The following is a 72,089-nucleotide window of genomic DNA, read 5'->3' as shown; positions in this document are numbered from 1 at the left end:
GACTGCTCTGTGCATTCCAGTCAATGGTTGAAATTCATGAATGCCCGTAGAATCTGAAAATAACTACAAAATGAGATTCCGACTGCAGGTTGACATTTCTTAAGGATGTTAGCTCTACAACGACAAAGTGTCTTACCTATTCTCTTGATCTAGACACCGCGTTGTTCGTATCCAGGTCCTAAGATGACCGTTTAGGCGGTCGAAACGAGTAATCACTGCTTTCTACATTGCGATCTTGGCCAAATAGAGGTTTTAATGGAATCTACAGGATTTGAAGTGCACAGGTCACAATCTCCATTACTTACAAAATTAATTACTTCCCCTTTCGCTTTCTAGGCCGGTATTTCTGCTAAAGTATGCTGAAGTTCTTCTTATACTGCTACCTGCGAAAGAATTATTTTAAAAAGTTTCAGGTTGTTCTACGTAAATGAAGACAACCAGTTCAAAAAGCAGAACTGACTCTTTTTATTTGGAGCATCTCTGTAAACAAGTCCTTCACACATTTTTCTTATAATGCACAAAAAAGTGTCAGGCAGTTTTATAGGTTTGTATATAAATAACTATCTGCTAACAGTCATCATTTTCTTTTATTTACAGTTTGCACGACGCACTTCGGGACATTATTATATTTTAAAGTGCGTTTCTGTCTACGTACTTTGCCATTTTTTCGTGATGTTTTCGATGTGTGAGGTTATATTTACAAACAAACCCGTTATTTTACAATCTCAAGCTTTCATAAACTATCTATAATGGATCAAATCAAGATAATTTTGTATCAATGATTTTCCTCAGACCAATCTTGACGTACATATCAAGTTAAAACCACGATGGGATAATCAAAGATCATCAGTAAAGTTCATTTTTACTCGCCAAAAGCGAATCTGATGCCTTGCTTCCATGATTGTTCGAGGGTTTGCATCTGCCCACCCGGGGTTATAGTGGTAATTTAATGTTCTACCGTTTGTGAATCCCGTCATGTCCGTAAATGAAATGAAAGTAGCGAACTCCGGACCATGAGCGTTTCGTCTTAGAATCCATTAGTACATCCATACAAATATGTAGGTCTATCAGTTGCTCAATAGCAAAAAATGGTTCAAATGGCTCTGAGCACTATGGGACTTAACTTCTGAGGTCATCAGTCCCCTAGAACTTAGAATTACTTAAACCTAACTAACCTAAGGACATCACCCACATCCAAGCCCGAGGCAGGATTCGAACCTGCGACCGTAGCGGTCGCGCTGTTCCAGACTGTAGCGCCTAGAACCGATCGGCCACCCCGGCCGGCGCTCAGCAGCCACTAAAGCTGTTTATAGTCCGCCGTTCATTGATGGGATACTGAGAAAAGGCAGTCAGCCTACGAGGGAGAGTGGTTGCAAAACAGTCGTGGGCACCATCATAAAGTATCCGTGCCACATATAGTGACAAAAGATATAAAGATATTCAACGTATACTCACAGGATAGCGCCATGAAAAAAAAAATGATGTGGAAGATTGCTGTAGATAGAAACGAACTATCCCGCCAAAAGACTGCTTACGAATTTTCAAGATCTAGTATTACTGTAAGAGAAGAATCTAGGAATATACTACAACGTCACATCTGTCGCTCCTACAATGTCCACGAAGAAAAGATTACACTAATTACAGTCCACGCAGAAGCATTTAAACAGTAATTCTTCACGCAGATGGAACGAGAAGAAGCAGTTATATATGGTGCAATAGTAACACGCTCTGCCATTCACTTCTCAACGGGTTACAGAGTTTGGATTTAGAACCATATCCAGTTGAAATAACTGTTCTGATTTGATGTTTCTACGCACAGCGTTGTCCAGTCTCAGAGCGAGATGACGCAGTGGAGAAACATGGCATTCGTATTCCATAGGATGCAGGATGCAGATTCGGATCCCAGTCCGACCATCCAGACTGCTTTCGCGAGATTACTGAAAAATTGCGTGAGACAGATGTCGGGACGGTTCCTGTTTAAGCTTCTGACCGACTTTCTTTCGCATCCTATTGCATCAATCCTAATGAGCTTGTCATCCGAAAGGACAAAGAGCCCAAATAGTCCCTCATTAAAATTCTTTCAGTTTATTTATTCATTGAACGAAGTTCTACGTTCCATGATTACTTTGCAGTGTTTCCCTGCCCTGTACATTAAAATTAAAAGCGTAGCAAATATGAATATACCTTTACGTAGTTCGAATTTCACACAAATCAGAACCGACCAATTCTTTCAAAATTGTGACACTGACAAGAATATCTCGAGAGTTATCGGGCACAAAACGTGTAACTATCAAACCGGTAGCACTGATTACTGCTGTTGTAACTAAATGATTAACTGTACGTGTGATGTGAAAGTATTTTGGATTACCTGACACGTGTACCACACCGTCGCCTCTTCATGTGATATGCAGCTTCAAAGCAAACAAGTCCAAAGACCACTGATTACATCTGCTGTTTCCCGATAATATCAGTTTCTCGCCGGACGCCCTGATACAGCTTCTCTGGCAGACGTTACTGTCTGTTGAGCAACCGTCTCTTTATGCTCGAGGTACCTGTTTCGCCAAGAGCAGATAATTTCAACAGATACTGGAAGAACAAAAGGTACGGAGTTAACATTTTTGCGACGACAATGTCACTGGACATGGAGAACGAGTTCAGACTGGCCATGGGTGGGGAAGGAACTCAGCCGTGCCCTTTCGAAGGAACCATACAATGGACAAGGTAAACCTGGATGGCTAGATGGAGATTTCCACCTCCCCCTTCCCCCCTCCACCAGGATGCGAGTTCTGTATCTTGCCATTGTGGCACCTCGCTCGGTAATTGATGGTTGTTTGAAAGACGGTCTTTAGTTAACTGTAATACTGCTGGCGCTGTGGTCTTCAGTTCGAATATCGTTTTTACGCAGTTCTGGTCGCAAGTCTATTCGGTGCAATTCTCATCATCTCTGCGTATCTACTGCGTTCTACACTGCGCTACAAAATAAAAGGATTACTTTTGCGAAACCCATTGGCTTTCTCCAGTTACGACTCAAAAGTTTAAAATTTGGTTCAAAGCTGGCTACAGCCTTCCTCTGCAATGGTGAAAAGCGTGTCGCCCTGTGACGTCAGCCTCGGGCACGACGACTCTTCAAACAGCAAGATGTCGCCACATGTGGACAGAAGGCCAGAGTTCAGAAGTTCATATGACGCCTAAGATGGGTTAGCTCAAAATGGTTCAAATGGCTCTGAGCACTATGAGACTCAACTGCTGTGGTCATAAGTCCCCTAGAACTTAGAACTACTTAAACCTAACTAACCTAAGGACATCACACACATCCATGCCCGAGGCAGGATTCGAACCTGCGACCTTAGCGGTCGTGTGGTTCCAGACTGTAGCGCCTTTAACCGCTCGGCCACTCCGGCCGGCATGGGTTAGCTGGCGCCAAATTTCACAACTATTCTGCCACCGTGAACGTATCGTTTCATAGAAAGGTCGTCACACTCGCACTAACCAGCATTTCACAGCTTCTTTTTACGCCTCTGGTACGAAGTTCAGAGCCGCGACGCCCAGCAGTGGAATCACGCGGTTGTCTTTTGTGTGGTCGAGGAAAATAATTCAGACACATCGCCGCTTAGAATAGACATGGGAAGACCTCCGGTGGTGGCATAAAGGGCGGCAAAAAGGCCACCCCTTTCCTTGCGACGCTGATTAACTCACATTTCCGGTAGAAACTGACAGCTCGCAGCGCGATCAGGAACATGATGATGTTCTTGACAACCTTTGACGCTGCTGACACCCTGAAATATTTTAATTATTCTCTAAGGGCGTTGTAGGGCTCCATCACAATTGCAGGTTATCGCACCACTTTTTAGGGCTGCAAGTTCACAATTCTTCTCTCACGTACGGCATGGAACCACTATGGATCGTTCAAACCCACCTGATTAGATTAGACTAGATTAGCTTTACTTTCATTCCAATTGATCCATAGTGAGGAGGTCCTCCAGGATGTAGAACATCCCAGAAAAACAATAAGACATGATAAATATTTCCAACTAAGACAAATAAGTTAATATACTTTCCACAGGCCCCAAGTGGAATGATCCTCATTTTTTTAATGAACACTATATGAAAGGATCATTTTAAAACACTCATTTACTAAGATTGCATTCATGCACTGAATTTAAAATTAAAAAAAAAATTATTTATAAGGTAATAAACATATAATAGAACTACTACAATACTTATTTACAAAGAACACTTTACTGTACTAAATGGTGCAGAAGTTAGATTGTATTTTATGTAATCAGTTGGTTCTACTGACAAATTCACCAGTGGAGCATAAGAAGTTGGCCACCAATAAATCCTTTAGGCTTCTCTTAAACTGAATTTCATTTGTTGTTAAGCTTTTTATGGCTGCTGGCAAGTTATTGAAAATGTGAATAATGCGCACCTTTTTGTACAAGAGTAAGTGAATTTAAATCCTTGTGAAGATTATTCTTATTTCTAGTATTGATTCCGTGAACCGACCTGTTGGTTTGAAAAAGCGATATATTTTTAATGACAAATTTCATTAAGAAATGAATATATTGGGAAGCAGCAGCTATTATCCCTACTTCCCTACAGAGGCCTCCGCAGGATGTTCTTGAGTACACACCACATATAGCTTTTATTGCACGTTTTTGTGCTTGGAAAACTTTTGCTTGGCTTGATGAATTACCACAAAAAGTAATCCCATACACATTATGCAGTGAAAGTAAGTGTAGTAGGCCAGCTTTTTCATTTTCATATCTCCTCTGTCTGGCAGAATTCGCATTGCAAATAGAGATTTGTTACACGCTTCAGCAGCGCTGTGGTATGCGCCTCCCACTTCAATTTATCGTCAAGCTGTAATCCCAAGAATTTAATACTGTCCACTTCTTCTATCCGCTTGTCATCATATGTTACGCATATACTCGTGGAACACCACTTACAAGTTCTGAACTGCATGTAGTGTGTTTTTGCAAAGTTTAGTGACAAAGAATTGGCTAGGGACCAATGATTAATGTCCACAAATATTTTATTAGACGATCTTTCTAAGACTACACTTGATTTGCTATTTAATCTGACGAAATCTGAACGTGTTCCAAAACTGTAATGGGTGCTCACGACCTTTCAGCCATCCTGATTCGCAACCGCCTGTAGCGTGATCACGGTGTGATGCTATACTGACATGTGTGTGAATAAAACAGCAAAGTATTTATCAAAGAACTCCACCCCTCCCCCCCGCCCTTGCAAACGAATTCGGTAACAAACTGTGTGGTACTCGCCAACCTTCACTGACAATTTTACAAATATGCCATTACAGAGGTAATCAGCGAGCTTGTCCCAGGACTTCAAATAGGTGTATCGGTACAGGCATATTTTTAAAATTCTCTATAATGGTCATAAGTAGTTTACCTTGTAGTAAAACTGAATTAGATATTTCTTGTGAGTTATTATGGGTAGAGGTTATACTTGAATAGGAATAAATTAATAACTGGTTCCTTCTACGGACCTCCCGACACAGATGATACAGTTGCTGAACAGTTCCAAGAAAACTTGAATCTCATTTCAAATAGCTATCCAACTCATACAATTCTTTGGTAGGCGTAAAACGTCGTACGAAATCGTGCTGAATGCCTCTTCAGAAAATTACTTTGAACAGCTAGTTTAGGACCCCACTCGAAATGTAACTGATTGCGAAAACATACTTGACCTCTTAGTAACAAACAATTCTGACCAAATAGGGAGTATCATGACAGATACAGGGATTAGCGACCACAAGGTTGCTGCAGCTAGACTGAATAACGTAACATTGAAACCTACCAAAACTAAGCGCAAAAGACATCTTCTTAAAAAAGCAAACAGAAGTCCATTTCACACCTTTCTAAGAAACAGTCTCTCGTCCTTCCAATCTATGTAAGCGAAGACCAGACGTGGTTTAAATTCAAAGAAATAGTATCGACGAGAATTGAGGGATGGGTATAAAAAAAGCACTCCGTCTTCATGCCACAAGTGGCCTACCGGGACCATCCGACCGCCGCGTCATCCTCAGGGAGGATGTGGATAGGAGGGGCGTGGGGTCAGCACACCGCTCTCCCGGTTGTTATAATGGTTTTCTTTGACCGGAGCCGCTACTAATGGGTCGAGTAGCTCCTCAATTGGCATCACGAGGCTGAGTGCACCCCGAAAAATGGGAACAGCGCATGGCGGCCTGGATGGTCACCCATCCAAGTGCCGACCACGCCCGATGAATATACCAAATAAATTTATAAGAGGTGATACAGATCCCTCATGGTACACAAAAAAGGTCAGAAGTCTATTGCAGAAACAAGGAAAAAAGCGTGCCAAATCTGGAAGAACAAAAACTCTCCAAGATTGGCGCTGTTTTACGGAAGCTCGAAATTTAGCGCAAACTTCAATCCGAGATGATTTTAATAGTTTGCACAACGAAACTCTGTCTCGAAGTCTGGCAGAAAACCCAAACAGATCCTGGTCGTATTTAAAGTAAACCAGTGGCAAGATGTAATTAATTCCTTCACTGTGCTAGGTACAATGGCGATGATACTGATGACAGTGCTCCGAAAACAGAGTTACTAAACAGGGTTTTCACGAATTTCTTCGCAAAAGAAGACGAAGTAAATATTCAATAACTCTAATCAAGAATAACTGCCAAAAAGAGTAAATTAGAAGCAGATATCCTTGGTATAGTGAAGCAGCTCAAAACACTTACGAAAGGCAAACCTTCCGGTGCAGATTGTATACCGATCAGATCCTTTCAGAGTATGCTACTAAAACAACTCCATACTTAGCAATCACACACAACCGCTCGCTTGTAAAAAGACCCGTACCCAAAGACTGGAAAGTTGCACAAGTCGCACCAATACCAAAGAAAGGAAATACGATTAATCCGCTGAAATACAGACCCATATCACTAACGTCGATTTGCAGTAGGACTTTGGAACATATACTGTGCTCGAACATTATGACTCACATCGAAGAAAACGATTTATTGACAAACAGCCAACATAGATTCATAAAATATAGTTCTCGTAAAACGCAATTAGCTCTTTATTCCATGAAGTAACGAGTGCTATTGATAGGGGGCGTCAAATTGATTCCAAATTTTTAGATTTCCAGAACGCTTTTTACACTGTACCCCACAAACGACTTCTAATTAAATGCGTGCCTATGAAGCATCGTATCTGCTATGTGACTGGACTCGTTATTTCCTGTCAGAAAAGTCACCGTTCGTAGTAACTAACGGAAGGTCATCAGGTAAAACAGAAGTAATATTTGGCGTTCCAAATGGTTCAAATGGCTCTGAGCACTATGGGACTTAACTTCATCAGTCCCCTAGAACATACAAATACGTAAACCTAACTAACCTAAGAACATCACATATATCCATGCCAAAGGCAGGATTCGAACCTGCAACCGCAGCGGTCGCGCGGTTCCAGACCGTAGCGCCTAGAACCATTCGGCCACTCCGGCCGGCATTTGGCGTACCTCTCTGTTGTTCCTGACCTACGTAAACGAATTAGAAGACAATTTGAGCAGCCCTCTTAGATTCTTGACAGATGGTGCTGTCATCTAGACCTCAAATAAACTCATTAGATGAACAAAACTAACTGCAAAATGATTTAGACAAGATATTTGTATGGTGCAAAAACTGGCAATAGACTCTAAATAATGAAAACTGTAAAGTCATCCACATGAGCATCAAAAGGCATCCGCTAAATTTACATTAAATCCCACAAATCGAAAGGCTGTAAACTCAGCTAAATAACAGGGATTATAATTACGAATAATTAGAACTGGAACTATCACACAGATAATGTTATGGGGACATCAAAACAAAGACTGCGATTTATTGGCAGAAAACTTAGAAAGAAGTCTGCTAAAGAAACTACTTACACTGTACTTGTCCGCCCTGTCCTGGAATATTACTGAGCGGTTGGGTATCCGCATCAGATAGAACTGTCGTAGGACATCGATGAAGTTCAAAGAAGGACACCTCGTTTTGTACTACCGCGAAATAAGGGAGCGCGTGGCACGGATATGATATAGGAATTGGGGTAGCAGGCATTAAAACAAGGCGTTTATCATCGCGGCAGGACCTACTCATGAAATTGCAGGCACCAACTTCCTGCTCCGTTCCGAAAATATTTTGCTGGCGCGTTGGCAACACTATGCGGAACAAAGTTCAAGTTTAACCCTCCATTAATGTCAGCCCTAGAATTTATTTTCTTATTCACTATTGGGGATTAATAGGTTTAGTGTTAGCAAACTTACCGAGATTTATTTAGGGAGAAATAATCATCATACAGAAATAAGATAAATCATAGCTCGCACAGAAAGTTTTAAGTGCTCGTTTCCACTAAGCGCTGTTCGAGAATGGAACGGTAGAGAAGTAGTTTAAATGTTGTTCGATGAACCCTCTGCCAGGCACTTAACTGTGAATTGCAGAGTAATCATGTAGATGTAGATGCAGATGAGATGTATAAATGGAAGAAACAGGAGGAAGCTAAAATAACCTCAAATTAAATACATCGAACGCGACGATGAGTTGTTTTGGTAATTCCTACAATAGAGTGGGCGTTTAATTACATGGTTCTATGTTATTCAGTGAGGCACTTTCATGTTCCATTGAAAGTGTTTGTGAGATTTCACTTTCAGTATTTCGTTGATTAAAGTAGCCTAAAATACGTTTTGTCAGCCAATATATTACTACATTCTGGTGAGATATACGCGTGAATTGTACTTACATTTAGATCACTCTTCTTCTGAATGTAAATTTAATAACTCTCACACAGGAACATACGCTAAAGGCAAAATCTTTCTTTTTATCAATCGAACCATCCATGCGTCTGGGTAAGACTACTCATTAACATGGTCCATCAGGAGATAGAAGTGGTCGAAAGCGATCGAAGGGTAGCGGTTGTAAGAGCAGAGGAAAAAAAGTGCCAAGGCCAGCGCCAAGGGAAAAAAAACCTCTGCGACAGTAGGACGGGTAGTAAGAGCAGTAGCGGTTTGCTAGCTGCGACAGAGCATGCAAGGTGAGGGGGGGTTAGCGTGAGGTATCGTGCAACGTTACCCATGTACTGCGTGGTCGTTCGCTGGGTCAGTCCGGTGCCGCAGCTGGGCTCCCTCGTTGTCTCCTGGGCCGGCCGCAGTGGCTTACTCCCTGTAACATAAAAGTTCGGCGCGGCAGCGCGGCGACGCTTGCGCGATGAAGACTGCCCTGGCGGTTTTCTTCTTTGCACCTTTCACCTGCGGTGCTGCTGGGGCAACCGCTGGGACAGGCGCGCGAACATCCTTCTGCGAGATCGCAGGAGTGTTCGCAGGTACGACTGCACTGAGGCCTTGGGCGAAGACTGCTCTCAGTTGCCTCAAGGCCTCTTCCTTTTCTGCAGCCACGGCGGCTGCGAAGGCAGCCCTCTCCGCCGCCATGACGGCTTTGAGGGCTGCTGTGGCCTCCTTCACGGCGATGCCGAGCTCGAGGTCACATCTCTTCGCGGGAGGGCGAGCTGCGTCCTGGCTGCCCGTTTCCGAGCGGCCGTCCCCGCCCCTGGCAGGTGGATCTGCTGCTGCGCCGTCCCTCAGCTGCACCGGACTGATCTCCGCCCTACGCCGTTTCCGACGTCGTCTTCTCTTCTGCTGCTGCGTCGGTGCGGCCGCGGCCGCTTCGCCGCCCCCGGCACGGTTGCGGCTAGAGAAAGCCGCGCAACCGCGCCAACTGGCGACGTGCGGGCCGCCACACCGGACACAAGTCGGCAGAGCGTTGCTGCCGCGGTCGCAGGCGCGGCTGTCGTGCTCACCTGAGCACTTGACGCACCGCGCCGCGTTGCGGCAGTACTTCGCAACATGGCCCTCGCCCTGGCACCTGAAGCACTGGGGCTGAGGATCCATGGCGGTCGGGAGAGCCTCCGTCGTAACCGGGAAGCCCAGCAACTTCCGCAAGTCGAAGATGTCGCTCCCGCCGTCGACCGTTTGCACGGTCACGGCATAGAGCGGCGCCCTCTTCCTGTTGGTCCGGTTGTGCAACCTTGCGGCTGCATTACCAAACCCGGCTCGCAGCAGCCCTTCCCGGACCGCTGCCTCGTCACAGCACCAAGGCAACCCCCTGAGGAGTGCCTTAGTCGTCTTCATCCTTCCTAGGGAAGGTGCCTTCTCACGCGCCGGCGGCGCGTCGACGATGTGGTCGGCCACTGCGACCTTGATCGCCCTGTGGTCGGCCACGTTTGCGGCTCGAACGCAGATCAGCGAGTCTGTATCGACAGACTCGTAGACCACCTCGTTCCGAGCGCAGTTCGTCATGGTGTCGAACAGCGCTGTCCACCCGCCTTTGCACTTGACGTACAAAGGGGGGACAGGCCGCGACTCGTCTTCCCGGGAGTTCCTTGCACGGTCGGCAGACTCAGAGAGTCGCACAACCGAAGGACCCTTCGTAGCGGCAGGTTTCCTCTGCGCACCCTTCTTTCCCATGCTGCGAGGCGCGGAAACACGACAATTTGCACGCGTTGTCAAAACAACGCACGACAATTTGCTCTCCGCAGCGCCCACAGCACAGAAAACCTCTTCACGAGCTCTCAACGGCCGAGTAAGCGAAGCGCGCAACAGCAGCGATGCGCTCGCCTCGCCAGCTCAGGCCGCTCTCTCGAACCATCCGATTTTACAAGGGTATTTATTTTACATCCGTAGACATTGAAAACTGGAGTACTTTTAATGATTACGTTTATAATTAAAATTTTCTTTTACCTTCCACAAACATTCGGATGCTTTCCACCAGATGCACGATAAACACACACATGATAGTCAAACTCTTTTCATGCTTCTGCGAGCTATTTCGAAGATATTGCTAGACAGTAATGCAGCTTATCCAGAGTTGGTGAAAGGTGAGATACGTACATTGACGGAATATTTCAAAACCTAAAATAAAAAATTTGAAACCGTAAGGTCTGGCGCTCTAGAAGGTCAATGCTACAAAGCGAGATCCGTACGCACCTCATGTGAAATCCATCGTTCAGGCAGCTCATTTTTAAGTGAAGCCCTTACATATTGGTGCCAGCTCGGTTGCGGTCCAGCGTGTTGAAAAATGTTCAGCATGCACTCGTGATAGTGGGAACGTCAGATTCGTGAGAAATGACGAATTGTAGACTTTGCAGAGTACGTGAAAATCTCCGTTGAATGCACTGCTGGCATCGGCATCAAATGCTTAGGAAGTGCAAGTAGCACAGTGGCGTTCCCTCCACACAAATAACATCACACCGATTTAACTGAATTACAGGTATTGAAACGGAGAACGCTGCGACTGAGCAACTTACAACTGATGTTGAGGACAACTTTCAGTTTAGATGTGTAAGCTAAACTTCATCCTACGTTTTTATCATAGTTCATCTCGAATAGTGCCCGTCAAACTGCGGCCCGAACCAAGTATTCGAGCACCCGCTGTTTTCAGCCATATTTTATAATAATAGTAGCTGAATACAAGCATTGACCGGGTACGTATTTATTCCCGCCTTCTATTACCCCGTCTCTTCCTTCCCCTTGTCATCCAGTGCCGCCTCTCTGTCTATATTCTCCTCCCTCTCACTGTTGTAACTTTTCCTGAACAGTAATATGTGAATGTGTTGTGTTGTGAACTAAACCTGGACTCGTTCGTATCTCAAACTTCAAGTGTGTGCCCGTGTTGTAATGCTGAACAATCCAAGTAGTGTAATTACACAAATGCTATCTGATAAAATTAGTCGCCAAACTATCTGAAAATGTATTGCTGTACATCTGTGTTGTAGTTGGTTTCTACCAATGTAATTAGAAAACCAAAACTGTAAACTAAGTTAGCTGCCTTGTGAACTCTGTCTTGTGTTGCAGTGAACAATGATGCAGTGCGAGACGTCACAATACGTGACTTGCAGTTTCAATCCGCAAAAGTAAGAGAATAAAAATGCTACATAAGATTACTAATAGAATTTGGAGAGAACAAATAACCAAAACGTTTTCTATTAGAATGCCCTGTGAATTTACGTGTACAAAATGACTACATAAAAATCCCAGCATTGAATAATGTACATGCGAATGTAACACTGCGCTGTAAGCGCAAAACATCTGCATATGAAATGAGATCTGAAATGAACTTTACCTAATCTGACACTGACCTTAAACTTGAAACGCAATACCTAATAATGAATGACCCTACTGTTTTCTAACTGATGTAAAACTTGCCCTAGTAAATTTATATGGATTACCTGCGGCAACGTAAATTCGGTACTGCTCGAAGTGACGAACTTAAAAAAATACAGTGCAGCAGCAAGCTTACGAAAAGTAAAGAAAACCTTGTGCAGTGGTATGTAAGGACGTACAGCTGTTCTAAGCAGATCATGCTTTAGTTTTAGTCGCTGTGTTCCATTCAGTTCAATGCGGCGACACGTACAGCCGCCGTGCGGAGTGGCCGCGTTGTTTGAGGCGCCATGTCACGGATTGCGCGTCCCTCCCCGCCGGGGTTCGAGTCCTCCCTCGGGCATGTGTGTGTGTGTTGTTCTTAGCATAAGTTAGTTTAAGTAGTGTGTAAGTCTAGGGACCGTTGACCTCAGCAGTTTGGTCCTTTAGGAATCATACACATTTTGAACACACATAATCAAAAAATTAACTTTAGTAAGGAGTAATATTTTTTTTTTTTCAAATAACTATATTGTGCATAATGATACTGTCTGACTGTTACAACCATCTTTACAAAAAATACTCCTTATTTAGAGTTGTGACCTATCCATGACCTTAATTATTGAAATAGTAAATGTTTGATAAATCTATAACTTTCCTTAGTCTCGTCTAAGCAATGACTAACTAACCCGGGTCAATAAAGAAAAATCTTACTAAAAACTTTCCGTTATCGAAACACATGATAAATTAAGCACCTGCAAGCAGTGTTGCAACAACATTGTCTGTAAATCTTCACTTCTCAAATCAATCATTACCAAACCATATTTCCAAAATTCCACTTCCGTCGTATCTTTATCTCTGTGTTCTGCAAATTACTTCCAGATCATACAGTAGCATGACCAACACGCGACTCCCTCCCTAGCTTCTCTTCGAATTCTGCAGCGAAGACAACGCTACTGGTAGCTCTAGATCATATTGCTTGTACAGAACATCTGTCCCTCCTCTTTCCTTTCTCTGTCCATCTCCTCCTCTCCTCTCTCTCTGCCTATCTCCTCCACTTCTCTTTTTCTTTCCATTACCTTCTCTCCCTCTCTCTGTTCAGCTCCTCCTTCCCCCTCCCTCCCTCCTCCCCACCTCCCTGCTTCACTACGTCATCCTCTTTCCTGTTTCTGTCCATCTCCTCCTCTCTCCTCTGCCCACACTCTGTCCATTTGCACCTATCCCTTTCTCTGTGAATCTCCTCGTCTTCCTACCTGTGTTCATCTCCTCCTTACGACTGTCACCCCAATAGGACACAGGTGGATCTTACCACCACAGTATTTTGTTCCACATTGTAACTAATATGAGTACAAAATCTGGTTGAAACATTTCAAGGATTTAGAATGGGATTTTGAGCCAGGCTTTGTCTACGCACGCACATGTCAAATATATTTCTCATTTACTTAATATATTTCACGTATTTGTACATATCTTTCACCTGCATCTCTGGCGAATTGCGCCCTGCAGTTTAATTTTCGCGTAGCTTAATGTTTATGACGTCATATCTTCTGATACTACGTCCTGTACAATGATATAATCCCGTACGTTGCGGTGTAACGACGTATTAGGTTTTTTTGTTTGATATATGTATGACCATGTGCAGACTTCGTCACCCACGTCAGTTACACTCACTTCAAAAATGATTTATATTCTTTTTAAATTGTCATAGAATGGTTCTTGAACGAAACTGTAAAACATCAGTTGAGTCGTGTGCAGAGAATTACATCACTTGGGCCAATTGGTTTTCGTAACTTTTTCGAATTTAAATTTCGTTTGTTTCTCCTCAGAAAATTATATCGACACACGTTATCTTGATCTAATCGATATCAGAATCACACATTAAATAAACTTTTTAGATTCAAAGTTTCGGCCAACGCTGTCTGAATCAATAATCTTGTCAAATATATTATTAATCCGTTCACATAACTCTTCATAAATAAATCTTCAAGACACGTGTTTCAACTTTAGTAGCATACACTATTTTATTAGCTTCCTACACATACAGATGTGAACTTGAGCGTTGACAGACAGTGACTAACTTTTCAATAAGGTTAAGATCATTATGACGTCATTGTTGTACAAAAAGAGTATAAAAATTCATTTTTAATTTTTTAGAAACACGACGCAACAACTCGGTTCCAGGATCTTCTGTTGCTCCTTGGCTGTCGACCCGCGACGTATAGCGGCCAGCAATTTCCTCTCTGGTCGCGGCAACGAAGATGCTGTCCCCGTTCGTTGCGCCGATCTCTCCGTACATGAAACACATAAAAAAAATACAAAACTTTTAGATAATTCACATTTATTACAAATAATAAGAAAACACATAAACAAAAACTAAATTAAACTTATAGTCACCTGCAAACTGGGCTGACTTGGTGGATGGGTGACGTTTAATTTCGTCCCACTACATACCCCACCCACAAGCTCAGTTTGTCAGGTTTTAACCGGAATTAAAACTGTTCAATATACAATATTTAACTGTTAATACATTTTCCTCACATTTTACGTAACCTCAAGTCCTTGCTATTAGATAGATTTAATCCTTTTAACACGATACCGTTGTGACTATTTGTCATTTACTCTTAATTGTGCTCTTATGGTAATTCGTAACCGAATATAGGGAGATTGCTCCTCTTCAGTTAATAGTTGCTAATAAATACTAATTTAGTACGTTCTTTAACGTTGTACATTAGGACAGAGCGTTCAAATTGTGATAGATTAATTTCAGTTTCATTTATTTACTAGAGTTATTCTTTTCAAGAATGTATATTACTAATAAGTTTCTCACAATAACTAATAGTACTATTTACTTTACGTCATTCTCTTCCCTAAGGCCTTATTTATGCCTGAGGTCAAGAAGAAATCAAGCAAAACTTTCTTTAGAATCTCGGCACGGCTTTCTTTACCTTCGGACACCTTGTTGGGTAATGGCCATTTATTTAGGAGAAACAAGCGAGAGAGCCCCGTTTGGTGTGTTCTATATTAACACTATTGCAAACCTCTATTAAAGGCACTCTGCTATGTTCTCGTGAGCCATATAGCTCTGGACGCCCATGGTCCCTAAAACTATTAACCATCCCCTTTGGTTCCTACTCTCCGAGTAAATTTGAAATATGCAAAATTCCTTTTGACCTAAGAGCAAAATTTCCTCCATATAAATCCCCCTTTTGGTTATCTTTCTCTTTTTGAAGTACCAGTAGATTATTGTAGAACACATGTTTAAGCTTTCTGTCATTTATTTAAAATAACACGTAACTATCACGAAAAACTTCACATGAATAAACTATGAACGCTCTTCCGTGTGTAACATATACTAAATATTAACTTATTTAGGAATGAAGAGTTTCATTTGATCAACACTATATAATCCTTTAATTACACCTGATGAAGGTTCCATAAGAAGTAATGCTTTGGGATGTACAATCTTATGTACAACATATGGACCTTCAAAGATAAAGAAGAATTTTCTACATTCCTTATCGATCTTAGAACTTTTAGGATGAGATCGTACTAACACAAGATCTCCTACCTGAAATGAGGGTTCTACAGCCTGTTGATTATAACTTTTAATTCTCCGTTCGGCATTTTTTACAATCTGTTCGCAAACTTTTTCGTCTGGAATATCTTGTTGTATCTCATTTACTGGTGGCCAAGGTAAAGCAGCTAGTAAAGGCTCACCTATAATTCGTTTGCCTAAAATTTCTATAGGTGATAATCCCGTCGTTAGGTGAGGCAATTCATTTAATATCTTTTCGAATTCAGGCATTAGTTTGGCCCACCGAGTATGTTTATGTGCACAATAAGTTCTACATAATCGTCCTAATTCTTTCATGACTCTTTCTACTAAATTACTTTGAGGGTGATATTTCGAAATTAAGATATGTTTGATTCCATATTGTCTTATCATATCTTGAAATCTTTGACTAATAAAGGCACTACCGTTGTCAGACATAAGTCGTTTAGGAATGCCCCAGTTAACAAAGTAATTTCGGGTGAGGCAGCGTATAACGCTTGCTGTATTCGCTCGTTTCAAAGTATACAGTTTCACATGTTTGGACCAACATTCCATTACAACAAACACATATGTTAATCCTCCTGAACTCCGAGGCAGAGGGCCGAAAAAATCTAATGACAGTAGATCCCACAAACCTCGAGGAATTACAGCATATAATTTATAACGCTTGGATTTGTTATTAACTTTAACCTTTTGACAGGTTTCACAAGCCCTAATAATACTTCTCACAATACGGGACATATTTTTGAAATAATAATACTTCATTAGATGTTTAATACATTTATGAATTCCGAAATGCCCGTAACCTTCATGAATATAAGTAATTAACTCGTCCACAACAGTTTCCGGAATGCAGATTTTCCATCTCTGGTGTTCCCTCTGTGCTTTCCAATACAACAAGTCGTTAAAATATAACCACACACCCCGGGTGTTAACTGTTTCGTCCCCATTATTAAGGTTTTGTATAAGGTCCCTATATTGATCGTCATTTCTTTGATTGCATCTAGCAGCAGTTACTATCCGTTTAACCTTACGTTCGTTCTCCTTAGTCAAAAGGAAGTAAACATGATAATTTGTTCCTGGTTCTTCTGCAATATTAATATTCTCCATTCCTACGGGAAGCCTTGACAAAGCATCTGAAACTACATTCTGAGATCCTTTTATATACCTAATTTCGTACTGAAATTCTTGCAAGTATAATACCCAACGTAATAGCCTACGGTGAAGTAACCGGCAATTGTTCAAAAAGATTAAAGCCTGATGATCAGTATATACAATTGTTTTTCTTCCCATTAATAATCCTCTAAATCGTTGAAAACCCCATACCACTGCGAGAGCTTCCTTCTCGGATACAAAATAATTTCTTTCATGTTTATTTAAAGTTCGACTAGCGAATCCAATAGGCCGATATAATCCCTCTTCATTGGTCAGATCACCTTGGAATATTACACAAGACACACCATAATCAGAGGCATCCGTACACATACCAAAGTCCTGATCGAAATCTGGGTGGTATAACATTTTGGCTTTGGTTAACGCTCCTTTTATCTTATTAAAAACTTCCTCTTCCTTTTGTCCCCAGAGCCATACTGACTTCTCTTTCAATAAATCTAGTAATGTAGGATTAACAATATCCTGCCCTGGAAGAAATCTTCTCAGAAATCCTACCATTCCTAGGAATGATTTCAATTGTTTCCGATTTCTAGGACTCGGGCATCGAGCAATAGCTTCAATACGTGCTGGGTCTGGCCTAATACCTTTACTGTCCACTATATGCCCCAAAAATCTCACTTCCTCCTTTCCGAAGTAAGACTTAGATAATTTTAAAGTAATTCCTCTGTCAATTAAACGGTTAAACAATTCCCGTAATATCGTTACGTGTTCCTCCCACGTTTTAGTAGCTACTAAAATATCATCTACATATAAAATAATCTTTTGTAACAATTGCTGACCCAAAGCAGAATCTAATGCCCTAATGAAAGTTGACACTGATATATTAAGTCCAAAAGGTAAAACTTGGAACTGATATGATCTGCCTTCAAAAAGAAAAGCCGTATATTGCCGTGAATCCGGGTGTAATGTTACTTGATGGTAGCCAGAGGTTAGATCCATTGTACTCATATAACGAGAACCAGCGATCTTAAGAAGTACGTCCTCCATAGGAATAGGTCTGTCTCTTTCCATCTCTATAATTTTATTTAATTCACGGGCATCCAGAACCAGTCGTACCCCACCAGTAGCTTTCTTAACTACCCACAACGGACTGTTAAAAGCGCTACATGATCGTTCGATAATGTTTTGTTCTAGCATCTTACTTATTTCTCTACTAGCCGCTTCTTTGAATTGTACTGGAATAGGATAAGGTTTCTTAAAGAATGGTTTCTTATCTTTAATCTTAAGTTTACAAACGTAATCTTTAATTCTCCCCGGTTCATCTGAGAAGACGGCTCTAAATTCTAACATCAAAGATTCCAACTCTTCCTTTTCTTGCTCGGATAGACAATTCGTAGATAAACATTTTTCTTTCACTTCGGTTTCGATACTATTACTAGCCTGACATTGGTATACTGCATACCCAAGATCACTAAAATCTGTTAATAGATTCATGGTCGGTGCGTACTTAATCTGTAAGGATTCGTAGCAATTTTCAGGTACTTGACTGTTAGAAAACCTCACTTTAAAAGTACATGCCTCCTTATGGATGGTTAAGGAAGAGTCTTTAAAATCTAATATAGCTTTATATTTACACAGCCAATCTATACCTAAAATTATGGCCACATTTAAGTTGGCTACGACGAGTACAGAGTGAGCAATTAATTGTTCAGCAATTTCAAAAGTTACATAAACTTCTTCAGTAATATTTTGACTTCTTTTACCAGTAACTCCTATAATTTTCACCCCAGTTACAGGTAAAGTCGGGAAATTCCAATATTTTCTTTTAAGCTGAAATAATTCTTTGGATAAAATACTTACTTCGCTACCCGAATCAACTATAATATTTACTTCGGTGTCTTTAATATAACCTTTAATAACGGGTTTATATGTTACATTCTCCCTTATCTGATTGTCTTCCTGAAGTAAATCTTGTTGCCAGTCATCGTCCTTTTGGCAGCTTAATGATAAATTGCAATTGGGTCTTGGGTAATCTTGACCAATAGTTCCCTTTAGTTGACCCGTACTAAAGGACTTTACTAGTTTTCCGAACGTTCTATGATGACGTCACCTACCACTTGACCTTCATTAATTACTTGAGGATGATTTATCTCCTGATCGTTATTGTGTAATTTCCGCACTTTAGAGTTATTACCACGATTTTGTTGGCTCTCTTTATCTTTAGATTGACGTTTTATATAACAGAACCGACTATGATTGTTGTTATTAGCTTTTCGTGGTTCTGAATCATTATTATTATTTCGAGGATTGTCATTTCTACCAAATCTAAACTTCTCGTCTTCCCTTTCTCTATTAAGTATATCTAACTGCTCTAAATATCCTAACAATTCGCACGGCTGTGACCATTCTCTTTCTATCATTCTTTCCTTTACGTAATACGGTAACCTACTAATTAGGACTCGTATTAAATGACTTTCAATAATTGGTTCTTCAATTAATTTAGCACGGTTTAAATGCCATTCAAAATAATTCCTATAACCTCCCCACCGTTTAGAATATGGAGGAGGGTCTAACAACTCTAAAGTTAAGTGTTGTTGTTTTCCTCTTGACCAATAATTTTGTTTAAACTGCTTAACAAAATCATCCCAATCCCTGAATTCATTTCTATGCAGTACTGCCCATTCCGCAGCTTCTGCTTCTAAATGTCCTATTACAAATTGAATGCGTTTTTCATTACTCCATTTAGGAGATAATGATGTTTCAAAAGCTTTTATAAAGATTATAGGGTGCAGTTCGCCTCCTGGTTTGAATACAGGAAATCGACTTGCTACATTTGAATTTGTTGTTATGTCATCCAGACATTCTGCGAGAGAAATAGTCGGATTCTGTTTAGCTGGCAGAGACGGAGTTGCATCGGATTGGCTTGCCGTGACTGCCTTATTCATATTGTTGCCATCCGTGCTAGCAAATTCGATGCGACTGTTGTCTCTGATTATGTTATTACCTCTGCTACCTGAAATGTTCTCGTTATTATCTAATTCCGATAACCGTTTCGTAATTTCCTGTATCCGCATTTCTGTATTGGATACGCGATTAGCTAATATCGATTCTTCACTGTGTTCACGATGTGAACGCTCTGTGCCTTCATCAATGTTATTATCTTTGGCAGTCTCAAGATTACTGCATATTTCAGTAATTAAAAATTTCATGTTTTCGATTTCGGTATGGTCCTTTTCTACTTGATGAGTTAATGTTTCTAATTCTACATTATCTATTGAAGAAATCTCTACAGGTTTGGTAGAGACCTCTTTAATAGATTTCAATAATTCTCTGCGAACAGTTTCTGTTTGCATAGAAAATTCATCTCGTAACATATCGTTATTTTTCTGTATTTCATTTACAACTAAGATATTGACACTATCTAGTCTCTCGGTTAAGTCAGTGATATCGTTTCGCATGCGAGCTTTTTCCTCGCGCGATTCCTGGATATGTTCTTCTAACCTTTTACAATTATCGGCAATCTTATTACTAAGTCCTACTAATTTTTCTTGGATTTCAACTTTAGAAGACTCTATTTTATCACTTAATTCTCGACTGGTTTCATTAAGATATTCCTGCAACCTGTCTGTTGATTTTGTTAGCTCCCCTTTAAGTCTAGCAGTAGATTCCTCGTTAGACTGTTTTAATTCCTGTTTTAGTTCCTGTTTCAATCTAGCAGTAGATTCCTCATTAGACTGTTTTAATCTAGCCATAGATTCTTCGTTAGACTGTTTTAATCTAGCAGTAGATTCTTCGTTAGACTGTTTTAATTCCTGTTTTAGTTCCTCTTTTAATCTAACAGTAGAATCCTCGTTAGACTGTTTTAATCTAGCCATAGATTCTTCGTTAGACTGTTTTAATTCCTCTTTTAATCTAGCAGTAGATTCCTCGTTAGACTGTTTTAATTCCTGTTTTAGTTCCTCTTTTAATCTAGCAGTAGATTCCTCGTTAGACTGTTTTAATTTAGCGATCGCCCTAAAAAGGGCTCTCATGCTCCTATCGGACATAGATTGCTCTTCGTCTGACATTTCACTTCCCGACATTATTGTAAAATATTAACTATTTACACACGCAGATTTGCAATCAACAATCCTATAAAAGCACACTCCCTATGTACAACACTCCACTTCCAACTTGAAACAAACTCACCGGACACTAATACTGTAATTTGTAGTTCTCGATGATCAGTGTGCTGCTATGGGCTGCAGATGTAACAGCCGTCGATGCAGCCGCTGAGATGCTGCGACCCCGCTTCCGCAACCGGCAGAACGCTGAGTCGAACACCGGAAACGTCGCTGGCTGCAACCACGCCCGGCAGCGCCGTAGACAGGCGAAGCCCTCAGCAACACCTCTAATACCAGCCGGAGGAACGCCCCGCAGCTGACGTACTGGGCCTATTAGTTTAGGGAGAAAAAAGGTTGTCGGGGTTTGCAGCGTTCAGCTGCTGCCCAACAGATGCGCCTTCTCGTGGAACAACTGCGTGACCGTACTGCTTGGCTGCGGCTCCGTCAGATGCCCACACCCACGAAGTCGCCGCTGGCTGGTGAAGGCTCCACGAAAACTCGCGTTGACTTCCGAAGGACTCTTGATTTCTTGTTTCGTACCTGTGTGCCTTAGTTGCACACAAGTCCTGTTTCTAAGGTCGCCACGGTGCGGTGTAACGACGTATTAGGTTTTTTGTTTGATATATGTATGACCATGTGCAGACTTCGTCACCCACGTCAGTTACACTCACTTCAAAAATGATTTATATTCTTTTTAAATTGTCATAGAATGGTTCTTGAACGAAACTGTAAAACATCAGTTGAGTCGTGTGCAGAGAATTACATCACTTGGGCCAATTGGTTTTCGTAACTTTTTCGAATTTAAATTTCGTTTGTTTCTCCTCAGAAAATTATATCGACACACGTTATCTTGATCTAATCGATATCAGAATCACACATTAAATAAACTTTTTAGATTCAAAGTTTCGGCCAACGCTGTCTGAATCAATAATCTTGTCAAATATATTATTAATCCGTTCACATAACTCTTCATAAATAAATCTTCAAGACACGTGTTTCAACTTTAGTAGCATACACTATTTTATTAGCTTCCTACACATACAGATGTGAACTTGAGCGTTGACAGACAGTGACTAACTTTTCAATAAGGTTAAGATCATTATGACGTCATTGTTGTACAAAAAGAGTATAAAAATTCATTTTTAATTTTTTAGAAACACGACGCAACAACTCGGTTCCAGGATCTTCTGTTGCTCCTTGGCTGTCGACCCGCGACGTATAGCGGCCAGCAATTTCCTCTCTGGTCGCGGCAACGAAGATGCTGTCCCCGTTCGTTGCGCCGATCTCTCCGTACATGAAACACATAAAAAAAATACAAAACTTTTAGATAATTCACATTTATTACAAATAATAAGAAAACACATAAACAAAAACTAAATTAAACTTATAGTCACCTGCAAACTGGGCTGACTTGGTGGATGGGTGACGTTTAATTTCGTCCCACTACAACGTATATCCAATGGTATATTAACTACTGTCTGCGAAATGTTTGTGTGTAGAGTTAAAAGTAAAGTAGTAATAAACTAAACCGTCATGCATGATGCGACAGTTTTTCAGGAATTTCAGTGTATATTACGTCTTTTCTCTTGAAATTTGTATCGTACGATGATATATTTTTGTAGATATATTCAGCGACATATATGGATACTGCCTGCGAAATGTGTTGCGAATAAAGTCAGTAGCGATGAAGTAATAAATTTTAGCAATTTGCGATAGTTTCTCACGCATCTCAGTGTTTAATGACGTCATATCTCCTGAACTAAGAGACATACCATGGTGTTAAGTTTTCTGTTACATTCACTGGTATCGTCAAAACTGTCTGCAAAATGTGTCGAGAGTACAGCAAGAAGTAAAGCTAATAAATTAAAACTTCATGCCTCACGGGGTAGTTTTACGGATATCTGACAGCGAGAGTCATATCTAGAAGTCTAGCACACGAACTGTGCATAGTTACAATCTGGCATGCGCTGGCAACTATAGGTGCGCCGCGACAGATGGGAAGGCAACACGTCCCTTTTGTCGCAAGTCAGGTGCAAATTAATTTTAATCATACTGTAATAAGAATATTGTGTCCAGTTTTAGTGAAAGATTCCGCCTTTAGAAGACACAGTGAGGACATGAGTCAACTGAATAGCTGCACAGAACGGGAAGCCATAAAAGTACATGACCTGGCCACAATAAATCTTTTTGTTCTTAATTTAACCCGTAAAGACAGATACTTACCATCTGGAACTGTTGTCTCTGCCTTACTCCCTCGTCAAATCAAATATCTACTGGAGGAATAATTATAGGCGCTCGGAAAGTTGGCCAGTCACCTCAGGGACGAAGCTGCCCGCTGCGGACAGACAGATTTGTCTTTGCGGGCCGAGGGAGAGTGATAGAGGGAAGGTTTCGCTGTTTGTCTTCCAGTGTTGACAAATCATGGTCATGTGCGCCTCATACCGATCACCTGCAATGGGAAAATTTCAAACTGAATTATGATGGATTCGTGATTGTGTACTATAGAGACGATCATCTTCAAGTGCGGTACATATTTGTAGCGAGTCATATGAAATTAAATTAAGGCTGTAGAAATACAACGCAAACAGTAGAAGAAAAACTCCATTCTTAGCAAACATTTCTGGCGTGTCACATATTGCACAATGCACTGAAGTATAAGAATAGTTACTGTTACTAATCAACTAATCATACACTAAACCAGACAAAACAACATCATTTCATCAGGCAACTACAGTATCACAACTTTGGCGTCAGTGAAGGCGGGACAGACAAACAGAGGACAGTCGACGCGAGGTCTTCCGAGTCGTGCCGACTTTTGAAGACTAATACTTGGCGGGGGTGGGGGGGGGGGGGGCGTTGCTAGCTTAGCGCGCCATTTCTACAGTTGGTATGTCGATGGCTGGTGACACTAATTTATGTCGGTTAGCAAATCATTAAAAAATATCGGTACATACGCGGCCCGCTTTGCTGCCGCACAGTGGCTCTTTATCATAAAAGTTTGACGACCACTGATCTAGAAGATACATTTGTGTGAAATCTGATGAAATTTTTGAAACACCCTATATTTGTGTGTGAACGAATGACTGTGGGTCTAGACACCTTTTTGCGGATTACAACAATCTTCAAGTAAAGTTTAACTTTAATGACCCAGCGATGAAGCGTTACGGCCCACGCTATGCCAACAAAACGGTATCATCTTTTTCCAATATCGCCATTGGTACTTATTAGAAAACATCGTCTGGCCTTCACAGTAACTATTTCCTAACTAGAGTTGTGATTCAGTCCACGAAAACCGTATCACACAACCATGAACGGTCCCTCCGCGTGGCAATCTGGGTAGATGGGCAAGATTCCGTTTATCTGAGAGCATTTGTTTCGTGTTTAACTCTACAAGTTTTTCATTTGGTTCGTCACGTCCTTCCATGCGCGTTTAAGCAGAACCAGTTATTCTTTGTATACTTGTCAAAGCACATTTTCAAATGAAAATACGGTGTTCCAGAAATTATCAATGTTTAGCACAATGGAATTAGCAAGCTCATACATAATTTTTGGAAAAATAAACGAATTTGTGTACAAAAATAAATTATCTTTTTCTTAATCTAGGTGGAAATTTGTACGAGAACTGTGTATCTGTTCTTGTTAATGTAATAACTGCTCCAGAATGTAAATGATTTTGAGGAACTTCCTTTGAAATCCTGATGTTACAGAGAAAGACTTGTCTATGCAGCTATTGTTATGATTTGTGTCCGACACTGAATATATTTTGTCTTTATCAGCTGCAAGAATCATTGTTTTACTGTTAAATATTTCCATCATTTTAGCGACGCTAACTGTGTGTTTCTGATGCAAAACGGGCCACAAGTGTCTGCCTTATTCTTCACGTGGTTCACGTTAATACATTTGCCGTTACGTGAACATTTATTTCCTAAACCTGGAAAATTAATACCTCAAAAACTAACTGTCCCTCTTTGTCCTCCACACTCGTCACATTCCCCTCCTTTTTGAGTATTTTGTTATTCTCTTATTTCTTAATGCGTTAGCTTCTGTAACATTTCTCGACGGCGACTAGAATCCGCCTTTAAACTAGCATATGTGTCAATTAGCAAGAAGTTTGACGCGTCAGTTCGCAGGAGGTGACTCATTTCTTTCCAAGAGATACACACTCAGGAATTTCTGCTGTCAAGATGTTCTAGCCAGTTCGCATTCTTTAAAAATGCAAGTCCAGATAAACATGAAAACTGCCACATAATCAGATAAACCACAACTTGATTTACAACTGAGAATAACGCACAGAAGACCAGGTTTAAGAACGGGAAATATGTTGTGTGGTGAATTATTCCGGGAATCGTTATCAAAAGCTTAGTAATGGAAAGACGGGTCAAGAGAAACCAAGGTACGTTCAAGAAGCTTCTGGTCTTCTTCAGCAACGTAAAATAGAATACGAGGTACAGAAAATAACGCAGATAAATACATAGATACACAAGCGATAATCTTTATAAAGTAATGCAAATTGATACAAGTGATAATCCAAACAAGAATTAATCGTTACAAAATTGTTTAGCACCTGCTATCTTTAGTTTGTATATCGAACACAGAATAAAGAATTTAAAAAGGAAATACATTACGGGCATAAGGCTGACAGATTACTGAACGAAAGATTAGATTCGTAGATGAGTTAGCTCTAGCGCCGGAAATAAAGTAAAATGTAGTAGAGTTTCTGAACGATAGAAACGAACTGTCCTCACAGTGAGGGTCAAAGTAAACAAGATGTTAAATAAACGTACTGGGGGCTTACGCAAAGGAGAATTACAGCTAGTTCGACATCAAAATTGAGATAATACAGCGTAAGGAGTGAATGTAACTTGTTGTCCTGCAATCGGGCCACATAGAGTAGAAAGCAGCAGGAGAGTAGCAGAACGCTGTCTGTATCAGACATTTGATAGAAGCAAGGCGTTTGACTCGTGCCGGGCTATGAACTGAATTAATGCGCGGGAATAAATAAAAATTTTCAAGGATCTCGCATCACGTATGAAAGCGTAGGCGTCAAAAGAGAAGAGGTCCAGGTGATGTCATTACACTCTCCGGTCTATTATCGTGTAGGTCCATTACCTGGTAAGAGATAACAGCTGATGGAGTCTGTTAATGTACAATACAGGCAGCGGCAACATGAGAGAAAGCTCTGTGCGTTAGACATTAACAGACGTTGCTGATGGTCTGAGAGCAAATATGTCTCGTTGCCGTTAATTTGGTTTCACAAATTCTCATTACCGACCTCCTTCCTTGTGAAAGACCAAATCCGCACATTCGACTACTCGAGACGAAACATTATTGAAGTAATGTCGACTGTCGACTGGTCCTTAAAACATGCAAAAGAAAGTATTGGCTATCCGATTACGAAACCGTGTAGCTCTCTTAAATTATTGGACCCATGTCACATGAAAAGACTGTAGTTTTTATTTACGTCGGAGATTTTATTTTAGTTCTACGCGGCAGTCAAACGAAAACGAGACAGACGGAAAAATTAAGTAAACTGTATTTTATTTCAAAAAGTAACCGCCATAAGAGTTAACACGTTTGTCCCACTGTGAGACAAGACGTTCAATACCTTCACACAAGCCGGCCGTGGTGACCGTGCGGTTCTAGGCGCTGCAGTCCGGAAGTGCGGGACTGCTACAGTCGCAGGTTCGAATCCTGCCTCGGGCATGGATGTGTGTGGTGTCCTTAGGTTGGTTAGGTTTAAGTAGTTCTAAGTTCTAGGGGACTGATGACCTAAGATGTTAAGTCCCATAGTGCTCAGAGCCATTTGAACCATTTGAACCATCACACAAAAATATTTGCGTTTCCTACGAAGCTGTGATTGCACCCAGACTTGCTCTCTTCGTCCGAAGCAAAGCCACGAATGTTTCTCTTCAGGGCTCCAAAAGTAAAGAAATCGGCACTGTATAGAGGTTGTGTAAGGACTTCCCAGCAGAACTTCCGCAGCGTACTCGAATCAACCGCAGCAACATGGGAACACTTGCTCCGCAACCCCATGTTCAACAACGTAAGCGCGAAGATCTGCTCCGGAACGCTTCTAACTGCAACAGCATTACAGTCTGTCGTCAGATCTGCCATCTGTTCTGCCTCCGACCTTCACTTTCTTGCAATGAAAAGTAGACGTCCAATATGTTGTTGCCTACTCATGGTTTCTTTCTTTTCAGAACAGCATCTCGTTAACAGGTGACCATCTTCACCGTTTCCGACATGCTCGTTCCCAGCCTCCGAGTCACAGAAATCTGCCCTTTGTGAAAATCGCATTTGTCAGTGGACTGTTATTGTTTCAGTAGCGTGTTGTCGGATTGCTAGGAAGAGCCCTCCATGTGCTCAGAGCAGCTTTGTGCTCGCAGACTGCATTTTAGATAGCACGAAGTCATTGCTAGCAATACCTGAAGAAGAGCACTTAGTTAATCCTTGGTAAATTATGTGCAAGATGGAATCATCAGATAGACTATAAACTACAAACAGTATCGTAAGTCTTACCGAAAGTGTCGGCGTATTTATCCACTTAAACAACAATCCATAAAAGATCGAGCTTGATGACAGTGCAGAGGTCATGAAGTACATTTCACTAAGAAACTGCAGTTCATCTACAGTTTCTTACACAATTACTTTTCTAAAGACTTTGATTCCTCGAAACTGAAGATACTGAACGTGGAAGATAGAACTTATTCTAACTGCAACAGGATACTAGAACATTACACTTAACAAATTTGTTTTTACTTAGTATTTTACGTAAAATTTTATACCCTCATATCTTTGTGAACGAAATAACACTGCCTTCTAATTTACCATGTATTAGTAAGTCTTATTTTTCTTTGTTTGGATATGTTTAATCGGATCAAATTAAATACGTCATTTAATTTATTGGGCAGTTAAACATTTATATCATAGGGTCTTCAAAGCTTCGAGCTAATTTTCGAAGGAATATGTTTCAGCTTCATTAGTGAAGACGTAAATTTCGTTTAGTTTATTATCCTGCAGTACTTTTAGCCTGATGTAGCTTTGCGCAGTATATTAATTGTTAACAACTCTCCAACTACTTTAAGGATTTCGCGGCTCCTGAGGGATAAGTTGTAAGAATTCAAGGGGAATACGAAATCTTCCGACAAAATTTCAATTGTCATTAATTGTTATTTCTTATTTTAGGATAAAGGGCACTTGATAGCCGGTGGTTCGATACTATTTGAATTTCGCTTCAGTCCTCTCACATTGGAAAAGCCTTCAGAGAGGAGATTCCGACTGCAGTGCACCGACGAATGCGAGAAATTTCTACTCCTAAGCAGACTGCAGGTACCTTATAGGGTGCAGTGGCAGCAGGCACGTGCTAAAGGCATTACGCGGTGGCTAAGGTCAGCATTTTCTTTCTCGGAATATATAAACAAGTGGAATGTTCACCAAACATAGAAAAACAACATGTAATCGAGATACTTCAGCGAATTCATATCTACATCTAGATTCAGTGAACTGTTCATTGCTGAAACTGCAGTCTAAAGGTCTCAGGTGTTTAGTCAGTTTGATAAGAACGTTGTAGCTGCCTCTCATTCCGCGTTCTCAGTCTCCCGGATATCATGTACCAACAATTTACTGATCAAAATTTCTCCCGTCTTAGACTTACCCGTATATCTGTCTTACATTAGGCTCCTTAATGTACCACCAACAAGAACTCCTTTACTGATCTGTAATCGGACTTGCTGATTGATTCTCAAGTAAATGGCGACACCTTACGAAGCAAAACAGTAGGTACCTGCTACCGTGCATTACTACAAAGCACCAAGGTTAAAATGTTTCTGATGTGAGAGACTACCGACGCTGAAGAAATCATACCACTTAGATCGCTGCAGGAATCGGATGATAATCATATTATATGAATGTAGATGCACGGGGGGAAAACATAATAAATCCGCACAATGGTTTGAACTTATTGGATGAACTGAACAATTTATCGCATTTGATACCACTAAAGTATAGGAACAATACCCTGAATCGACAGTTGTTGGTGCCTTCATTATGACGAGAAAAATAGTTTCGTAAAATTTTCGGCATTTATTCACCCAAGTAGATACTATCGACTGATCGGTATTACTCATTTAATAAAAGTAGTCTTCAAGAAAATGTGAAGAACTCGGAAAAAAGAATGGTCATCTGATGGATAGATTCAGCATATGCAAAATTCAAAACAACTTTAGAATTTTTTTTTAAAAAAAGGCGTCACGTTTATAGTGTTAAATGTAGAGAGTGAATATTTGGAAAGAGTTAACTGAGCACTTTTGCAAAAAGAACCGTTTGATAACGTGGCAGAGGAAATAGGAGCCGAACTGGAGGGACATACAGGATCGAGTATTAGAGTCAGACTTTAACAGAACTTTTGAAGACTTGCGAACAACGCTGAAACGATAGATAACATTGTTTCAGAATAAGTAGTATCTTTGAGGGAACAAACAAACGATTAATTAAATTAGTTTGTAGAATATATGAAACTGGAGACGGAGTGTAGCGTCTCAGACTTCTTTGTTTAAAAATTCTTCTGGAAATGAAAGAGAGCGTATGAGAAACTGTAGGTTATGACCCAGTAAGTTGTTAAGTGGATTCTACCTTTTTGATGTTCATCAGTGCTGATTATATTATTCAGTATTCAAAATGAATATTTCCTAACCATCAACTATGAATGAAGCTGAGAATCATAACTGAGGAACGTCGTTTCTTAATCTGGGCTGAATAAGAAAATCGTGCGCTGTTTATGTGGTGCAATGCATTGTTTCAGAGACTTTTGATGCGAATTTATGCAGATGGACGTGTCTACGCTTATATAATTCTGAACAAGGCTCTAATAAGGTGTCATCTGAATACTCTACCATGTGAACTGGTGCAAGCTACTGTAAATTCGCAGCAAAATAATTATATGCTACAGGGAAAAACGGGAAAAGTCTATTATGTACAGAAACCAAGAGGGAACAATAAAAGTGGAAGACCGTCACCTCAGGGTTATGGCAGTCGGTTTCTTCTACTGTCTGCCCGGTATATCGAAGGAGCAATGAATAAACCAAAATAAATATTCAGAAGTGCACTCAGAATCACGGCAAATGGATATCAATGAGGAGATTCGCTAATGACATTGCTGTCCTCTGTGAATGCGTGGAAGAATTACGCTTGACCCGTTGAATGAAGTGAACAATTTATCCGACACAAAATATAGATTTAGCGTAAACTAAAGAAGGAGGGACGACATAGGAGAGGTAGTAGACGAAACGAAGGTACCCTAACACCTCGGAAGCATAACATGAATGCCTGACGGAAGAAGGAGATCATAATGTAAATCAGTACATGTGAAGAGGATATTTCTCGCCAAAGGAAGACTGTTAGCATCAAACATAAGCTTTAATTTAAGAGAAAAAAATATAAGCATAAATTTGAGGCATAACTTTAGATAGAAGTGATTCATAGACTATGGTAATCTGGAATACACGAGAACAAAATAGTTTGAGATGGGGCAGCTTAAAGTTGAATGGAGTCACAAGATAAGTGAAATGGACCTTTGGGGAACCGGCAACGAAAATAGTTTGTATAGATCACTAATTAGAAGAAGATGCGGGATGATATGACGTGTGTTATGACATAAGGGAATCATTTAGTGCTACTTTAGGAAGTAATTTGGTAGGGGTAACTACCAGCACAATGATAGCGATGTCTTGCGACTAAAACTCAGTTACAGAGGAAGCAGAAGTGCAGACAAAGTCACAAGTATTTATTTCGATTATGAGTCCGTTGTACTGAATTGACACTTTATGGAATTTCGCCATCATCAAACTTCATTTTTTTCTAAACATTTTCAGGAGAACCACGCTTGCGAAGATTGCCAAGGAGTTCTGGAGGCACTTCTGGAAGGGCAGCTTCAGATAAACGTAAAATCACTGCGACATTGCACTGAGTCATTCTCAAACCATCTCATTTATGTTCGCTGCAGGACGATGGTCTCACCTAGGTGGGCCTAGGCTAGTCCATACTGTTGTCCTGCTGGAACCTGATCATAATAATACACACTAGTGGCTGCCAACATAACTTTCATTCCATTTTTTTAAAAAAAAGAAATGATCGTATGGCATTGTTGGCCGGCCGGCCCCATGGGGGGGTCTTCGTTGACTTGCGAGTCAATGATGATGAAATACACACAACACCCAGTCATCACGCGGCAGACAGAATCCCTGACCCCGCCGGGAATCGAACCCTGGACCCCGTGCACGGGAAGCGAGAACGCTACCGCGAGACCACGAGCTGCGGACTTTCATTGCAGTTGTAGTGTTATTTATACTAGCTCTTTTCTTTTTAGTTACGAAGTTACTGAAGTCTTATTTTCTGCTGAATAATGGAACTGAAGTCATCAAAGACGATATTTGATTAGCTTACGATAAAGTTAGACTTATTTTTAGCGAAAGTGTACATACACACTAAGAACCCGAAGCTGTAATACAGCAGCATCACGATATCAGTATGGAGATTACGATGCACTATTTGTCCAAATATGTGATTTATTTAATTTAAAAATACATGTTTCGTGAAGGCGTGATCCAGTCATAAGGTCCAGAGCCGCCTGGATAGCCTTGCGCGTTTACACGCCCCTTCCGGGATCTGGAGAGGCGTGCTAGCACCAGATCAAATCTACCCGCCGCATTAAAGACAAGCGCCTATGTGCCAGCCAATCTGGTTGTGGTTTTCAGGAGATTTCCCACATCCCACCTCTCACCTCAGTTACATCCTGAGCAAACATTTCAAATGTTCTGACACCATCATATGGGATAACACTCGACCCAGACAGTAAGAATATACATGCTTCGTAACAGGGAGGGTGTCAGGAGCGAAATAAACGATAGAAAGGGCACCTGGACGACCTCTACAAGTAACGTAGCCAAACGCAGAGTAACATGTCGATCCCCTGAAGACACGGGGTAAGGTCAGTAAGCAAAAGAAAAAAGGTGATCCCATTACCACGTGCTATAAACAAGGAAATCACAAATAATTATTTCGCATTACTTCAATGCTGAGAAATGTTTGAAGGATATTTGTTTATAATACGTTTGCTTGCGTGACCATCTTCCGCAGCAGCTGTTAAAATCTGTTACCATTGGTTATCCGTCTTGAGTTGACTGAATTATATCAGACGCGTATTGCTTTTGTTTATAAAGCACCTTCCGTGGTCATTCTACAAATTGGATGCATAAATTTGACATTTTTGTTTGTTTTAGCTTACAAACAGCGTTTTATTAATAAACTTTGTGTGCAAGATACTTATTGTGTTTCTTTACATATTCTGCTCATTCCCTCCTTGCTAGCAGCGGTTGACGTCGAAAGACTTCGATATATATTTGCACTTGACAGTTTTTGCCATTCTGCATTATTTCTTGCGCTACATTATTTACACTTCACTTTTGTAATTTGTTTCTCATTCCACACAGCAACAGTGTTTATGTCTGTTCGATTGGTTTCACGTTGTGAATGTTGCAAACCTGTGAAACTATTTTTAGTTTTTTTTTTTTTTTTTTGAGGGGGTTGGGTGTGGGGGGGTGGGGAGCGGAGAGGGGATGGGCCTGGAAGGTGAATATAGGACATAATCTGGGAGGGGATGATAGTGGTAAATTTAGCCTGTGGTTATATGTGTATATTTAATGCTATATTAAGTTGTCAATCAGTTTAAAGAGTGTGTGGTGTACGCCAAGTTGGTCGGATCAATTACGTTGTTTCTTTCCTTATATGGTTTTTGGACGTGGTAGTTTTCTTTTACAGCGAGGAAATGTTTTTTGTTGTTTATCCTTATGATTTCCATGTCTGTTTATCTGGCTGTTTTTTATGTTGATGTTGGTGTAAGTGTTGTGCAAAAGTTGAATGATTTGTCCTATACTTCAATGGTCTTACATGTTCTACGTATTTGGTGTCAGATGTCCTCCTGGTTTGACCTACGTTTCTTCCATCACGTGTATTGCATTTCAGTTAGTATACTCCTGATTTCTGATATAGATCAGTTTTTCATGTTGTTTTTGGCAAATGTTTCTGAATTGATCTATTAGTCGTAAACTTACTGAAACAAATACACACATCTGGGAACTACCATTAACAACCAATGGGAGGCTACCTTGCAAGAAATTGAAGTCCGTATTGAAAAAGTCAGAGCCGCGATTCGTAAAATGACTAAAGTGTTCAAGCGCCATCGCCTCTCAGTCCCAACAAAATTAAAATTCTACGTTTCTAAAAATTTCCAGTCCTTTTCTATGGAACTGAGACCTGGTCTTTGACAAAGACGCCGGGCAAACGAGGCATCTGAGATGCTGCTGTACAGGAAAATGCTAGGAGGTTCACGGACTGATGAAGGTACTATCAGCAACATTCTTCACAACAGGCAGAAAGAAAAATAAGTCGTTAACACAGTAAAACATTGAAAACTACGTTACCCTGGCCATATGATGAGGAATGAAAACTGGTATAAACTGCCACAGAACACTGTTCAAGGAAAGATACGAGGTAAATGAGGGCAAGGAAGAAGAACATCTTGGCTCGTAAATATGGACTTCACTCACTAGCGAGAAATTTGTTTGAAAAATCAAAAGTCATACAGCTATGAAGGTCACCATCATCTGATACAAATAGGCGCTAGAAGAGGAAGAAGTATTACGTAGTATTAAAGTATTATTTCATTAGGAACAGTCTACAGTAAGGACGCAGCAAACATGCAGTGTAAGAGATATAATACAGACCATTATAGTCGTGCATATCATGATACAGCGTTCGTACAATTACTGGTGGTTCCTAACATTCTCACAGAGCTATGTTTACTATAGACAATCAGCTGCCATTTACCTACCGAAGATTTCAATACCTTGTCGCGTGTACATCACTCAACGATACAACTGTCGACTCAAAGACCTTTGACCGTCTATATGTCTATGTGACACCAAAACCTAAATACAATGATTGCCCCTATTGAGATTTGACAGAACATAATATTCACTGACATAGAAGTCCAGATACGCAACTCTTGGTACCAAATCGAATGATCACGACTAACGCTTCATCGACGTTTCAAAGTGTGCTCAATAAATACTACATTCAAATTAAATGTTACGTCATAACGATCGTAAGTTAATATAAGTAGTATAAAAATTACAAGAAGTAGTCAACATTGTAGTTTACACAAATTTCAAATAGATAATTTCTCTCAAACTAGGTCCAACTTGTAAACAGTTAAAAATCGTTTTATACCACGTGAATTGGTAAAATACTGTAATGGTCTATTGAAATTTCAATGAAAACCTCTCTAATAATCAGTTTTGATAGAAAATATAAGCAGTCAAGCGATCACAAAATCGTAGCCTTTTATATTTCGGATCAAATAGATACCGATAGTGGATAGAGGCAGTAGAGTAGCAGCCTACGTATTTGGCTTGGCATTTGGTTTCCCGCGTACACAGGTCATCCAGTATTCAGTTGAGTTCTTCTCGGTTCTTATCTTGGTACAAGTGTCGTGCAACTTCACAGCAGCGCCACCATGTGCTCTCGTGTTGTCGGTCCCCCGCGTACACAGGTTATCCAGTATTCAGTTGAGTTCTTCTCGGTTCTTGTCTTGGTACAAGTGTCGTGCAACTTCACAGCAGCGTCGCCATATGCTCTCGTGTTGTCGGTCATGACGTCACCATCGCCTAACCTCGAGCCTCATGGCAATGTTTTCATTCTGGCGCGCCGCGCTAGCTTCACCTTCGCGGATACGGTTTTCACGCCGCCCTCAGCTGTAAGCCGCCCTTTTATCTAGATTCTTGCGTGTGTATACAATTTATCACTGTTTTTATCGTAATACTAAGCCCAAGTACCTATTTTATGGGCAGTGTAGAATACTCGACATCGTTTCAGTTCATAACTTATAGTTCGTTTGAACACAAAACAGAAACTCACATTCATAGGACGATAAAGGACATACGTGCAAAATGATAAAATGTTTTCATTTGTTCTGTAATTGCTGTCGTTTAGATGTGAAACGTTTTTGCATCTGTTGCAGAGATATTTCACTGACAATGTGGTAAGTAATATTTGTTTGCAAGATCCTCGTATGTAATGCAGTAATTGTATCTTAACGTTATGTATCACTACTTTTGTTTCAGTTAATCAACCATGGCTCCACACTTAAGTTTTGTAAATTTGTGGGAAGGACCAAACAGCTGAGGTCATCGGTTCCTTGACTTACACACTAATTAATCTATCTTAAACTAACACACACACCCATGCCCGAGGGAGGACTCGAATCTCCGACGGAGGGGGCCGCGCGAACCGTGAGAAGACGTCCAAGACCGCACGGCTACCCCGCGCGTCACCCTGTGAAGTGATATAATGCCGTGTGGCTAGGGCCTCCCGTCGAGTAGACCGTTCGCCTGGTGCAAGTCTTTCGAGTTGACGACACTTCGGTTACTTGCGTGTCGATGGGGATGATATGACTATGAGAAGGCCAACACAACACCCAGTCGCTGAGCGGAGAAAATCTCCGACCCAGCCAGGAACCGAACCCAGGCCGTTAGGTATGACATTCCGTCGCGCTGACCACTCAGCTACCAGGGGCGGACTCTGTGGAGTGATGAAGCGCGAGTACTAGCTGCTGTGATGTACCATGTGCGGTAATCGACAGTGAAAAACAGTGTTGATGGAGAGCTGAAAAAGAAATGCGACGCTCGACTCCAAATTCACCAGAAGCTGCCATTGTAAATTACTGCAGACACGTAATTTTTCTAATTTTCATATTCAGGTCCATTTACGACGTCAAATTCGACAAACAATGTTGGGTAATGTTCGAAAGAAGACCTAAAAAGACCATATTGTTCCTTATCCAGAGGAAGTGTGCTAAAAAAAAGATAAAAGAAAGAGTTAACATAGATGTCTCAGGGAGGCACATTCTTTCTGGGACATTCGTCCCTGATATTGAGACCATCGTTTGGAATTTTCAGATAAGAAGGAAAAAAAAAGAGTCCTGATCTGTTTGATAAAATCTTTTGGTCTTATGCCACAGTATTCTACACATGTTTCTTTTTTGTTGGTAAACATCACTGCTATTACTGAGTTAACGCTAATTCAAGTGCCACTGTCGAAAAAAATATTCTCATTTCCGAACGGTATAGTCCGTTGATGTACGACGTAAGGCTTGAAATGGGCCCATGCTAAATTGATCTACGAATGGTAAACATCATATGAGTATGCTTGAGAACAATGCTGACTAACGTTGCCAAACGAACCGGTGACTGAGAGCAAATATTAACACTAACCTACACTTCGCTATTTACGACGGGCGTTCGTTAAATAATGCAACACACTTTTTTTCCGAAAGCAGGTTGGTTTTTTTCAGGATTCCAATACACCAAATTATTCCCCAGTCTTTCGGCTATATAACCCTATTCTTCCACATAAAATCCGCCCAATACGACGGCCCTACGCTACCTTGCATGGAGGGCTCGTGCGTCCGCATGCTACCACTCTAGTGGTCGACGTCGAAGACAATGTCTTGCACCACACCATCAATAACCTCCCAATCACATGCGTACTGCTCCCGCAGGGTGCACTCACCGTTGGGTCAAACAGATGGAAGTCGAAAGGTGCGAGATCCGGACTGTAGAGTGAATTAGGAAGAACAGTCTAGTCAAGTTTTGTGAGCTCCTCTCGAGGGTGCAGATTTGTCAGGCGTCCTATTGAGCGGTGAGGTCACTCATCCGTCGAATGAGGGTGACTGCACGTTTCAAGATTGAGGAGTCATAGCTGTGTGCATGCGGCCACCATGCGAGAGGTCTGACAGGTTTGCGCCACTACTTTTGTTCACTGCCAGGTCTCCGCAGATATTCTGAAAGCGCCTGTTAACGTCTACGATGCTCTGGTTTTCCGCCAAAGGAATCTCAATGAGAGCTCTCCGCTTGGATCGCACCTCCGTGACAGACGTTATTTTGAAGGCTACGTATCGAGCAGCCACCTACTGAAATCTCATGAAACTACACGGATTGAAGTGGGAATATTCCATCGCGTCCCACTATACATTCCGCATTCTTCAATCTAAACTGGCCAAGAAAAAAAGTACTGCATTATTTATCGAGCGCATCTTGTATATTCGCAACTAATTTCACATTCACATTCCAAAACGAAGTTTCTATCGACGTGAATCACCAAATGTCTTCCCGGAAGCGGACTGAGGAGTTGTCCAAAGAAAACATCTGCGATACTTGGTCAAAACCTCTCATGATCTTAAGGAATGAATCTGTGACATACAGTATTAAGAATAACTGCCCGTAACGTCCTGAGAGAAATAGCAGAGCGTTTACTAAAACCTTTACGTAAGTGACAAACTTGAAAGTTTCGTTGAGTTTAATTTCCGACGGTTGTAACTATTTCACAGACTGTATGTTTAAAAGAAAGTCAGGTTCTTTTATTTTCTGGCCAGTATGTGCTTAAAGGTAGATATTCAATTGACGAACACATTGTACGTCAGCATAAACTGTTCTAGTCCCGGCGGAGGTTCGAGTCCTCCCTCGGGCATGGCTGTGTGTGTTTGTCCTTAGGATAATTTAGGTTAAGTAGGGTGTAAGCTTAGGGACTGATGACCTTAGCCGTTAAGTCCCATAAGATTTCACACACATTTAACATTTTGAGCATAAACTTTTCTAATATACATCTAGTTTCTGACGCATTTTTGAATCGACTTTCGTAAAGTACATAGTGTTATTTCTTTAGATCACATTTGAACAAGTCTGTAATTTTTTAATGTTTCAGTTGTTCGTTGTACCTTCCTCCTTCTTCCTGTTGTCAGGTCAAACGCATGGGCGAAATAAATGTCTTGTTTAAGAAGCCGGTGATTTGATCTACACTTCGTGCATTCATTTTAAACACAAAAAGGGGAGTATTATATTCAAGACTGGATGTATTGAATATTTTTACGAGCAGTTTGAAGACGACGTAGCACTTCGTTACATTTTGCGATTCTGTGTACATCGAACATCGAAATCTGTAGGCTGCCGCTAAAAAGAGTCGTTGAGGGGCTTGTTGCTTCGCCTTAAAATTGTATGATGTTACTTGCGTCTGTACTCCATTATCTTTAAAAATCTTTTACTTTAATACAATTTGTAATTCTGGTCTGTTACCCGAAAAAATCTGAAAGGGCTACGTTATAATTTCTTCAGGCTGGTTTACAGATCGGGTTTCATATCCATGCAGTTTGAGAGAGAGAGGATAATTACAATCTCAACTTTACATCATAGCTAGATAGTGTGTGTATATAGGGTACACATTTTTTTATTTAATGACACACTTCATTTGTTAACCATCTGCCAAACCAAACGATTTCTTGCCAACGATCGTTTTAAAACATGGTGTAGTTAGATTCGGATTGCATTTTCGTTTTCTAACGCCGTAGAGATTAGAAAACAGTGTAGTGCCACATTCGAAATCGTTGCGGTCGATAATTTCTATCGCAGATATCGCTTCATAATTTAAGAACCGACGTCACTGTAAAACAATGATCACTATCAGTACAACGAAAAAACATTGTATGCATCACTCACTATTATGTAACAGAGACCAGTACAATACCATAGATCACTGCAACATTCTTACCTTGCTGACAAACTACGCTTTATGGTACTAGTTGGGGATCTGAAGCTAAAGCCTGAACAGGGGCTAAACCCGTTTCCTAAAATGTCCAAGACGGTATTGTTTTAGTGTAAAAATCATCTGTCTCCGTCATTATACCAATGCAATGGGAATCCGAATGTTGTGAATAAACCAAAGGGATCATCGACAACTCATTTCTATGATCACAGAACATAATTCAGACTCACGAAAATAAAAAAAACGTTTAGTGACAAAGTATGAGTTTCACAATCCTATCTGTATCCAAGCACAGGTGGAAGCAAGAGTTACACAAGAGGAAAAGCTGCGCTCAAATCGACCTCTGACTCAGCCAGATCTTTTATCGGATCTTGCATACCTTCCATTGTTATGTGAGAATGATCGTCAATGGGACTGATCTGAAGTTATGACGCACTGCTTTTGAATTTAGACTTTTGAAGTTGGGCATTGGCTGCTGCGTGATTTGCCTCGTGTTGTTCTTAGAGACGGCATTACATCAAGGACATGACGTCAGAGAGTTGCGTGCAAGCCTATCTTATCTCCTCCACGAAACCACTCGACAGTCATATCGGTGCTACGTGACGAGGCTGTGTCTCTGCCCGACTTTTTCGTTCATTCGCTTCGTACGGATTATCTCTTCTGCGAAGTTAATCTGGCCCACAGCTGCTACTACTACCCCAATCTACTAGGTGTCAGTAATTACGCCAACTTTCTCGTATATTTTTGAGTTCCACTTACTAACTTAGTGGCAGGAAACACGTGGTTCACACACACAATTTTCAGCTTAAAAATTTCCTGATGTGCTGCCTTACAAATTATTTTCCCTGTTTACTAACCTCTAGAATAAAATAACAGTAAATTTTAATTGTGTGGCCGGCCAGGAAACGTCCATAATCTTGAATGTATGATATTTATACTTTAAAAGGCGGTTAACAACGTTAGATGTAAGCAATTGTGCCTCTAGGGTCACTACCGAATAAAAATGTTTCCAGTAAAGTAAAAATAGTGCTTACCTGTACTTGTTTTTCTAGTTGTCATGTAGTACTCGTCATGTTTCAAGAACAGATTATTTCTGAGATGTTATGATCGACCTCATTTCAATTTTTCTGGCAGGAGAATTACTTTGGAGTCGGAACAGCTGGCTGTGCCTGGAGCAGAGTTACCTATTGGCGTGGTGTGTGGTGCGAAAAGTGGCAATTGACCCTGAATAAAGTAAAGTGTGAAATATTAATATGAGTACTAAATGAAATACACTAAGTTTCGATTACGCGATAAGTCGCACAAATCTGAGGGTGTAAATTCAACTAAATACTTAGGGACTACAATTACAAATAACCAAAGTTGGAACGATCGCATAGATAACGTTGTGGGTAGAGCAAATCAATGACTGCGATTCATTGGCAGAACACTTAGAAGGTGCAACAAATCTACTAAAGAGACTACTTACACCACAATTGTTCGCCATATTCTGGAGTGTTGCTGTGCAGTGTGGGTTCCACATCAGGTGGGACTGACGGATAACATCGAAAAAGTTCAAAGAATGGCGGCTTGTTTTGTATTATCGCGAAATAGGGGAGATAGTGCCACAGACATGATACGTGAATTGGAGTGGCAATCATTAAAACAAAGGCGTTTTTCGTTGCGACGGGATCTTCTCATGAAATTTCAATCACCAGTTTTCTCCTCCGATTGTGAAAACATTCTGTTGGCACCCACCTATATAGGGAGAAATGACCATCAAGAGAAAATCAGAGAAATTAGGGCTCACACAAAAAAATTTAAGTGCTCGTTTTTACCCGCGCTCCGATCGAGAGTATAACGGTACATAACTGTAGTATGGCGATGTAAGTGCTGTTCTGTCACCTTCTAAAGGCTGCTTACAACACCCACGGTTTCTACTCTTGTAATTACGTTTAGTACTTCAGATGCTATTCTAGATTCGGTAATTGAAGCACGTAAACACAACTACCTCCTTAACAACCGCTAGTGACCTCAGATGCCACATAATGAATAAAGCTCCGTCAAATGTGAAGTTGTATAGTCTTGGTTGCAGCTTTTGTATTCCGTCAACTACATCTTGCGAGTGATAATAATAATGAAAAACACGGTCGCTAGCCAAAATGACGAATCGATTGACGTTATTCATCAAATTCACCAATCTTGGTCTTTACTATATTTTGGTTACTATTAAAACATTTCCCTTTTAACAGTTTCTATCACTGAAGGAACAGGCTAATGCACGTAGATAGCTGATTAATACTGCTTTCAGAATAGGTCACATGCACACACTTAGAAAGTTTTGGTCCATGAAAGCAACGCCGGAACAACAATAATACCTATTTACGTTTCTGAAGGTAAGATCAGAAACACTGCCTCTGAAAACACGTATTATAAGCAAGAAATATTTTACGGTACTTTTGTAAGTATCGAAATGATTGAAAAACGTTTTTCTCAGTTTTATTGAAATGGTTACTTTACGTAATTTTTTGGAGAGAAGATCCCAATAACCAAATTCACACACTAGGTAGAATTGTTACTTACTCTACGTACTTTCAATGCAATCTACAATTCTCCACATTTACTTCAACTGCTGCACTTGAGTGATAATTTAAATTAACTCTGAAAAAGAAAAAAGAAAAAACACTCAGTTGCGCAATAATGTTTCACACCAATGGATCCTCGGTTTCTTTCTATTGAGTATAGGAAAGGATCCCTGCTTGGAACACTTTAGGTTAAATGAGTCGTTTTGCATTTAAATAACAATTAAATGATTACTGAATAAAACACACAAGAACTACTCAACCTAGTTCGTATACAGAACTATGGACGCTTAATTTCAGTATTGTCGTCGTGAGCACGGTTGCTGGAGGTTTAGGTGCTTAGAAGGCACGTACCGGTTTGCAGCGACGGAGAGCGTCGAATTATGCTACTTACACAAGCGCAGTTATGAGTTTGGTTTTCCTGGGGACCTGCGTCGGTCTAAGTAATGGATGTCTTAGACCTTTCCCATCCAGGAGCCAACACTCGTTGCAGACGTAATTTTATATCTCGTCTAAAGCGTTGCAAACATGTATCTTAGCACTTCCGCTTCACGCACGTCTATTAAGCAGTTAAACTTTTGGCTTTGTTTAAACAATACTGCGGAGTACAGCGAGCATCAGCTTTCGTCACCTGCCTCCACAATGTCTTGCGCCTGCCTGACTCGCTCCGCTTCTCCCCTTTCCTACCTGCTTCCGGTAGCAGCAAAAGATATCCACCTTTCCCGATCTTCCAGAACATCGGTAGATCCCTACTAGTTTTCATCTATATTTAACTTTAGCCCTGAGCTGGTGCTGACTTCACTTTACAAACAGTTATACATAGTTAAATGAAAGATAGTTATTGTTACTTACATAACACTATAAACATTTGTTAACTACATATAAACATTAAACTTCCCATAATCAAAGAATATTGTCTTCTGTAGACACTCTTATACACTAACTACAGTACAGTTCTCATTCTTTGCCTCATTAGTGCAAAATCTCTCGACTCTCAAAAGGTCGATGATAGTGTTACAGGTAGAGACAGCTTGAAAATGATTCATTGAACCCTCTGCCAGACACTTCATTGTGAATAGCAGAATAATCACATAGAAGTAGATGTACAGCAACATCTACATCTACATGACTACTCTGCAATTCACATTTAAGTGCTTGGCAGAGGGTTCATCGAACCACAATCATACTATCTCTCTACCATTCCACTCCCGAACAGCGCGCGGGAAAAACGAACACATAAACCTATCTGTTCGAGCTCTGATTTCTCTTATTTTATTTTGATGATCATTCCTGCCTATGTAGGTTAGGTTCAACAAAATATTTTCGCATTCGGAAGTGAAAGTTGGTGACTGAAATTTCGTAAATAGATCTCGCCGCGAGAAAAACGTCTTTGCTATAATGACTTCCATCCCAATTCGCGTATCATATCTGCCACACTCTCTCCCCTATTACGTGATAATACAAAACGAGCTGCCCTTTTTTGCACCCTTTCGATGTCCTCCGTCAATCACACCTGGTAAGGATCCCACACTACACAGCAATATTCTAACAGAGGACGAACGAGTGTAGTGTAAGCTGTCTCTTTAGTGGACTTGTTGCATCTTCTAAGTGTCCTGCCAATGAAACGCAAGCTTTGGCTCGCCTTCCCCACAATATTATCTATGTGGTCTTTCCAACTGAAGTTGTTCGTAATTTTTACACCCAGGTACTTAGTTGAATTGACAGCCTTGAGAATTGTACTATTTATCGAGTAATCGAATTCCAACGAATTTCTTTTGGAACTCATGTGGATCACCTCACACTTTTCGTTATTTAGCGTCAACTGCCACCTGCCACACCATTTTGTTAGTAGATGCCATTGTTCTGGGCATAGCTTTCATCTGATCAGGAAAGGGAAAGGTAAACTAACTCGACCAATGGAAGAAAATTTAGGGAGACAGGCTGGGGGCAGGTACTATCGTGAGCGGAATACCAGTGGTTAGAGAAGCACCTTTTTTAGGATACGGTGGGTAGAAAGAAACCAAATTTTGAGGGATGTTAAGATTGAAACAAACGATAAGGAAACGAAACAACACACACCAAAAAGAAAACTACGCACCACGTCGAAATTATGTAAATTTGTCACAAATCGACATTCTTACAGGTATCGAAGGCGAATGCCAAATTGTAACCTTTTGTGGCTGATCGATGAATGCGTGACGCTGCGGCGCACTTTTACTGTGCAGATGGCAAGGACAGTAAATAGGGGATATGTCGATACGAGGGCGTAAACTATTCGCGAATTTAATTCCGTGCACCCAAACGGACAGTAATTATGCCTCTCAGACAGGCCTGCGACTAATATATGCAGATGTCAGAATTTGAGAGAGTATGTGTAGTTGGGCTCAAAGAAACCGGTTGGAGTAATCGGCAAATCGCTCGACATTTAAATAAGAGCGATGCACCTATTCGACGTTATTGCCAGGAATATGTGGATCATGGCCGGACACAGCGTCACGAAGGAAGCGGCCGACCTGGATAGAGGAAAGAACATAACAAGAGAGCAGTCGTTAGAGATGCACTCAGAGCCCGGGATTCATCAGTATCATCGATACGACGTGAAACTTGATTTCAGGGATAATTAACAGCGGCTCATAGAAAGGAGGCTGTGCTCACGGTGTCCCTTACGCCGGCTACCCATTGACCTCTGTACATAAGCAAGCCCGTTTGCAGTGGTTTCGGGTATACTCGGCATGGAACATCATTGACTGGTGTAGAATTGTCTTCAGTGATGAGTCTCGCTTCGAATTGAGCCTGACGACAGGTCTGGAGGGGCCACGGACGGTGATGATATACCTGCCAGACTATCGCCAGCCATATGTCGCAACATCCAGGAATGATGATCTGGGATGCCATTTCGATTTGCAGCAAGACAACTTTGGTTATCATTCTAGGCACCCTAACCGCGCAGCGGTACGTAGAAGATATTCTACCCCCACTGTTTCGCCCTTCATGGCAAGCCATTCTGGGCTTTCATTTCAGCTAGACAATGCCCGCCCACACACGGCGAGTGTTTCTACTACTTGTCTTCGAGCTTGTCAAACCCCACCTTGGCCTACAAAGTCACCGGATCTCTCCCCGGTTGAGGTCGTTAGGAGCATTATGGACAGGGCCATACAACCAGCTTATGATTCTGACTATCTAATACGGAAAAAGAGACAGAATTTGGCACTATGTACCTCAGGAGGACATCCAACTCTACCAGTCCGTGCTTGCAAATGGGTGGACCAACACGTTACTGACGTGCCCAATTTGTGAAGCTCTTTTTCTCGAATAAATCAACCAATTTTTCTGAAATTGTAATCATTTGTTTGTTGGTACATGTACATCAAATCTTCTGATTATTTTCACATTCGGAAAATTCTTTCGTTGTGCGTCATTTTTTTTTATCTTAGAGTGTATTTGTGGCACACTGCATCCTAACGAACAGTCGTTAGTTAAGGGGTGTAGGACGTGAAACGGGCCGACTTGGGGCAGGAGAGACACCACAGGATACATTTTAATTTGCACTGTCTATACTTTAACAAATAAATTCATAAACCTTTGTCAGCATGACCAGGAAGGATTTGGGATTCACACTCATAGTCGAGGAAGTTCAAAAACATAGCAAAACAAATTTTTTTTTTACATGTGAAATTTCATCATTTATTCACTTGGTATTGGCTGCATTTGTTGCTGTAGGTACACTTTTCTTCATAAGTAAGAGAGATTCTTCGATGAATTTTGCGCAGCATACAAACCATACTTACAGGTGTATGAAACTCTAGAATTTCCCAAATCTGTTAAAAACTGTGGTAAAAATTGAGATAATTAACTATAAAATTCGAGTTTTCTCTAAACATGAAGTTTAAAACGTAACATCCCATTCATTTTTCCATAGATTAAATAAATTCTAGAGTTTCAGTATGGTTTGTAAGCTGTGCAAAATTCATCGAATAATCTCTCTTGCTTATGAAGAAAAGTGTACCTATAGCAACAAATACAGCCAACAGTAAATGAAAAAAATCATGAAATTTCACATTTAAAAAATATTATTTTTCGTGTTTTTGAACTTCCACTGCTATGAGTGTGAATCCTGAATCCTTCCTGGCCATGCTGACAAAGTTTTATGAATTAATTTGTAAAAGTATAGACAGTGCAAATTAAAATGTCCCGTGGTGCCTCTCCTTCTCGAAGTCGGCCCGTTTGACGTCTTACCCCCCTTAAAAAGTTTCAGAAATCAGCAGATATTTTATTTCCATGAAGTTTGATCTCAGTGCGAAACGCTAGTTGTATTTAGTGCATCAAAATAGGGCTGAGAAGTAAAATTAATTGCAGATCAGCATTGATGAATGAGAATCATCAAATCTAACTAACATAATCTGGCTCCCTTAACATCATATGTGCACTGGTGCAGAAGCGTTAAGCGTTGCAGGATTTACATTAACATTTCACGTTTGTAGACCAAAAATTGTGACGGCACATTTCCGTTAGGTCTGCGAACCGCTTTGAAAACCCGCCCATTGGCTTCGACGCAGTGTTGAAGTCGGCCGCAGCTGATGAGAGGGCGCTTCATGGCACCTTTCGGCGGTGCTGCTTTCCCTGACGGTCTCATTTTCTGTCGAGCGGCCAACAGGCAAACATGTAATGGATAACACGCGCTGCACGGGCGCAGTTCGCTACGTGTCTCGGCCCAGCGGCAAGTGGGACCCATCGACGGATTGGCATATGATCTCCAGCCGTGGCTTGACCTGTTGGGTTTCAAGTGCGTTGAATTTTTGGCTCACAGGAAACATGTTGCGTGCTGTGATGCTCTGGACTACGAACGTGCGACGAACTTTACTTTTGCCAAGTTGAAAAGGTGATAGAGTTTACTACAAACGCTTCATCAATTATTAATTGAAAGTGAGGGATTCTTTGTTAACTTATGTGGCCTGTTGAATGGCCGTTGCTGTGAGTTATTTTAAAAACGACTAATTACTGGTCATTATTTTGCGCCCCTTGTTTGACTAATGTGGGCCCCAATCAGACTAAACGTTCTTTCACTTCTCAAGTGATTACCTTTTGAAGCTGTTTCTGTGTAATTGCCAGACCGAATTGGACTGTACGTGAATTTTTAATATTGATGTTGTCTTAAACGTGAATGTAGATGATTATCTAAGCTTATGATTTCAATGCTGTTCCTTTTAATCCTGATTATTGTCACAATTAAAAATTAACCACCGATAAGATGGAGATGTCTTTTTTTTTAACATTGTATGTTGGGGTTGTTAAACATTGCAATAAAATTGTAAGTCTAACTGTGGCTTCCTCTCTTTGTTGAATTTTGTTTCAAGAGCGTGCTTTTGAGAGAAAAAGAACAGCTTTTTTAATGATCCTACACATACCTCTCAATCCGGCATCATCATTCCCACTTACCGTCAAAGAAATGAAGGTAGGAGGAGTTGCTACATTAATCGGAAATTGTCATAAATTTAAGATCATAGACATTACTAAATTCTGCCCAGAGTAGGAAATGAAACATTCGCAACAGAAGTAGAATTTCCTATTAAATCCTTCATAACAGTAAGTGTAAACTGAGCACCTGCTGGTAACATTGATCAGCTCATAAATCACCTTGAATCTTTGCTGGCCCATTTAACAGCAAAAAAGCAAACAAAGAAGAAATAGTGATTGTTGGTGATTTTAATGCAGATTTCCTAAAAATTCTTCTAGTAAGAATTCTACATTCGGTAACACTGTCGTTCAACTTAATTCCTACTGTAAACTTCCCAATTAGGATACCTAATGGCTAATGAACAGTGACTAATAATGCCTTTGTAGAAAGGTCTAATGAGCACAAAATAGTCAAAGGCGCCTCAGACTATGACATGAAACTCCTTGTGTTAATACCCTGAACAGGGTATAAAATATACTAAATCCGTATTCAAGAGGATGTTCCGTAAGCCAAACATTAATTATTTTAATACACTCCTTCAAGAAATTACCTGAAATTGTGTATACAATGCTAATGGCCTCCTGAGCACCTGCTTCAAACTCTTGGAGAGACTCTTGTATAATTGTATTGGGACGACTTTGAATGATAGAATCCCCATCGAGCAGGCTGGTTTTCGACCACAACGTAACTGTTGCGACCAAGTACTGGCTTTAACAACACATATCGAGAACGGGTATGGCCGGAAACTTAAAACAGTTGTTGCATTTGTAGATTCAACCGCTGCATATGATACTGTGTGGAGGTATGGTCTTCTTAGCGAGATACTTGAGATTATCCCTTGCCAGACCTTGTACAAATTACTAAGTGATATGCTCAGCAATAGAACCCTTGAAGTTCATCTAGAAGGAAAGAAGAGTCGAACCATTGTTTCAAACAACGCCTTACCACAAGGTTCTGTATTGGCACCATCACTTTTCAATGTGTACATAAGCGACATACCAACAACAAATGCCGTTTTACCGTAAAACTAACTCAGATTGGACCAAAGCCAACAAAGTAGGCATGGATTACTCAAGGAGTAAAGGCAACATGTAAAACAAAAACTGTACCTGTCATCCAGAAACATGGCTGCTTTTGATGCTGTAACTCATTATAAGGCATACGACAACATATTAAAGTTAATAATACGGAAATCAAAGCAAATACACTACGAGGAAAAGATAATCATAGCAGACCACAAAATCAACATGGGATATGGTAAAGGAAGAGAATGGTAGAATCAGACATGAAGTGGAGCAGATAGGATTAAGATTATATGATGCATTGGTAACAGATGTGTGCAGTGTTGCAAAACGTTTTAACAAGCATTTCATAACTGTTATTGAAAAGATGTGGTTGTCAGGTTCAGTAGATGCTGCCATGCAATATCTCCGGCAAGTTAGTACAAATAACTTCAGTGATATGAATATGACCTTCACTGCAGCAGTAGAAGTAATGTCTGTCATTAACTCATTAAAATCGAAAAATTCTAGTGATTACGATGAAATATCAGCAAAGTTAATTAAGCAGTTTTCTTCTGAATTTGGTAGCATATCCAGTTACCTTCACCAGTGGAACATTTCCTGAATGGTTCAAAAAAATATGCTGACGTTAATCCTCTGTTTAGCATGTTAATTGCCGTGTGGTCACCAGCGGCGAAACATCCCTAGCATGCAGTTGTTAACGTGTCAAGAAAGGAGGGAAGAAATACCGTCAAATTTCTGTCGAATTTCTCTTTCGCCTGAATATTCGGAAATTTCATAAAACTGCAATATACTGTCGGTTTTCCAATCATCTGACAACAAATAATATACCATCTTCATATATATATATATATATATATATATATATATATATATATATATATATATAAGTGTCCACATTATCTCACATTTACTGCAGTCCCAGCTCGAACGAGAAATACTGGCACGTTGATGGTAAGCAGGGATAATGTGGGCAGACCACGGACGGTGCGTACACCTAACGTTGAATAAGGACTGTTACACTTTAAGGACAATCTAAAGAAGTACGCGAATAACTGCTACTGTTCTCGGTATTCACCGTAGTTTTGTAAGGGCTTGTTGCTTGAACAGCTGCTTCATCCTTGTATTCTTATGAAAATACAGACCATAGGACGAGGTTATTATCTACCTCATCTCCAATACGTACGCTGGTTCCCGCAACAGGCTAGTGAACACACTCGTTTACCTAAATTGTTATGTTTACAGTTGAGGCTGAATTTACTTGTGAGGGCATTTAAAATAGTCGCAGTTTGCATCTACTATCAAATGAAAACCCACGTATTACAGTTGGGCCAGGTCATCAGAGACGTTTTGCAGTGTCGTGGCCGAGTACTTATTTGGGCCTTACATGTCCAATGTTCAGAGTGTTTTTTGGAGTTCACCTGTGGACTTTATTGGAGGAGGTACCCCCAGATATCAGGAGGATTGTGATATTTCGGCTTGATGCGGCCTCAGTGCACTTTGCAGAGCCAATTCGAGCAGTAATAACCAGTACCTGCCTCAACGTGGCCGGCTGCAGGGACCGAGTGGTTCTAGGCGCTTCAGTCCGGAACCGCGCGACTGCTACGGTCGCAGGTTCGAATCCTGCCTCGGGCATGGATATGTGTGATGTCCTTAGGTTAGTTAGGTTTAAGTAGTTCTAAGTTCTATGTGACTGATGACCTCAGCTGTTAAGTCCCTTAGTGCTCAGAGCCATTTCAACCACAACCTGTGGATCGGCCGGTGAGGACTTGTACATTGGCCTGCATGATCCCCTGACCTCGCCCCATAAGACTTCTTTCTACGCCTATTGTCTCGAAGGCAGAATTTGTTGCAAGAATTCTAGCAGCAGTCACACAAATGCGGAATACACCATGCATTTTCCAGCGAACACGGGACACCCTAGTACGCCGATACCGTCTTTGTGCTGAGGTTGGGGTGCTCAATTGGAACATTTATTGTAATGAAATAGTGACAAGAACAATAAAAGAATGAAAAATTTTGAACATCGTTTTATTCTGAGTCACACACAATAATATTCTCAATACTCAGTACTCGAACAATATCCGTTGTTAACACATAGTTGCTTTACGAAATAAAATATTTTTGTCTGTCTCATCACCAGTATTAGACTGGGAACAGAATTTTTGAACATCTTGTATTTTGTGATCTGTCAAATCACAATATCCTTTCAGATAAATTAGAGTATTACAAGGTAACAGGAAATGCAACTAAATGACTCAAATTCCATATCTCTGAGAGGAAACAAAGCGTGTCATCAGAAAAGAGACGTGTATAAAGCTATCAGAGATCATCCAACTGGGCACTGATTACATGTGATATACCACAAGTTTCCATTCTGAGAACACTTAGTTTTTCTTGCGTGTATCAATGACTGTTCAATTGTAAGATTACCAGGTGCAAAGTTTGTTTTGTAGCAGACGACGCAAACATTGCAGTAAAAGCCAAATCACGTATAATCTTAGAGTGATCGGTTAATGAAATTTTCATGAAAATTAGTGAATGATTCCTAGAGAGTTTTTGTCATTAAACTTTGAAAAACACACTATATGCAGTTTAGAACTAGTAAGAGTTTTCTCACCAGTATACAAATACAACGGCAAACAGATAGAAGTTGACAGTGGTAGTCTTGGGATTACAGCTTGTTAATAAAAACTGTGAGGAGCATACCACAGAAATTCTGAGGCGCCCAAACAAATCTTTATTTTTACTGCGAATGTTGTCGGCATAGGTGATATAAAAATAAAAAGGCTAGCATACTATGCTTACTTTCATTCCATAATGTCATACGGTATTATTTTTTTGAGTAACTCAACAAGTGCTGTATCCTCATCTTCGAAGACGTCGGACCAACTCTTCCCTCTGCCACACTGTACTTCAAAAGAGCCTGTCTTTTCGAATTTTGCAATCATTTTCCGTAGGCGCATAAGAGGCATTGGACCAACTCCTTTTTTCATACCCTTGTATGCCCGAAACTTCTGCAGGGCTAACGGCGTGCAGTCGCCGTTCTTATAAGACTGGGGAACAATCGTGAGCCGCACGACTCTTGGTGTGCATATTCTGACGCTTATATTACCATCTATTGGTCAAATTTTTGTTAATTTTTTTCCCATGACGTTTCCCCTGCGTCAACAAAACGCCGTTCAAATTTAACGTCATTCTGAGCAACTGTTCCCTTTCTAATGCGTTTTGAAACTGGAACTTTAATTACGGACGCCCTGTAAATATAACCTAATCTAATCTATAATAAAGGTGATTGTGGCTTAACGACTGAAATGATAGTTTACCGGTTCTAGCTCTGTAGTCCCATATTTCATTATTTTTCTTTTCATTCTTCTTACCATGTTTGTTTGACAGATGTCAAATGGTATATTTATCCTTAGTGGAACGAATAACTCCAGTAATATTGTAATAGAAACCGAGAAGACATGAATATTATGGTCAGAAGCACTACATGATCAACCGTTCAGAATGCAGTTATTGCATTATTACAGAACTATATTGGAAAATATGATATGTGACGATCAAACAGGACACAGACTTTTCAGCTCGTCACTAAGTTCCGATCATGTTCAAAATTTTGTAGGTGCTGAAGTTGCTGGCATGCAGGAACAAGTTAACCACTTACAGTACTCTGTTCGATAGGTGGTCGCCGGAATGTGGACTCTCGGTTGGTTTTCTTCCTATGAATACTGTCCCGAGCTATCTCTCGGTATAGATAGATAGTTTTTTGACATGAATAATCTTCATAAAATAAGAGACAGAGTTCTGCAAAGTAAGAACAAAATATTCCATTTCCACCACACAAAATCAGGAATGGACAGCCACAAATAAGTGACTTTCGCTCAATGAATACAGTACAATGTGTCACCGTCCTCCAAGTTATTCTCACAACAGCAGTCCAGAGTGCCTTGAACTAAAACACAGCATTGTTGCAGAAAATGGAGAAGTTTTATGACGACATTAAGATATACTGGCACCAAAAGTTGTATATTTCTGGGCTGCAGCATGGACCGTCAAAGCAACGTATACTTCGGAATTGTGCTCTGAACCGCTGACGTGGTCGAAATTTGATCACATTTGCTATCGCAAACTTGCGTGATTACAGTATCGAAGCATACTGCGTGACAGTTACGAGGTATTGAATAATTTTTACCACCATTTCTTGGTTAATTTTATTCAGAGTGTACTAGGCACATTTGCTACGAGAACAGCTTTGCGTTTCTCTCACTGACGAGCTGTTCTCCATGTGTGATCTCTGGTCCTCTTTGTTGGCAGAAGACGGTCAGTGAATCTTATTAGCAAGGCTGACGGTCCCCTGTGAGTTGGGCAGTCTTTACGGAAGTAAGGATGTGGCTTACTTCGTGCTTTTGTCGGCAGAGCCGGTTCGTCTCCTGGCCCTGAGTGGAAGGCGCCATACGCCTCTGCCATCTCCTGAGAATAATTGAGCACGACGTTTTTGCCTATTCTTTTCAGACTTTAAAGGACGAGACACCAAGATGCAGCCTAACCAGCGTGGGAAGGATCGTTGCTTTCGCCCAAAAATTTGATGTTCTCAATCGAATTGAGTTGACCCGTTACAGTGCTTGGCACAAAGAAGTCTGCAAAACGATGGAACACTGCTCCATTCCAGTACCAACTTCTTATTTGTTAAGGTACTTTTTGTACGTCAAGAGTGGAAAGTTTCTGCAGCGTTCCACAGTCTTCTTCCTTTTTTCATGATATAGCTGATATTCTCTTCTGTCATATTGCCAACCATATTGAGTCCTCCTTTCCATATTGACATTTTTTTTAAACAGAGAGTTGTGGAGGGAGATCTATGTTTCGTAGCCATTCGATCGCCGCCCGCCGTGGGGGTCACTCGTCTACCCACTGCCTTTTGTGCAGATGGGCGCACGGCTTGCAGAGTTTGGGGAAATGTAAGTGTCGCAATTGCGGCAGAGCGATCCATGTTCTGAACATCTCGTTTCTCTCTTACTTGCATTGCTTTATTAGGTGATAAAACATGGCATCTTGCTGTATCGTGAATTTAGTTTTCGTGAGCTGCCCAGATGAGCAGATCTTGTTGCGATTTCTCCATACAGTCTTCCACAACTTTTGATACCTCCCCACAGTGTTGTCATCATTTTTAATTTGATTTGAGCTTCAGAAAATTTTGTTCTCTGTTACTTTTTATTGCGATTTTGTCAGCCATTAAAGCAAATTAATATCTGTTAACCTCAGCCTTGACTTAAGATTCCAAGATCCTTTACATTGTCCTACATCTCTTGCATGGTTCGGCGACGCACTAATAATAAATTTAACCCGGTGTATCATCTAAGCTTGTTGTTCTCGCTGTTACGGTTCAAATGGTTCAAATGGCTCTGAGCACTATGCGACTGACATCTGAGGTCATCAGTCGTCTAGAACTTATACCTACTTAAACCTAACTAACCTAAGGACATCACACACATCCATACCCGAGGCAGGATTCGAACCTGCGTCCGTAGCGGTGTCGCGCTTGCAGGCTGAAGCGCCTAGAACCGCTCGGCCACAGCGGCCGGCCGCTGTGACGGCGTTGGTGTTGTACACATCGGCCAAAGTCAATGACCAGTTGTGTTAAGAATTCAGAAAAATGAACGAGCATTCCATTCACCTTCTAGTATGTCAAAGGTTTGTTTTATAACGAATATCGCATTTACGATACTCTACAGTGATACTGAACAGGGCCTCAGCTTCCAGTTGTTAAGACTTCCAGGTAACTGTTCAGAACCTTAAAATGTGCTGTTAGCATCCCCACGCCGGGAATCACTAGTTATTGTACTAGGGGTGTTCAATAAGTAATGCGACACATTCTTTTATGAAAGCAGCGTGGTATCATTCAGGAGTCCAATACACCATATTATTCCCCACTCTTTTGGGTACAAAATCTTTATTTTTCAGCACAATCTCCGTTGAACGCGTTGGCCTTATGCCACCTTACTAGGAGGGCCTGTATGCCGATGTGGTACCACTCTACTGGTCGATGTCGGAGCAAACGCCTTGCTGCTTCAGTAACCTTCCCGCGGTGTGCATCCTTCGTTGAGCCGAACAGATGCAAGTTGGAAGGTGCGATGTCCGGTCTCAAGGGTGGACTAGGGAGATCAGTCCAACGAAGATTTGCGAGCTCCTCTCGAATGCGAATATTTGTGTGAGCCGTTGCGCTGTCATGGAGGAGGAGAAATTCGTTTGCACCTTTGTGGCGACGAACACGCTCAAGTTGTTTGCGTAATTTCCTAAGGGTAGCACAATACACTTCAGAGTAGATCGTTGCACGATTAGGGAGAGCCTTAAACAGAATAATTCCTTTGGAGTACCAGGAGACCGCCGCCATGACTTTTACCGGCTGAGGGTGCGGCATTGAACATTTTCTTCGCAGGAGAGATGGTATGGTGACATATCATGGATTGACGTTTTGTTTCCGGTTCGAACCCATGCTTCATCGCCTGTGACCATGTACAACAAAAAATTTCACTATCAGCCTAGTAAGGTGCCAGCAGTTCTGCACAGATGTCCTTCGTTCCTCTTTATAGTCGTCTGTTACGTGGTGAAGAACCCAGCGGGCTCATTCCTTTGAGTATCCCAACTGGTGGGAGAGTTGTGTCAGCACTGCCAACAGAGACGTCCAGCTGAGGAGCGAGGTGTTTGTGATCCGAGTATCACCTCGAATGAGAGTCGTCGCACGTTCCAACATTGCTGTGTACGGCCGGCCAGCACGCGACAGACCGGAGAAACCTTGTCACTGATGCCAGACGCCTCGCTGAACGACTTACCGTGATTTTGTTCAGTGCTGGGTCTCCATAGGCATTCACGTCCAGGTCTCCGTAGACATCGAGTTGCTGCACTACGCCAATACGATATTACCTCAATGTACCACAGCTCATTCAATTGCGAATGAATGCGAGACAACAAGCATAGACAAAAGTAATAACACAGCAAAAGTGAACAAAACTAGTAAGCTACTTATGGATGTAATGAGATCTTTTACATACTTAGATTAACAATGGTTATCGATAAGTTAGCTCAGTAACCATCAGCATCATTAGTTTACTGTATTGAGAAGACAGAGCTGATTCCGTATCTTGCGAACCGTCGCATACTTGTTCAGTTTGTAACATGCACTCCTGCGGTATTTTGAAACCAGATAATTCGAAGAGATCAGTATGGCGGCTTAAAGCGGCATAAATTATAGGCAATAAAATTTTACAGCTGCAATATAAAGTATCAGCTGGCTTTGACATTTTTTTATTAGCTATGCTTTCTATTGACCAAGCTGCTTCATCAGTAAAACTAAATTCATGTGACACAGTTGGCAGCTGGACCACGAGTGTAAGGGTCAGTCACCTGATTAGAAATGTTCTCTTCCATCGCGCACGTTTGAATTTTTTCCTTTGCGATATATGCCTATTACATCACAAGTATACTCGTTGAGTGTAAGTGACTGTGATGAGTGCATGTGAAGTATTAGTTTTATGTTTATTTTGCTGATGAAGATATGGCGATGAGCGGGAGCGAACTGCAGTACACAGATCCCGCCGAACGTAACGTGAACATCTGACGGTCGGATCTCTGTGAACAGTGTCACACGACATCAGTCCCTGAGACATTGGAAAGAAGTGTGGGCATTTTCCCAATTCATGCTTATCGCAAGCCGTATGCCACAAGTTCTCCCTTTGCCGGCCAAATGCTGGCGCTGAAAACTATTTTCAACACCAGAAATCGAAACTAATATTGCCGCCGCACGAGCAATTGTTAGCGACTTTGGCAATGAAGACGGACTGATTTAGCGGTGAAACGGTATCACGTCATTCATGTGGAACAGAATTCAGATTATCTTTGGTTTTCCGAAAAATGTTCAAGCGACTTCTTTTTACTTTTAAATGTACAATAGATTGTTTCAAAAATATCCATTTCTGTATGTTGTTTCCATCGCTTCATCGAATACCACATATCTACTGTAGTTTCTGTCACCATACTTCCAAACTTATGGTTTTTCCGGCATACATCTATTAAACGAAAGGAAAACACTACGTTGGGAAAGATCTACATTTGATTTTCCTAGGAGGTGAGCTTAAATTCTTCACACATCCAGGGGCCGTCAATGATTACGAGTAACATACATTAGGGTTCTGCGTCATCTTAAACACTGTGGTGGAAACGCAACGAATGTTCTACACAAATACTGATTATATGGTTTTCTTCCTTTTCGTACAATATAAGCTTTAATTTCGTTACTTATTTACGAGATACGAGGTGTGATCCAAACGCATTAAGAGCTTGTCTTAACGTCAGCGAACGCGTAACAAAGGGAGACGGTATCCGACATCAGTGTCTTACTGAAACATGCGTGGTTTACAGAAGACAAATTCTTAATGAATATTAAAGGAGTAACCAGGGGCCATTTTCTTCAGATTAATTGGCATATTAGGCGCCTCTCCTCACATTTAGTGGATATTCTGAAGACAAATACACCGCCAGATGCTATCTCTACATTCTGCAGTGATTTGCTGCCAGCTGCCAGTGCACCGTATTTCAGCTTAAGATCTCATTAGACCTTATTTTAGTGATTAGGAACTCTCCAGTATCCTAGCAAACTGTCTCTCAAACTCGGAGAATCGTCAGTTTTATATGGACTGTTGCATCGCTAATCGAAGAAGGATAGTAACGAATGATTCGTACAGTTGCAGTGAAACAACATGATTTTATTTCATTTCTTGTCAATATTTCCCATACTATACAGTATCAACTGTATGCACCAACGGCTGCTGCTTACTACAATACGACATTTATCAATCACGATTAGCAGCTTAGAAAATTGTCCGTGGAATATCCTACAAGTGGTTCCAGTAGTATCTGCCTGACAGTCAGCAGGTGGAAGGAATATGCCAAGAAAAGAAAAACTACTTTTCAGTATATAGTAGTGGTATTTACGGAATGCTTCAAAGTGAGTTTTAGCTACTGTTTTATTGCTGATTCTTATAAATGATGTACCGTACTCTTAATCAGGGGCAGAACCTACTCCCTAAACAGGGTGTTAAAAAAAGGTACGGCCAAACTTTCAGGAAACATTCCTCACACACAACGAAAGAAAATATGTTATGTGGACATGTGTCCGGAAACGCTTTCTTTCCATATTAGAGCTCATTTTATTACTTCTCTTCAAATCACATTAATCATGGAATGGAAACACAGCAACAGAACGTACCAGCGTGACTTCAAACACTTTGTTACAGGAAATGTTCAAAATGTCCTCCTTCAGCGAGGATACGTGCATCCACCCTCCGTCGCATGGAATCCCTGATGCGCTGATGCAGCCCTGGAGAATGGCGTATTGTACCACAGCCGTCCACAATACGAGCACGAAGGGTCTCTACATTTGGCAGCGGGGTTGCGTAGACAAGAGCTTTCAAATGCCCCCATAAATGAAAGTCAAGAGGGTTGAGGTCAGGAGAGCGTGGAAGCCATGGAATTGGTCCGCCTCTACCAATCCATCGGTCACCGAATCTGTTGTTGAGAAGCGTACGAACACTTCGACTGAAATGTGCAGGAGCTCCATCGTGCATGAACCACATGTTGTGTCGTACTTGTAAAGGCACATTTTCTAGCAGCACAGGTGGAGTATCCCGTATGAAATCATGATAACGTGCTCCATTGAGCGTAGGTGGAAGAACATGGGGCCCAATCAAGACATCACCAACAATGCCTGCCCAAACGTTCACAGAAAATCTGTGTTGATGATGTGATTGCACAATTGCGTGCGAATTCTCGTCAGCCCACACATGTTGATTGTGAAAATTTGCAATTTGATCATGTTGGAATGAAGCCTCATCCGTAAAGAGAACATTCGCACTGAAATGTAGATTGACACATTGTTGGATGAACCATTCGCAGAAGTGTACCCGTGGAGGCCAATCAGCTGCTGATAGTGCCTGCACACGCTGTACATGGTACGGAAACAACTGGTTCTCCCGTAGCATTCTCCATACAGTGACGTGGTCAACGTTACCTTGTACAGCAGCAACTTCTCTCACGCTGACATTAGGGTTATCGTCAACTGCACGAAGAATTGCCTCGTCCATTGCAGGTGACCTCGTCGGTCTAGGTCTTCCCCAGTCGCGAGTCATAGGCTGTAATGTTCCGTGCTCCCTAAGACGCCGATCAATTGCTTCGAACGTCTTTCTGTCGGGACACTTTCGTTCTGGAAATCTGTCTCGATACAAACGTACCGCGCCACGGCTGTTGCCCCGTGCTAATCCATACATCAAATGGGCATCTGCCAACTCCGCATTTGTAAACATTGCACTGACTGCAAAACCACGTTCGTGATGAACACTAACCTGTTGATGCTACGTACTGATGTGCTTGATGCTGGTACTGTAGAGCAATGAGTCACATGTCAACACAAGCACCGAAGTCAACATTACCTTCGTTCAATTGGGCCAACTGGCGGTGAATCGAAGAAGTACAGTACATACTGACGAAACTAAAATGAGCTCTAACATGGAAATTAAGCGCTTCCGGACACATGTCCACATAACATCTTTTCTTTATTTGTGTGTGAGGAATGTTTCCTGAAAGTTTGGCCGTACCTTTTTGTAACACCTTGTATATGAAAGGACCGAAGGAAGCTGACTTACAACAGTTTTCCATGGCAACGGAAGGAACAATAGCTTGCTACATACATAAATAAGAGGTGATAAATTTCAAGAAAACAGTATGGATAAACATTTGCGGTGTAATAAAAAAACGTCAGAAGCAAATTTTAACGCTTAGTTAGTGTCTGTTGCAGTGAACAGAAGCCGTACAGCAATGGGAGACCTGAATTCCTCCCGGGGTGTATAACGTTCAGATAACTTAGCGAATGCAGCCACGTTACGTCGTCGATGACGGCCAAAATTTCGACTGGTGCATACCTTGCCATTTTCAGGAGAAAACTGAAGCAAGCAAGCGCTGTGCAAACGAACTTAACACCACGGTTTTCACGCGAACTCCGTAAAGATAACACACACACACACACACACACACACACACACACACACACACTGTAAACACTAGTGCCATCAGAAATCAAAGATAATCGACATCAGAAGCTATCGATAGTGAAACTAATAATCAACGGGTAAGGTAACATAAACTCTGTCCCTCTGGTTTTTGAGAATGGAGAGAGTAGGATTCCACGCAGAATTTAAACACAAACAACCATCTCAATACAAAAAGTTACTTGCTACTTTAATTCCAACTGCATCCTTAATAACATTACGCTAATAGCTGGGAATGCTTGTCAGAATCTCCGTGTTGTTATATTCCATGATCGGTGCCAAGACAATGTTCCGCAATAGCAGATTTGCCGTACTGTTGAAAGCGTGTGTGCCGCTTATACTAAGTACGCCGGCCCTCCACAGTCCTGATAGTCTGATCAATATATGACATGAATACGGTAGACACCCGCCTTACGCTAATCAGGATCATCCTTTACGGAAGCTAAAAGGACCCTGCCCTTATATTGTGCTCGAAAACACGGTCAGTCGTGTTCGAAATACTTACTGCGTAAGGCAAAAAAGCAGTAAGACTTTGGTGCCACCTAATTATTGTCAAAATTCACCCGGTTCACACTTGGTCGATTGGTCAACGTACGTCTCATCTGTCTTTCACTATAATCATTCTAACGAAAGGTAGCTTCTAGATGGGCTAATTCAGCTGACAAACTCTCAGGGTCCAAGATGGCGTCCTGTGAACCAAGGCACGAAGTACCCCTTCACGTTGAGACGGATGGTGATAATTATCAGCTTGCAGATACAAGTCAGTGTGAGTAGGTTTCCTATAAACGACATGTCCCAAAGTACCATCCACCTTCCTCCTGACCAGCACATCAAGGAAATAGATATTCGAGTGGACTGAATTCTGATGTTCTAAAAGCTCGTTCAGATTCTTACTCCCATGATACCAAATAATAATAGTATCGTCTACATATCTGAAAAAAAAACATGCAGATTCCAAAGCCACCGACTCTAAGGCATGTACCTGGAAATATTTCATAAACAAATTGGCAACAACAGGTGACAACAAATCGACATATGTCGACATGGTTTTTCCAATTCAGCACCAAACCTAATTCCAGTCAACCGTAACGAATCGGACAGAGGAACACGAGTGAAAAGACAAACCACATCAAAACTTAATAGAATATCGGAATCATTCAAACGCATACGTTCTAATCGACGTAAGAAACACGCTAATTTCTTAATGTTGTGCTCACACCGACCTACTATAGGGATCAACGGAATAGCAAGGTGTTTTGCTACACGATTTCTCGGAGCACCAATGTTACATTCCGGCGAAGAGGAACCCTTTCCTTGTGGACCGTAAGGAGGCCATATAACCTAGCGGGTACAGCACAATAAGAATTAAGACTCTTGACATTCTCCTGTGGTAAGGAACTGTTATTCAGGAGGCTGTTAGTCTTTCTCTCAACACTTTTTCTGGGGTCAGCACCGATCTTGCGATACGCTGGATTTGGCAGTAGACACAGAATCTTTTGAAAGTAACTCCACTTGTCCAAAAAAAAAAAAAAAAAAAACGGTAGTATTGCCCTTGTCCGCAGGCGAAATAACGACATCCGGATCAAGTCGAAGTGATCATAAAGCAGCCCTCTCAGCTGCTATGATATTACCCTTGGGTGGACGTGCACCAGTCAAGACACGACATCCTTCCCTCGTAGCCTTACCTGCAACATCAGGAGATAGTGTAAAAGCAGCCTGTTCAACAGAACTAAAGTCCGACAGAAATATGAAATTAACCACTGACATATGCTTGGGAGTCAGCGCAAAATTTAAACTTTTCCCTAACACGGATAACGCAGCGTCATCAAAAGCTTTGTCCGGGAAATTTGTCACAGAACTTATAGACTCTAAGCCACGGAAACGTTCAAACATCGCCAAATGCCAGGCAGTTACACAATAAAATTCCTAGTCAGCTTCCTTGAAGGCTGAGTTTTTAAATTCCCTTGCGCAGGGTTCCCTTGTAGCAGTTTCGCCTCAAAAATGGCAGGGTGTGTTCCTGTCGAAGTATCGGCCCTTGTCGACGACGTCTACTGGCTGCATTCGCATAAATTATTTGAACGTCGTACAGTAAGTTTCTAGGTGTTTCATCATTCAAAGCGAGCAAAGCCTATTGGACTACCGAACAAAAGGTAGAATAAATACTATCGTGTCTTTTGAAAGCTTAGTGACATAGAAGCAGTAACATTTTCTTACTCTACAAATGTTCGTAGCCTGTTACATTGTGGCGTGCTGTCGAAATAAACATTTTGCGAGAAACTAACTAAAAATTAAAAACTATCAGTGAGGATAATACAAGCGGTTATCAGTAGGGGATCATGAGGAAACAAAGTGAAATTATGTGTGTGTGTGTGTGTGTGTGTGTGTGAGAGAGAGAGAGAGAGAGAGGGAGAGAGAGAGAGAGAGAGAGTATGTGGATGTGTGCGTGCGTCCTGCGTGCACTAGCACGTGCGTGTATGTGTATGTGTATGTGTATGTGTGTGTGTGTGTGTGTGTGTGTGTGTGATTCTCTTTAATGCGTAAAAATATTACGACCATTGCCCTCCGCGGTACTGGAAGCTATCTCGTTGCGTTAGTAAGCTGAGCGGAGGCGAACGGGGAATCATTCTATGAGGGTCGTTTCGAAAATAATGCCTCCTATTTTTTGTGGATGTCCGCGCCAGATGTCGTTGGTGTAGTGCTAATGCTTGAACCTTTCTCTTTCATTTACAGGTGGTTCCACTCTTCTACAGTAGTTGGAACTAGCAGAGAAGTGTTCCAAAATGCGTAAAAATATTACGACCATTGCCCTCCGCGGTACTGGAAGCTATCTCGTTGCGTTAGTAAGCTGAGCGGAGGCGAACGGGGAATCATTCTATGAGGGTCGTTTCGAAAATAATGCCTCCTATTTTTTGTGGATGTCCGCGCCAGCGATGTTTGATTGAATTCCTAACTCATAAAGAAGTTGCGCCGATTGAAGTCCATCGACGCTTGCTAAACGTGTACGGAGACGATACAATAGAGGCGCGCAATGTGAGGCCATGGGTACGGCATTTTCTAGGTGGTAAAAAGGGCGTGCACGACAAGCCACGCCTCAGTCAATAGTGCACAGAGGTCACTTGCAATGTAGAACGTTTTGATCAACTCATCCTTGCTGATCGGCGGATAACGACCAGAGAATCGTAAGCAAAGCTGATAATCGGCGGTAATGCCTTCGAAACAATATCGGAATACCTTGGTTAATGCAAAGTCTGTGCGAGATGGGTGCCGCGGATGCTTACAAAAGAACAAAAAACTCATCGAATGGAAATTTGTCGGGATCTGCTGGATCAATATGAAGCTGAAGGTGACAGTTTTCTAAATACTATCGTCACCGGAGATGTGGTGTCATCACTAAGAGCCGGAATCCAAAATACAGTCCATGGAATGGCGACGAGCGAGTTCTCTGTCAAAGAAAAAGTTAAAGACACAGCCGTCTGCAGGAAAAGTGATCTCCACAGTTTTCTGAGATAGCCAGGGCGTGATTCTTTGGAGTGCTGTGGAGCCTCGAGCACGCTAGAAGACGACACACTGACTATGCTGAAAGCCCGAATTTCCGAGGTAAGGCCAGAGAAGAAGACCAACTTTCACCTGCAACATGATAACGCCACACTCGCACCAGTTCTGCGACCACGCAGCTCATTGCAAAATTCGGCTGGACTGTCTTACCACATCTACCGTACAGTCCCTTCAGACTTCCATTTCTCTGGGCCTCTGAAAGATGGACTACGTGGCGAACGTTTTTAAGACTCGGATGCTGTTGTCAAAGTTGTAATGAAATTGTTAGCCTCCGCTTGTTCAGATTCTTACAAGCGCGGTATGTTGGCAAAAGTGCATAAAGGATGGTGGTGAGTATGTGGTAAAATGACAGTTTGTATCTGAAATATTGCTCTATTTAGCTGTGCTGTTGTGATTTATGTACCTCCTGCAGTCTCCATGAATAAAAATAGGAGGCATTACTTTCGGAACGACCCTCGTAACAACGATACAGGCTGCAAATGGCGAAATCCACTGTCATAAATGACTGAAGAATGTCAGATTGTGATGGCCCAGTGCCTGAGAACAAGCAGCTAGAAAGCAGGCGAAACTAGTCGGCTGTTGACGTGCTAATGTCGTCAGGAAAAGCGGAAAGTGGTGAAGGACGTTGGTACCACGAGTACGCTACAATGTGTTACACGTTCACGCCTCGTCATAGGACGCGAAGGTTGGTAGCTTGCTCTCTCTTTGAAGCGTAACAGGTGGCGCTTAGTGGCGGAAATGACAGAGCACAATACTAGTGCAGGCTAAAGGGTTTTGGAGAATACTATACAGTGCGCGTTGTTGAACACTGAACTGACCACAGACGACACCTCGATGTTCCAACATTGAGCCGCTAACGCCATAGATTACGATTCCATTTGGAACGGGATCATCCAGATTAGATCATAGATCAGTTTTTAAAGATGTCGTCTGGCCGAATGAGTAACGTTTCTTGTTAAACGAGGTTGACTGTCGTGTCCAGATACGCCGTCATCCAGGAGAACAGCTGCTTGAATCATACGCACTGCGCCACGGACAAAGGCCGCCGGGCCAGTATTATGATATGGGAGACACTGACCTCAGCTTCCATGGGACCTGTGGTAGAATCAAAGACACCATGACACCTATGGACTACGTCCCCGTCACAAAAGACCTCCTGTCTCCCTTCATGCTTGATGTCTTCTCCAACGGCGACGCCATCGTCTAGCCATATAACTATCCCTGTCACAAGGCATAATCCTGCAAAAGTAGTTTGAGGAGTACGGTAACGAACTCACGTTGATGTGTTGCCCACTAAATTTGCCTGACGTGAAACCGATGTAACACAGCTGACACACTGGCCTGCGCCACCCTCGCCCTGACCTATGGTTTACTGGAATTACTGGAACACGGACTTGTGCTTAGACGTCTGGTACCATATGCCTCTGTTGAATACATGCCAAGCAAAACTGCTGCTGCATTAGGTTCCAAAGTCGGACCAGCACGCTATAAGCTGTTGATGAAAATGTTCTGGCACTTGAGTGTATGTACGAAACCTAAGGTTACAACTGGCACTAAAGTAAAGTTTTACGGCGTAGCTTACAACTGACAGAAGGTGTTACCTACACTCACGTAGAAAACAGTATTGTGAATCGGAGTTTCTGTCTTCATTCATGGAAAAGGTATACTCTTGCGTAATAAGAGAAATCTTTTTCAATAACGTATTTAATTTCTAGATGATTACTTTGTTGCCAGTTGTAAGCAGACAGTTCATGTTGTTGCTTCTGAGTTCATGCCTGGTGCAGTTGGCTCTTTCGCTCGGTAGTTCATTAACCAACAAAAGACCTTCTTGCATTCTTCGTTTAAACATGAGCAATTCGGGTGCAACAGTGCGACGCTATTTTCGTCGAGAGTGCGCCACTGCATCTCCTAAATCTCATAATTACGACGTTCTCGCATTGCACCATTTATTTACAGTACATGAAATGTAGTTGCAGTTGCTGATATTGTCAACCAATTGTCAACCAACAGCTGTGTAATGGAATGACGACAATGAAAATTGCTACCGGAAGGGGACTCGGGCCCAGATTTCACACCTAACGCGAGTGGTCGCCTTACCATCAGACAATCTAAGCATGCTTCACAGATAGACACAAACTTCCATACGTCGTCAACCATGTGTCTACAATCTGCAATCGTGCGTCCAATATGTGCTCTTATAGTCCCTTACGGAGGATACATCTTAATGGAAAGTCGCTTGCCCAGTGTTGGTAGCTGTTGTTGCTATGGTTTTCAGTCCAGAGATTGGTTTGATGCAGCTCTCCATGCTACTCTATCCTGTGCAGTCTTCTTCATCTCCCAGTACCTACTGCAACCTACATCCTTCTGAATCTGCTTAGTGTATTCATCTCTTGGTCTTCCTCTACGATTTTTACCCTCCACGCTGCCCTCCAATACTAAATTGGTGATCCCTTGATGCCTCAGAACATGTCCTACCAACCGATCCCTTCTCCTTTCAGGTTGTGCCACAAACTCCTCTTCTCCCCAATTCTATTCAATACCTCTTCATTAGTTATATGGTCTACCCATCTAATCTTCAGCATTCTTCTGTAGCGCCACGTTTCGAAAGCTTCTATTCCCTTTTTGTCCAAGCTATTTATCGTCCATGTTTCACTTCCATACATGGCTACACTCCATACAAATACTTTCAGAAACGACTTCCTGACACTTAAATCTATACTTGATTTTAACAAATTTCTCTTCTTCAGAAATGCTTTCCTTGCCATTGCCAGTCTACATTTTATATCCTCTCTACTTCGACCATCATCAGTTATTTTGCTCCCCAAATAGTAAAACTCATCTACTACTGTAAGTGTCTCATTTCCTAATCTAATTCCCTCAGCATCACCTGATTTAATTCGACTACATTACATTATCCTCGTTTTGCTTTTGTTGATGTTCATCTTATATCCTCCTTTCAAGACACTGTCCATTCCGTTCACCTGCTCTTCCAGGTCTTTTGCTGTCTCTGACAGAATTTCAATGTCATCGGCGAACCTCAAAGTTTATATTTCTTCTCCATGGATTTCAATTCCTACTCTAAATTTTTCTTTTGTTTCCTTTACTGCTTGCTCAATATACAGATTGAATGTCATCAGGGATAGGCTACAACCCTGTCTCACTCCCTTCCCAACCACTGCATCCCTTTCATGCCCCTCGACTCTTATAACTGCCATCAGGTTTCTGTACAGATTGTAAATAGCCGTTGGCTCCCTGTATTTTACCCCTGTCACCTTCAGAATTTGAATGAGAGTATTCCAGTCAACATTGTCAAAAGCTTTTGCTAAGTCTACCAATGTTAGATTCTAAGATAAGTCGTAGGGTCAGTACGCCTCACGTGTTCCAACATTTCTACGAAATCCGAACTGATCTTCCCCTAGGTCGGCTTCTACCAGTATCTCCATTCGTCTGTAAAGAATTCGTGTTAGTATTTTGCAGCTGTGACTCATTAAACTGATAGTTCGGTAATTTTCACATCAGTCAACACCTGCTTTCTTTGGGAGTAGAATTATTATATTCTTCTTGAAGTCTGAGGGCATTTCGCCTGTCTTATATATATCTTGCTCACCAGATGGTAGAGTTTTGTTAAGGCTGGCTCTCCCAAGACTATCAGTAGCTCTAATGGAATGTTGTCTACTCCCGGGCTCTTGTTTGGACTTAGATCTTTCAGTGCTCTGTCAAACTTTTCACGTAATATCATATCTCCCATTTCATCTTCATCTACATGCTCTTCCAATTCCACAATATTGTCCTCAAGTACATCGCTCTTGTATAGACCCTCTATATACTCCTTCCATCTTTCATCTTTCTCTCTTTGCTTAGAACTGGGTTTCCATCTGAGCTCTTGATATTCATACAGGTGGTTCTCTTTTCTCCACAGGTCTCCTCAATTCTTCTGTTGGCATTATCTATCTTACCCCTAGCGATATATGCCTCTACATCCTTACATTTGTCCTCTAGCCATCCCTCCTTAGCCGTTCTGCACATCCTGTCGATCTCGTTTTTGAGACGTTTGTATTCCATTTTGCCTGATTCATTTACTGTATTTTTATATTTTCTCCTTTCATCAATTAAATTGAGTATTTCTTCAGTTACCTAAGGATTTCTAATAGCCCTCGTCTTTTTACCTACTTGATCCTCAGTTGCCTTCACTATTTCATCTCTCAAAGCTACCCATTCTTCATCTACTGTATTTCTTTCCCCTATTCTTGTCAATCGTTCCCTAATGCTCTCCCCGAAACTCTCCACAACCTCTGGTTATGTCAGTTTGTCCAGGTCCCAACTCCTTGAATTCCCACCTTTCTGTAGTTTCCTCAGTTTTAATCTACAGTTGTGGTCAGAGTCCACATCTTCCTCTGGAAATGTATTACAATTTAAAACTTGGTTCCTAAATCTCTGTCTTTCCATTATGTAATCTGTCTGAAACCTTCCAGTGTCTCGAGGCCTCTTCCACGTATATAACCTTCTTTCATGATTCTTGAACCAAGTGTTAGCTATGATTAAGTTATTGTCTGTGCAAAATTCTACCAGGCAGCTTCCTCTTTCATTCCTTATCCCCATTCCATATTCACCTACTACGTTTCCTTCTCTTCCTTTTCTTACTGTCGAATTCCAATCACCAATGACTATTAAATTTTCGTCTCCCTTCACTGTCTCAATAATTTCTTTTATCTCATCATACATTTCATCAATGTATTCGTCATCTGCGGAGCTAGTTGGCAATAAACTTGTACTACTGTGTTAGCCGTGGGCTTCGTGTCCATCTTGGCCACAATAATGCGTTTACTATGCTGTTTGTAGTAGCTTACCCGCACTACTATTTTTTTTATTCATTATTAAACCTACTCCTGCATTACTCCTATTTGATTTCGTATTTATAACTCTGTAGTCACCTGACCAAAAGTCTTGTTCCTCCTGCCACCGATCTTCACTAATTCCCACTATATCTAACTTTAACCTATCCATTTCCCTTTTTAAATTTTCTAACCTACCTGCCCGATTAACGGATCTGACATACCACGCTCCGATCTGTAGAACGCCAGTTTTATTTGTCCTGATAACAACATCCTCCTAAGTAGTCCCCAGAGATCCGAAAATCAAAAATGGTTCAAATGGCTCTGAGCAGTGTGGGACTTAACTTCTGAGGTCATCAGTACCCTAGAACTTAGAACTATTTAAACCTAACTAACCTAAGGACACCACACACATCCATGCCCGAGGCAGGTTTCGAACCTTCGACCTTAGCGGTCGCGCGGTTCTAGACTGAAGCGCCTAGAACCGCTCGGCCACTCCGGCCGGCCCGGAGATCCGAATGGGGGACTGTTTTACCTCAGGAATATTTTACCCAAGAGGATGTCATCATAATGTAACCATACAGTAAAGCTGCAGGCCCTCGGGAAAAATTACGGCTGTAGTTTCACCTTGTTTTCAGTACCAGCACAACAAGGTCGTTTTGGTTAGTGTTACAAAAGCAGATCAGTCAATTATCCAGACTGCTGCCCCTGCAACTACTGAAAAGACTGCTGCCCCTCTTCAGGAACCACACGTTTTTCTGGTCTCTCAACAGATACCTCTCCGTTGTGGTTGCACCTTACGGCTATCTGTATCCCTGAGGCACGCAAGCCTCCCCACCAACGGAAGGTCCATTGTCCATGGGGCGTGGGGGGGGGGGGGGGGGGTGTTGGTAGATAAATACGATATTGCAGTACCTGTGTTGCTCATAAGTACGATGAAATATCGTATTTGCTTCCAAGATCGCCTGAGCCTAGGGCATATGATTGTATGCTGTGGGGGGCAGAGGTGGTCGCCAGGCAAGGGACGAGTTTAACTTTCGTCTGAAAGATTGTCGCGCGTCAGCGGTAGGCTATATTCATACAACACAAAAATTCGCTCCATCTACATCTGCGTCTACATCTATACTTCGGAAGCCACTTTGCGGTGTGTAGCGGGGAGATACTTCTAGTATCACTACCTTGTTCCATTCACGAATGGCGTGTGCTAAAAATTACTGTCGGTAAAGCGCCGTATGACATCCAGTTTCTCTAATATACTCGTCGTTACCTTTTTTTGCGGGACGCATGTGGGAAGTAGACTAGTACGTTGCCCGACTCTCCCAGGAATCCAAGCTTTCGGAATTGCTACAGTAAACTATTGCGCGAAAGAAAACGCCTCTCTTGTAGCATCTGCCACTACAGTTTAGTGAGCATCTCCGTAACGCTCTTCGGCCAATCAAACGAACCAGCGACGAAACGTACATCTCTTATATCTTCACCATCCCTTCTATTAAACCTACTTGATAAGGGGCCACACTGCTGAACAATACTAAAGAATCTGTCGGTGTATTGTAAACCACTTGTTCCGTGGAGAGTTATATTTCCTCAAGACTCCAAGATAACGGGCCCACACTGATGAAAGATAATAAAGAATCTGTCGGTGTTTTGTAAGCCACTTGTTTCGTGAATGAGTTATATTTTCTCAAGATTCCAAGATTCTCCCTATGAATCTGAGTCGGTCATCTGCTTTTCCTACTTTTTATTTTATGTTCTCATTGCACTTCTGTCACTCCTGATGGTTACTCCTAGGTAATTTACGGCAATTACTGTTTCCAGTGATTTGTAGTCAGTACTGTAATCGAACAGTAATGGATCTATGGATCTCTTCGCCTATTTATGCAGAATACATTACATTCATTTACGTTCGGGTTCTGATGCAAGTCCCAGTACCAGTCATCACTCCTCTGGATGCCTTTCCGCATTTCGAAACAAAAAAAAAAAAAAAGGCTCTGAGCATTATGGGACTTAAAATATACGGTCACCAGTCCCCTAGAACTTAGAACTACTTAAACCTAACTAACCGAAGGACATCACACAACACCCAGTCATCACGAGGCAGAAAAATTCCCTGACCCCGACGGGAATCGAACCCGGGATCCCGAGCGCGGGAAGCGAGAAAGCTACCGCGCGACCACGAGCTGCGGACATTTCGCAACCGTCTTCTCGTGTTGCAGTCTTCGTATAGGCAACAGAACCACCCGTAACTGCCTTAGGTAGTCCCCAGCGTTATCAAATATATCATTAATATAAATTGTAAATAGTAATGACCCTATAAAACTTCCTTGGAATACTCACGAAATTATTTTTGCAGCTGCTTTTGTTCCGTGAAGAATGACGCGTTGAGCTCTGTCTCCAAGGAAGTCCTGTACCCATCACAAATCTGTTCCGATACTTCGTGCGCTAGTATTTTGTTCACTAAACGATAGTGTCGGACTGTATCGAAATCGTGCCGGGAGTCAAGGAATACGGCATCAACCTGAGTTCCTTTGTTTATTGCGCTCTGGGTTTCATGGACGAACAGAGCGGCTGACTTTCGCAAATTCCTATTTGCAGAGTTCATGTTATTAAAATAAAATAATACAAAATGAACTGTTTGCACATATAAATAATATGAATTCCTTTTATTTAAGACAGGGCTGAAGAAGATGGTAATATCTAATAGTATATTTAATATGGAAACCACGTGACACGTGGATAGTACACAGAAAAAGTGTAATGATGATCTCTCCACAGGCAAAAGATTCCTGATTAGTACCCCATTCAGATCTCCGGTAGGGACTATCAAGCTGGGGTTGCCCGTGAGAGAAAGATAGTATAGGCAACGACGGGATAACATTCTAAAAAACTGAAAATGAAATGCTAAGGCTCGATTAGATGCAGTGTGGTCAATGAAGTAAAATATAAAAAGTCAGACGTGTATAGGGTAACATCAACAGCAGCAGAAAATAGTGTACCGGGAGTAGGATTCATTATGATCAGGAAAGAAGAGCAGAGGCTGAGCTACTGTGAACAGATCATTGACATGGTTGTTCTCATCAGATTCGACAAGAAACCGACACCGACAGTGGTATTTCAGATATACGTGCCAACATCGCAAGCAAAAGAAGAAGAACAGACAAAGGAAATATATGAGGATATTGAACGGGTAATTCGGATGTAAAGGAAGACGAAAATCTAATAGTCGTGGGGTATTAGAACGCGGTTGTAGAGAAAGAGTAGAAGAAATGTTTTAGGGGGGGGGGGGGGTATGGGTTTGGCGTTAGGAAAAGAGAGGAGAGACACTAACTGAGCTCTGAAATAAATTTCAGATGGTAATAGCAAATACTCTGTGCAAGAATCAGAAGTGGGGGAGGTATAGATGGAAAAGACCCAGATGCACAGGAAGGTTCCATCTGGATTACATGATGTTCACGCTAAAATTCCGATTGGATTGTAAAGAATACCCAGGTGCAGATACAATTCAGTAACGATGAAAAATAAACTGAACTAAGAAGAGATACTGAAGTAATGAGGAATGACGACACGCATTCAAAGTTTGCTAATAATGAGGATACTGCGATAAAGAACACTACAGTAGGTAGTTTAGTTGAAGAGGAGTGGAAATCTCTAACAAAGGGCAGTCACAGAAGTTGGACAGACAAACATACGTTGATCAGCCAGAACATTATGACCACCTATCTAAAAGTCAGAATGTCCACCTTTGGGACGGATAACATCGGCTATGCGTTGTGGCTCGGAATTAATGAGGTTTTGTTAGGTTGCTGTAGGGAGTTGTCGCCACGTCTGCACACACATGTTACTTAATGATGAGCTATGACGCCACTTTCAATCGAATCCCAGATGATTTCAATTGGGTTCAGATTCGGCGAATTGGAGGGGGGTAGGGGGAGCAGCACATCAATTGGAACTTGCCACTGTGTTCCTCGAAACACTCCTGGTCTTGTGACATGGCGCATTATCTTGTTGAGAAATGCTACTGCCGTCGGGAAACACGATCGTCATGAAGGGGTGTTTGTGGTCTGTAACTAGCGTACGATACGCCTTGGCCGTCACTGTGTCTTGCACGTGCTCCACTGGACCTATGGACGCCCATGTGAATGTTCCCCAGAACGTAATGGAGCCCATGCCAGCTTGTCTCTGTCCCGCTGTATAGCTGTCAAAGAGCTGTTCTCCTGGAAGGCGACGGATTCGCTTCCTCCCATCGGCATAATGAAAAAGGTATTGTGATTAATCAGACAATGCAACGCTCTGCCACTGCGCCCTCATCCAGTGCCGATGATCAAGTGCCCATTTCAAACGTAGTTGCCGACGTCATAGTATTAATATTTGCACATTCATGGGTCATCGACAGCGGAGGCCTATCGTTAGGAGTGTTCGGTGCACTGTGTGTTCGGGCAATTTATACCCTGCCCACCACTAAAGTCTGATGTTAGTTCCGCCATAGTTCGTCACTTGTCCTGTTTTACCAGTCTGCCCAGCCTACGACGTCCGATATCAGTTAAGAGAAGTGGCCGCTCAACCCCACGACGTCTGGACGTGGTTTCACCTTCGTTCCGCAGCGCGTTGAAGATACTCACCACGACACTCTTTGAACACCCGACAGGTCGTGCAGTTTCCGAAATGCTCGTGCCAAGCCTCCTGGCCATCACAATCTGCCCGCAATCAAATTCAGATCGTTGGCACACCTTCCCCACTCTACTCACGGACAGCACGCTCACTGATACAGATGCACTGTGCTTGCGTCCGACTAGAAGTCAAGTGATGATGCTATTACCTGGACAGGCTTATACAGATAGTAAGGCGGTGGTCATAATGTCCTGGTTCATCATTGTAACTATAAGGAAAGTAATTACGAAGGAACCTTGGGTAACAGAAGAAATACTTCAATTGATTAACGACAGAAGGAAGTAGAAACATATTCAGAGAAAGACAGGAACACAGCAATATAACAACCC

The sequence above is a fragment of the Schistocerca piceifrons genome, chromosome 3 (assembly GCF_021461385.2).
Source record: "Schistocerca piceifrons isolate TAMUIC-IGC-003096 chromosome 3, iqSchPice1.1, whole genome shotgun sequence".
Classification (NCBI taxonomy): Eukaryota; Metazoa; Arthropoda; class Insecta; order Orthoptera; family Acrididae; genus Schistocerca; species Schistocerca piceifrons.
Note: the sequence above shows the minus strand (reverse complement) of the source record.